We start from the raw sequence: 71,335 nt of genomic DNA on the forward strand, positions 1-71,335 counted from the left end.
AGAGGCACACGTGGGACCTCCGACCCACGCGGCAGTGGAAGGCTGCGCTCTGTTCTGGGGCTAACACCAGGCGGGAGCTAACCACACACAGCGAGAACAGCAGGGACTCAAGAAATGGGGCCAAGAAACCATGGCATCTGAAGCTGAATTTCAATGTGCTGAAACCATATTTCGAGATAAGTCTGGTGATAAGAGAAATTTGAAACTGGAATGTTTATTTTTTTTTTTTACCCTCACCCGAGGACATTTTTCCATTTTTTTTGTTCAGATAGAGTGGGAGGGAGAGAGAGGAAGAGAGAGAGAGAGAAACATCGACGTGAAAGGGACACGTCGAGTGGTTGCCACCCGCACGACCAACCAGGGCCGGGGACAAACTGCAACCAAGGTACGTGCCCTTAGCGGGAACCGAACCCGTGTCTCTCTGGACCGCAGGCCGACGCTCTAACCACTGCGCCAAGCCGGCCAGGGCTGGAACTGGAATGTTTAGAGCAAAGGAGAAAAGCAGAGAATCACTCGAAGAGAGATGAGCTGTATGCCCAGTGGGGAGAAGGGCTGGTCCAGGGCCTCCCACCTCTCCTTCCTCTCCCCAGGACCCTCCCCCACAACAATCACCACACAAACAAAAACGAAAGAATCACTGACACCTTTAGTAGAAATACACAGAGCTGGAAAACTAAGAAGTGGAATGAAATGAATACATTGGTTTCTTATTCCACCTCTGAACCAATGAAAACAATACAACTTGGGAAAATAAAATGTAGGGTGTATAATTATCTCTAGTTCTGTAATCAAGGGCAATCATCCTAATTCAGACACGTTTTTAAAAAATAGGAATAATTTCCCTGGCTTTCATCACCAGACTAGAAACATTTATTTACACCTTTAACAGACTATAATAGATGAACTCAGGTACTTAAGTGAAAGGGGGGGCAGGGAGGATCCTTGCTAAATTCAGCTTAATCTTTAAGTTAAAAAAATTATTTTAAATACCCAGAATAGGTTAATTTCTCTTCTTTTCTTTTTTTTTTGGTACATGCCCCTAGTGGGAACCGAACCCGGGACTTCTAGTCCGCAGGCTGACACTCCAACCACTGAGCCAAACCAGCCAGGGCTAGGTTAATTTCTTAATAGTCATCTGTGCGCACAACTGAAATACTGATGGACAGGAAAGACTGCTGCAGCTCCTCACATGCCCCTACTTAGCAGGATCTGGGGCAGACTCCACAACGCAGCCTGGAGCTGCCAGGTCTGGAAGCCCCAGCCACGTGGTGAGCGGCGGGAAGATGACACCAGGCGTTAGCGACGAGTTGGGGCGGACCTCAGCTCAGTAAGCTCAGGACCTTAGTTTGGCTTGAAAGAATTCGGAGTCAAGGAACTCAAATCATAAGGGAAAGTTTATCTAGAAAGTTACAGAGTTAGAAGAAGGGCGCTTGCAGCTTAGGAGAAAGGGGGAGGGGTGCGCTTTGGGGGATAAAAAGGGAAGAGAGGTCAGGCGTGCCCCTGAAAAAAGAGAGAGTTCCTGTGCCACAGGCTTTTACCTGGAGGCTGTAGGGGAGAATCCCAATAGAACATTCAGCAGTTTTCCAGGTGTGCTTCCTCGTGCTCTCCACTGATTGGTTGGCGCTGGGGGTCAGTAGTCAATGCAGCTGGTCCTGATGTTGGTCATGGCATCACTACATTTGATTTTGCAGGTTCTCTGGGCTTGGAGCTGAAACACAGCTGCAGCCTAGATGCCAGCTTCCAGGGGTTAATGTAAGAGAGTGGTCCTGCAAGGGCTCATTGCTTTACCCGTTGCTAGGCGCCCGCGGCTCTCCGCCCTGGTAACGCTCTGCACCTGGCCCATTATTCCCACTACATCACCTGAGCATTAAGCCACACCACGTCCACTTCTCATTTCACACCTTATAGGCCCCTTGGTTTCACCTCAGCAGTAATGGGAGGGAACTACTGAGGTGTTCATGGATGCCAGGCCACGCCCGGCACACTCAGGGGCACGTATTCCCTTGAAAGGACTTAGCCAGGGAGTTCTCCTCTGTTGAAATACACACCAGTTTTCAAGTTGCCCAGAGTTGGTCTGAAAGCCAGTCTTTTTCTTTTCTTCCATGTTGTGATGAGGACCCCTTGGGCTGCCACCTCCCAAGCCACTTGGTGTGGCTTTGGAGACAGGCGTGGGAACCACGGTGGCTGAGATAGCTCCCGCTCCTCAGCTTGCGTGGGAGGGCGCTGCTTCTGTGCGCGGTTGGCAGGGGCACATCAAAGAGAGATTTACCTACTGACCTGTGCAATAACTTTTATATAATTGCCCGGTGAACTTGGTCTTTAAGTACTCCCACTGTGCGCTGGCAGCTGGGGAGGGGAACTACATAACGAGGCCCGATGACACAGCGCTTCCCTTCCCTCTGCCTTGTACGTGGTGGTTTCTCGGAGGCCAGGGGTCTAGTGGTCATGTGTCCCCTTCGGCTGAAGGGTCTGAGCTGGCTCGAGAGACTTCCTATGTTGGAATCGCTGTTATTCTTTCTCACAGGAACCCGTCACTGTGTGCTCTGAACCAGCCAAACCTGACTTCTCTCTAGGACAATATTTGATTGGGAACGTTTCCACTTCATGATGGGCTATGCTTTAGGGATTGAAGCATGACCAGATTGATTCGGGTTCTAAAAACGTAACCAAGCATCTTCTTAAATGGGACTACTCGTATTCCTGAGACACGTGAAGCAAGACTGAAATCGGCTCCCACACTGGCGCTCGAAGCAGGTGGCAGTTTTGTAACCAGCCCTTCGGGGAAGATGCCAGATGTCCAGATGGTCAGAGAAGTAAGCTTCCCGGGAAGGCTGGCGGCTGAAGGGCATGAATGGAGTCACAGATTGCACTTTGGAGCCAGGGTGGGAAGGTGGCTAGCTCTGGGGGAGTCATTCAGAGGTTGTTGATCACTTGGCCATGAAAAGCCTTGGCCCAGGTAATTTCTGCATGACAGTGTGTAGAGCTCATCAATGCTACGCTAGCTTCAAACCTTCTGCTGAAATAGTGACTGTCATTGTTTGATTATCAGCTCCTGAGTGTGTGAGGGCAGAGCCTTGGTTGCTAAACCAGGGAGCATAAAATGGCCTTTTGCACCGAGAGCCGTTGCCCCATTGCTGGCATTTTCTGGGTACTTACTTGGACAGCCTTCAGAATGATTGCAGGAGGTGTTAATCTAGGTGCTGCAAAAACTTTCTTCCAGAAACCAGAACTTGTAGGTTTACTGAAATGCCTTTTCAGAAAAGGAATGTGTTGTTTCATTTTCTTCTCCCCACTTCAGGGAAGCTTGTCAGTGGCTCTGCGAGGCAGGGACCTCCCAGCTGGAAAGGGGCATTGCAAGGAGCCTGCAGGGTGGGCTGCAAATGCAGGAAGGGAGGATGGGAATGACCTTAAATGTTCCTTCCTCGGTGAGCCTTTCATGGCCACCCCGTATAATTTATCCCCCACCCCCTTGCAATGTCTACCATGTCATTCTGATACATCATTCTGATACATTTCATCACATATTATAGCACCTGAAATTATCTTGTTTGTTTAAATATTTCATTGCTTAAGGTCTCTTCCCCACCTAGCATGTAAATTCCAGTGGAACAAGGATCCCATATGTCTTGTTCACCCTTCTGTCCTCACCAACTAGACAGTGCCTGGTCTATGGTAGGTGCTCAATATATATTTATTGAGCCCTGGCCGGTTTTCTCAGTGGTTAGAGCATCGCCTGTGGTCCAGAGAGACCCGGGTTTGGTTCCCGCTAAGGGCACGTACCTCGGTTGCAGTTTGTCCCCGGCCCTGGTTGGGTCGTGCGGGTGGCAGCCACTGGATGTGTACCTTTCATGTCGATGTTTCTCTTTTCTTCTCTCTTCCTCCCACTCTATCTGAACAAAAAATGGAAAAATGTCCTCGGGTGAAGATAAAAAAAAAATTTTTTTTTAAATATATTTATTGAATAAATTTATGAATGCATGGGGTGTGAGCATTCTACAGAGCCTCATTTTTTTTTTAAAATATCGTGTTAGAAATTGTATTAAATGGAGTTATTTGGTTTCATGCTTTCTGTAGATAGAAGATACCGGAAAATGAAGCCTACCCTGAATAAAGCAGGGTATCCTCATGAATGTGGTTGTATGCTGGACTCTCATCCCAGCCTACTGAGTATATGATTTGTTACATTTACATTTACACTAACCACTGTGAGTGTTGAAGCTTTGGCTCTGCATTTGATGGCTTTCCTCACTTCATATTGGCCTAGTTATCAGCTCTTTTGTTTCTATCATTGAAGCACCTACAACATTTCTCCTAATATTTGTTTGTAACCACGATGAAACTGTATAGTTGAACTTAGGAGAGATGAATATAAAATACAATGCCCTGGTTGGGTAGCTCAGCTGGTCAAAGTGTCATCCCCATACACCAGGGTTGTGCGTTCAGTCCCGTCAGGTCACATATAAGAATCAACCAATGAGAATACATAAATAACTGGAACAACAAATGGACATCTCTCTCTCTCTCTCTCTCTCTCATCATTTAAAAAACAACAAGTAAATAGGTTCTGCCTATAAAGTAAGATAATCATCTCTTGGTTATATATGCGACTGTTAAAATGGCACTGGTGGATTTATTTAACTTAATCAAAAAATTTTTTTCCATTGCTACTTAATAGATAAGTTACGGGTATTTTGATTGCAAGCAACAAAAAAATGATGTTGGTTATCTCAAGAAAAAAGGGGACTCTCTTCTTCCCTCAAGGCATGTATCTTTGCTCTCTCTCTCTCTCTCTCTCTCTCTCTCTCTCTCTCAAGCTCCAAGGGTTTTTCTTTTGCTTCTGTAACTCATTTCTTCAGCCCATGCAACCCAGCTGGCTCACTTTTTCTACCTCTGTCACTTTCAAAATAAACTGTTACTTTCATTTGAAATAAAAATAAGGTGACTTTTTTGGAATTTTGTGGGAGAACTCATTGAGTTGAAAGGATTTTATGTCATCAAAGAGATTACTGTGTACATGAAGAAGTTAGATAAAACTAGTTTGAGGCAATCATTAGTCAAGGTTCTCCAGAGAAACAGAAGCAATATATGATAGATAGATAGATAGATAGATAGATAGATAGATAGATAGATAGATAGATGATAGATAGATAGATAGATAGATAGATAGATAGATAGATAGATAGATGATAGAAGATAGATGAGAAAGAAGGTTTATTGTAGGAGTTGGCTTGTGATCTTGGAGATGGAGAAGACACAGGATTTGCCCTCTGAAAGCTGGAGAACCAGGGAAGTTGTTGGTATAATTTAGTCCAGGTCCATCCGGAGAAGTCCACGCGAGAAGGCCAGGACTGCTGATCTCCAAGGGCAGAAGATGGATGTCTCAGCTCAAGCAGTGAGAGCAAATTCGCCCTTTCCCTACTTTTTTGTTCTACGCGAGCCTTCAGCAGACTGGATGATGCCCACCCATATCAGTGAAGGTGACCTTTTCTACACAGTCTACCAATTCAAATGTTCATTTTTCTGGGAGGTACCTTCACAAACACACTCAGAAATAATGTTTACCAGCTATCCTGGGCATCTCTGAGCCCAGCCAAGTTGACACATAACATTACTCATCACAGGCAATTATAAGTGGCATCATAATGTTTTTTCTTTTGAGTCTCCAGATTAAACAGACTCCAAATCAGGAATTCCAAAGAAGGGGGGCATCCCTGCACACTGAGGATGTCACATTAGGCTTTAAGAAAAGTGTGCTGTGATTTGGGGTCCAATGCAGGGGTAGGTGCTTATCATTTATCTAAGTAAAGAGCTGTGTGTGTGCGTGTGCTGGGGGAGAGGGGGTGATCAAGCCTTAGGAAACAGCACGAGCAAAGAATGGGAGCAGGACCCTGTGTGCCATTTTTAGGGGCAAATAGGGAAACCAGTCTGTCTGGAGTGGAAGTTTCCAGAAAGGAAGTGGTGGGAGGCAAAGTTGGATGCTGTGAGCAGGTCAGGCCAAATTAGATGGGGCCTTGCATTCGCATAACTGACCTGATAGGACAGAGCAGAAACCAATCAGCAATATTTAATCGATACCTACTGTCTCTTCTATAGGTAGTGCAGTCATACCTGGCCTCGAAGGTGTGACTTACCTTCTTTATCTCCCAAATAGAAAGTGACCACAGGAAGTCTACTGTTATTTCTTTCCCAGAATTCTATAATCTTGTTTTGAAACCTACTATCCAATTTGTAATATGCCTAAATCCTAAAATCCCAGATGAAATGAGCTTGGCCTTGAAGAGCAGTTTTTGTCTTTTAAAATATGGCCGGTCATTTCAGGTGATAATAATGACCGAAATTTGTTGAACACTGACCCTTTGCCAGGTATGCTTCTAATATGTCTTTATTTCATCCTCTTTCATGTTATATTTTCCTGTTTACAGGTGAGGAAATAGGCACAGGGAGGCCACAGCTGGTCACTGGCAGAGTCAGAAATCTAACCCCTGACCCTGTCACACATTCCAAACTCTTAAGTACCAGGGCTGAGGCCTCACGGTGCTTGCGGAGTGTAGGGAACTGGAACTGTCCTCTGGAGGTGGAAAAGGGGCACTGGTAGTCAGTTTCACTTCTTCCCAGCTGGCAATAGGCAGAATTCCATCAATGCTTTGCAGAAGCCTGCCAAGTTTTCTCAAGAGAAAAATATAGGGTTCCTGTTTTTCTCAAAGGTGTTTTATTGGATGGATGGATGGTGGACAGATGGGTGGATGGATGACTGACAGATGGGAAGACAGACCAGACCCATTGCAAGTTATAGGGCAGCTCACCTAATATCTCAAGAAAGCAACCATACTCTCGTTGATTAGCAAACTATACATAGAGTTTTAAATATATATTGAAAGAGAATATAACCAGGGAAGTAGAGAAAATGAATGACTGACCCTTTCTTTCAATTAATTCTTAGTGATTTGCACTTTGGGTGTGAATATTCCTCCTTTGAGGTATTAGATCTTGACTCAAAAATGTGCGTGTATCATTCAGTTTCCAGTGCCTTTGCACTGTGCTGAGTGCTGGGGATACAGCGGTGCTCGGGCCAGATGTGGCTCCTGTCTTCTTGTATATTTCTGCAATCCATTAACATATTTTATGAAAAAATGAGCAGCACAATGCCTGGAAGCTAGTACATGCTCAATCAATGTTGGTGGAATAAAAAAGTAGGTGAATTAATGAAAATAATAAAACTAACCATTTTTATGAAATCACTACATTTAGTGGTTTCCCATCTTTCATCATTTACAAACCAGAATCATGATTTTTGCCTTATACACAAACTACATTGTTATTATTTATTGACTATTTATTCGTAAAGCCTAATCACTTGTTTTTTGCCTGAAATTTTTTTTTGAAATGAAAACATCCTATGACTGCTACTAATGGAAACTCATTATCACTTGCTATTAAATAAAAATCACCCTGAAAATACATATAATGGGAAAAATAGAAGAGCAAGGCCTAGTCAGATATTTCTGCTGGGGGAAGGTGCTGAGCCTGAGGCCTCTTTTCTACTGTTTATACAAGGGAGCTTAGCAGTAGGCATTAGAAAATTGTTAAAGACAGGCTGGTTTAAGCTAGGTAAACTGAGAGTTTATCAAGTATAAACCTATAGCGCTTAGAACTAAGAAACCCTTTCACTGAACAAGGGTTTTATTAAATTCAGCAGAGGCCATGAAGCTGTGGGAAACAGCAGTAGACAGGTCTGTAAAGAGCACTCACGGAGCCCTCAGAAAATACGTGAGTTAGGAAACAGGGACATGGTCTTGTTGACAGCTGTCTAGTGGACTCTTTGGGCTGCCAAATAAAGGACCACAGGCTGGGTGGCTTAAATAGCAGAAAAAGATTTTCTCACAGTTCTGGAGGCTGGAAGTCTGAAATCAAGGTGCCGGCAGGTCGGTTTCTTCTGAGGCCTCCCTCCTTGACTTGTGAATGGCCACCTTATCTTCCTGTCTTCACATGGTCTTCTCTCTGCGTCTGTCTGTGTCCTAACCCCCTCTTCATGTACGGACACCAATTATATTGGGTTAGGGTCAACCCTAATGACCTCATTGTAGTTTAATTTTATCTTTAAAAACCCTGTCTCCAAATACAATCACATTCTGAGATACTGGCAGTTAGAATTTCAACATATGAATGTTTGGGTAAATGCAATTTAGCCCCAAACAAGCTGTGTCCTTCCTAGTATCTAGAATAGTGTTTGGCACATAATACGTGCTCAATTAATGTTTATTGACTGAGAGAATGAGTGGATGACCCTGCAGCCCTGGGGGGAGGGAGGGTCTATGCCATCAAAGATTCTACTGGTTTAATATTGTTTAATCTTTTCAGGAATTTTTTTTCATTGGTTGCCTTTGACTAAGAACTAGCTTAATTATCTATAAGAAAGTTATTCCCAGTGAACTTACAGTATAAAGGACCTGCTCTTGCTCATTACAAGCTCATTCATTCATTCATTCAGTGTACAACTAGGAGGGATAGTTCATTGATCCTGGCTTCTTTGTCTTTATTCCCTTGGTTTCTCCTCTGATTGTGACAAGTCTTCGTCTATATCCAATACCCAGGAGTCCCTAAAAGATTATCTACACATCTGAGGACCTAGATCTGGCCAAGGCCTTAAAAATTCTGGGAGGCTCCACACCGTCCCAGTCCTGGCTGCATGTTGGAATCACCCGGGAAGCTCTAAAAACTTGCATTGCCCAAGCCTCAATCCAGCCTGATTGGATTGAAGTCCCTGGGGGAGAGGCCTGGGTGTCAGTATTCAGTCAGCACCCCCACGTGACTCCACGGAACAGCAAGCACCGACACCCACGGAACTCATGTCCCTCTGGAGAACAGTCAGATCATGTCACTGTAAATCCCAGGGGTTCCCCAAAGCCTCAGTCTCCTAAAGACACTACCTGCCTACTTTGACCATCCTTACTCCCATTTTCCTACAGGGAGACACACTTGTCCATTCATTCAGCCAAGACTTATCAAGTACAAATGTGGGAGCTATTGAGAGGAAAATATGAACATGACATGATCTTTCTTGTTTAAAAAAGAAACCCAGAAGTATGAGTATTTGCTGAGTATAATGCTATTTATTCAAGTATTCTTTCATCAATGTTTTATTTATTTTAATTTTTTTCTTTATTGATTTTATTTTTATTTTTTTATTTTTAATTTTATTTTATTTTTGGGACGTGCCCCTAGCAGGAACTGAACCCAGGACTCTCTGGTCCGAAGGCCGATGCTCCAACCGCTGAGCCAAACTGGCCAGGGCTTATTATTTTATTTTATTTTTTAAATTTTTTTTATCCTCACCCCGAGGACATTTTTCGATATTTTGTTCAGATAGAGTGGGAGGGAGAGAGAGAGAGAGAGAAACATCGACGTGAAAGCGACACATCGAGTGGTTGCCACCCACACGACCGACCAGGGCCGGGGACAAACTGCAACCGAGGTACATGCCCTTAGCGGGAACCGAACCCGGGTCTCTCCGGACCGCAGGCCGACGCTCTAACCGCTGAGCCAAACCGGCCAGGGTTCTTTATTGATTTTAGAGAGAGAGGAAGGGAGAGGGAGAGAGAGATAGAAACATCAATGAGAGAGAACATTGATTGGCCATCTCCTGCATGTCCCCCACTGGGGATCAGGCCCACAACCTGGGTATGTGCCCTGACTGGGAATTGAACCGGCGACCTCTTGGTGCATGGGTCTATGCTCAACCACTGAGCCACACCGGTGGGGCTCATCAATGATTTATTGAGTGTTTATTATGTACCTGGCTTGGGGATACAGAGATGAGCAAGATAGCCAGTGCCCATACCCACGGGTTGACAGTCTGGCAGGAGAGAGGTTAACAATAGTAAGGTGTGGTCCACGTTTTGACAGAGTAAAACAGGACAAACGAAGGACACGCACCAAGGGACTTAACCTGATTTAGGTGGCAGGGAACATTTCCTTCAGGAACTGATATTTAAGCTAAGATCTCAAAGATGAAACAGTCTACCAGCCCAGAATAGTCCTCGTAAGAGCAAAAGTCATGTTTGTCTTCTTGTACTCCCAGTGCCTGGCCCACAGCAGGAGTCCAGTACATACTTATTGACTGAATAAAGAAGTGAATGAAGAGTGAAAACCCAGGCGAATGCTTAGCGTTCTCTGTGTGAAGCAGGAAGCGTCAGAGAGAGAATCTCAAGGTTTACAATTAGAGGGTAGGCAGGGCCTAGGTCAGGGAGCCTCATAAACCATAAAAAGGAATTTGGGATTTATCTTGGGGTCAAGAGGAGGCCACTGAAAATTAGGCAGAGCCTCAAATGGCCAGATTTGTGTTTTAGAAGCATCACTTTGGCTGCGATGCGGGTTTGGAGTGGAGGGTGTGCGAGGTTGGAGATCAGCAGTTGTGTGATGGGGCAAGAGTGAGGGTCTGGCCCTGGCCGCTTTGGCTCAGCGGTTGGAGCATCGGCCTGTGGACCAGAGAGTCTCAGGTTCGGTTCCCGCTAAGGGCACATACCAAAAAAAAAAAAAAAAAAGAATGAGGGTCTGCTCTAGGGAATGGAGAGATGAGGATGGTCCAGGCAGAGTAAGTTGGGGTTAGTGGTGGATTGATTGGATTTGGGGTGAGGAGGGAGTGAGGGACCCCTGGGCAGCTGGTGTAGGAAGCTTAGAGGATGATGACTATTCACTGCAGCAGGAAGCTTGAGGCAGAGCAGGCTTGGGTGAGACGCAGTGTTTACCTCAAGCGTGCTGAGTTTGGGGTGCCGTGGCCAACAGGCAGTGAGTGGTTGTGCTGGTTCTCGGGAGCCAGAGGCAGAGTTGCGGGGTGACTGTGCAGAGAGGGGACAGCGGAAGCCATGGGTGTGGACAGGACTCCGGCAGGGCTGTGTAAAGGGAGAGGGAGAGCGACAGAGTGGTTTTACAGTTTGCAACTACCTTCCTCAGTCAATGGGCTCTTGTTCTCACGAAGCCCGAGCAGCCCCTCCTTCGCAAGTGGGGCGTCCCTCAAGTCATAAATGGACTTTCTGGGCTCGTTAAATCTTTTAACAAGAACGCGTGACCGCTACCATTAGCTGAAGAACAAAGCGTGTGCGAGGCACCCTGGCACTTGTTAGCTGTGTGGCTTTGGGAAAACTGCTGAGCCTCTTTGTTCCTGGTTCCTAACCTTTAAAATGAGACTGAAAGTTCCCACTTCACTGGGTTGCTGTGAGGGTCGAGTGTGTTACTACGTGTAAGGTCTTGGAGCAGCTCATGGAACATGTTAAGCATTACCTGACACTTGCTTTTATTACCTTTGATACTGCATTTTATCCTTCCACTCTCCCTGCACAGTAGGCATCAGTAGCATAATTTTCAGGATGAGGAGACAGACTCAGGGAGGCAAAGTAATTTGTCCAGGGCCCACCCGTAACCTATTAGGACTCCTGGTCATAAGAAATGGACATTCGCTCGAGCTCATTTAAAGGGGCACCTATGAGCTGTGAAACCAAGCAGGTGATGTCACCGTATCAGCCAGGACCTTTTAGTTGCAAGTAGGAGAAGCCAACTCCGGTTTTGCTAAAACAAAGGGACTTGCAGGCAGTCTGATGCCGCAGGTCTCACTGCAGATGGTGCAGGCCCCAGGCAGCCTGGAGGGAAAACCAGGAAGTCCAGCAGGACGCCTGGGCAGGCAGCCACCATCTCGTCATGGGATGAAAGGACCCAGCAGTCACTTGCCAGATTCATGTCCTGGGCAAGGCCACTGTGTTCATCCAGCTCAGGACATGCTCTTAGATGCGGAGGATCCTGGGGTGGGCAGAGGACCTGGCTCCCCCCTAACAGAGTGAGGCGGGTCCCTGGAATGACTGGTCCTTGAACGGTGACACACAGTGAAGAAAGGTCACTCTCCAAAAGGAGAAAAGGAACATGTCTTAGAGGCGACGAGTTCTGGACATCCCAAACACAAGCCTGCACCTCACCAGCTTTGACCAGGAACTGGCCAGGGGCAGGAATGCCCACGAGACTGCCTCCAAGTGTCATTTTGAGCCCTCTCCATATTTCTGCTTCATCCGTCCCTCTCTTTCCCCGGAGACTGGCCTTCTCTGCATCCTGGGCAGGACACGGCTGTCCAAGGCCTCAGGGTTTCTTGGTTGGTTCAACCAGAAGAACTGAATCTCAGCGCAATGTCAACTTTCCAGGCTAAAGCAGACAAACAAACAAACAAAAAACCCACAGACTTTCTTAAAACATTTTTTTTCTTTATTGATTTTAAAAAGAGAGGAAGGGAGAGGGAGAGAGAGAAATATCGATGAGAGAGAACATCAATTGGCTGCCTCCTGCCTACCCCACACTGGGGATTTGGCCCACAACCTGGGCATGTGCCCTGACTGGGAATCGAAACAGCAACCTCTTGGTGCATGAGTTGACACTCAGCCACTGAGCCATACCAGCTGGGCAAAACCCACAAACTTTTGAGGCAAGGAACTGATTGGTCCAGCTCAGATCATGTGTTTGCTTCTGGTCTAATCAGTTGAGCACTCCACGAATGTGGATTGAGAGAGCGGAGCACTTTATAGGATAGCCGACTGTACTAACCTGCCTTTCTGTAGCAGCTCAACTGTCTGGGTCTCCAGACCAGTCTCTAGCCTGGGGCTGTCTCCTGTATCAACAGTCTTGGAGGACTCTCACAGCCCAGCAGAAAGAGATGACCACAGGACCCTTGTCACTGTGAGGCCAGAGGCAGCAGTGAACATCCCAGAGGTGGAGGAGGAGGTAGAATGGGGGTGGGAGGGGCTACCTTTGCAGAATTGGAGACTGTGTGTTTCGGAAGATGTACAAAAGGAATGAAGGCGTCCTGTTCCCTGCCTCGGGGAACGGTGTCCCCACATACTGCCAATTAACCGGGACTCCAGTTTTTGGGGTCTGAGACTATGGAGCCAGGGGGGAGGAGAAAGTTGTGGGACAAGCCTAGAACAGAGATGTCAGAGCTCAGGAGGGGACTGAGGGGACATCAGTTCAACTCTGTGTCCCAGAGTCAGGAGTTCGAAGACATGGAGCCTTACCAGTGGTCCTGGCTGGTGACAAAGCTGAGACTGGCCCAGAGGTCTCCGAGTTCTGTGCCTGGGCCATTACCCACACCAGAGCACCATCTCTACGTTTTATTTCAAAACAATGCTTCTGACCCTGGCCAGGTAGCTCAGTTAGTTAGAGCATCATCCTGAACTGCCAAGGTTGTGGGTTCGATCCCCATTTAGGGCACATATAAGAATCAACCAATGAGTGTATAAATAAGTGGAAAAAAAACTAATGTCTCTCTCTCTCTCAAATCAATAAATAACATTTTTTTAAATTTAAAAATAAAATAAATTTTAAAAAACTGAACAAAGCAATGCTGTGTTTTGTCACCCAACCAGAAGGAAAGCAATGAGCTTCCTTCAGAAGGGCTGTGTGTCTGTGTCACCTTGAATTCCACAGTTAATCCCAAGTGTGAGCTATTGGCTGTGGTATTCCTTTTCCCCTCCAGTGAACCGAGAGAGTGGTCAGGCTGGTTCCAACTCCTCCTCCGCCTTGTCCCTGAGCTGTCCTGTGAAGCTTGCTCTTGAACCTGGGGCCCCGAGGGAAGCTCCTAGGCCTGGGGTCCGTCCAGGCCTGTCTGAGCTGATCAGGAAGCCACCTGTTAGGGGAATCTGGAATTTGGCCCCCGGCATGAATTAACCCTGGAGAGGCTGGCTCGCTTTGCCAGCCACGGAAGACCTTCCTGGGGCAGCCACCCAGATTTGGCTGGCACTGAATGAATGTAGGACTAATGGACTCCAGGTTCCCCCGAGGATCGTTCGTACGTCTTTCTTTACTTCTTGAACCTTAATGTCAGCAAGTTTGAATAGGTAATAATCGAAAGTGCCAGAGTGTGCGGTAAAGAACCCCTCTGTCACAGCATGGTCCCCAGGCAGCCAGCTCCCTCGTGAAAACAGCCAGTGATAACGGGTTATTTTCCTGGGGAGGACCTGCGTGATGGACAGAAGAGATTGCTGATGCAAGGAAGTTTCTGTGAGATAAACTTAGCGGGGGCTATTCCTCCTGACCGCTGGCCGCGCCAGGCCCCTTGCAGAGCTGCCACGAGCCCACGGCTGAGAGATCAGCGCCGAGGGCCAGTGTGGGACCCCAGGCGAGTCCTGGCCTCTTGCAGAGTGTCCCCATCTGCAAACTGGGGGCTCGGTGAAAGAACCTCCTTCCCAAGCTGGTTGAGAGGGCCACAGGAGACCACACGCATTCCTGTGCAGTCTCAGGCTCCGGAGTTGCACAATAATTCTTGGTATTCCTTGTTCACGGTCTGACTTCCCCACTGGCACACAGACTCCTCAAGGGCAAGGCTGTGTCCGCGGCGGGCATGTGGCAGATACTCAGTCAATCACTGTCATGGCCGCTGTTCCGAAGCACCTGCTACGCACCAGCACTGTGCAGCTCACGGCAGACGGACTCACGGCGGCTGCCCCTCTCAGGCCTGCTGTGCACAAGAGGAGGCAGAGGCCCAGAGAGGTGGTCCCAGCCCGAGCAGCGAGGCCAGGCTTAGTGCTCAGGGCACTGCAGGGGGAGCAGCTCTACCCAACTTTCCCAGGTCTGTGCTGGTTTCAAAACTGGAAGACCCACCTCCCAGCGAGGGCAACTGGTCGAGGCGAGGCGACCGAAGGCCTGGCCTCAGGCGTGCAATGTGGGGGGCTGCCCCGAGCTCAGGAATCCAGAAGAATGATCTTTCCCTGCGCGCTTTGAAAAATAATCAGAATCCATGCAAAACAATTCATGATGAACAAAATGTAAATAAAGGATCAGGCCCTGGCCGGTCGCTCAGTGGTTAGCACGCCAGCCCTCGGACCAAAGAGTCGCAGGTTCATCCTGGACAAGGGCACGTACCTCGGTTGCAGTTTGGTCCCCGGCCCTGGTCAGGGTGGTGCGGGGAGCAGCCCGTTGATGTGTCTCTCTCACATCGATGTTTTTTTCTCTCTCCTTCCCTCCCAGTCTATCTTAAGATAAATGGAAAAATATTCTCAGGTGAGGATTTTAAAAAAAGAAGAAGAAGAAAGAATCAGGACCAGTGAGAGTTACGGGATAAATACTCCTCTGCTCTTGCCCTGAAAACCTGTTTTGGTGGGAGAAGCGAGGCCTCCCTCCCCCCTCCTTCCAGTTGGGATCCCGGGACCTTGCCTCCTGCTCTTCCTGGGCTGGCTTTGTTGGAGGGAACCGTGGCTGAGGAAGACCACCACAGGTGACAGGACAGTCCTTCCACTTACCGGCAGAAGGCGGGCGGCCAGTGCGTCGGAAACGCTCCGGGAAGCCCATTTGCTGCAGAGGCCGGAGACCCGGGCTCACTGGCTGCCAGCGTCAGGGGAGGGGAAGCTAGTGTAGAAAAGGGGAAAGGGAACGGAATTGGAGCTGGGGTGGAGGAAGGTTCTAGAAGGGAAAAGTGGAGACAGAGAAGGATGCTACTTGCTGTGACACGGCCCCATGACTTCCTATCTCTAACTTCACCTCGAATTAAATTTGCCGCCAGCACGAACTACTGCAGGTGAGGTCTACGAAAACACTGCCGAGGCCGGGTCGGCCCCCGTCTGCTCTGGATTTCGCTCACTTCTCATCTGCAGCAGATGGATGCATTCTCCCTGGGAAGGATGCTCATTTGTGACCATTAGCCAGCGATCATGAGATGCCAGAGTGAGTTTGCTGCTGTTTAAATAACTGTTTTGCGCTCACTGTAGATCTCTGTAGCCCTGGGGTAGCAGTAGGTCTCTCCCAAGGGTTACTGTCGTGGCTTAGCCCCTTGGAAAGGTTTATGGAGCACATTTTGCAGCTTTCAGAAAGCCAAGCTTTTCACTTTTTCCCCCTTAAATTTGTTTCTCCCTCATTCTCCTCATCCCAATAAGTGGTACCATCATCCACCCAGTTGTCCAAGCTAAATTTCCTGGTGGTCACCAGAGATTTCTTTCTTTTCCTTCCATCTGCTCCATCAGGGAGTCTCATGGACTCAGCCTCCGCTCACGGCGGCCCCGGTCGGCCAGGGCTCTCCCCACCTCAGCACTGAAGGTTCCACATCTCAGGAAGCCCCTCTGTCCCAGGCAAACGGGGTGATGTTCTTCCCAATGTGCTGGCCGAGCTAGCCCACTGTGCACTGCAGTACCGCTGCCCCGCCCCTGGTTTCACTTTCCCTGGTCTCAGTTACCTGTGGTCCCCCACGCCTGAAACATTAAATGGAAACTTCCAGAAATAAACAATGTGTGCATTCTGAGTCTCGTGACACTGTGCTAGCTGCTCCATCCCGCCCAGGATTCGACTCATCCCTTGTCCAGGGTCTGCGCACTGTCGACGCTCCCCCCCTTAGTCACTTATTAGCCAAGCTGCTTATCGGATCTATTGTCACGGTATCGCGATGATTGTGTTCAAGTCACCTTTATTTTATTTAGTAATACCACATTCACATAACTGCCGTTACAGTATGTTATTAAAACTTTTATTTTATTATCAGTTATTGTTGTAACTCTCTTACTGTGCCTAACTTAGAAATTTTTTTTTACTTTTTTATTAATTTATCTCCTCCCCATCCCCTCTAACCCCTTCCCCAGCTTTATTGTCTACGTCCATTGGTTATGCGTACATGCACATAAGTTCTGTGGTTTATCCCCCCGCAAGGATTGTCAGTCTGTAGCCTACTTCTATGACTCTGGGTCTATTTTGTTCATCAGTTTGTTTAGTTCATTATATTCCATAAATAAGAGATCATATGATACTTGTCTTTCTCTGCTTAGTTTGTTTTGCTTAGGATAATACTTTCCAGGTCCCTCCATGTTGTCTCAAAGGATATGAGATCTTTCTTTCTAACAGCTGCATAGTATTCCATTGTGTTTATGTAATGCAGTTTTTGTTTTTTTTTATTTTTTTTATCCTCACCCGAGGACATTTTTCCATTTTTTGTTCAGATAGAGCGGGAGGGAGGGAGAGGAAGAGAGAGAGAGAGAAACATCGATGTGAAAGGGACACATCGAGTGGCTGCCACCCGCACGACCAACCAGGGCCGGGGACAAACTGCAACCGAGGTACATGCCCTTAGCGGGAACCGAACCCGGGTCTCTCTGTACCGCAGGCCGATGCTCCAACTGCTGAGCCAAACTGGCCAGGGCTGTAATGCAGTTTTTTTATCCACTCATCTACTGATGGACACTTGGGCTCTTTCCAGATCTTAGCTATTGTAAATAGTGCTGCTATGAACATGGGGTACATATATTCTTTCTGATTGGTTTCAGGCTTCTTAAGATATATTCCTAGAAGTGGGATCACTGGGTCAAATGGCAATTCAATTCTTAATTTTTTGAGGTAACACCATATTGTTTTCCATAGTGGCTGCACCAGTCTGCATTCCCACCAGCAGTGTACTCTGGTCCCCTTTTCTCCACACCCTCACCAACACTTGTTTGATGATTTCTTGATGGCGGCCATTCTGACAGGTGTGAAGTGATACCTCATTGTTGTTTTCATTTGCATCTCTCTGATGATTAGTGATGTTGAGCATTTTTTCATATGTCTCTTTGCCATTTGTATGTCCTGTTTGGAGAGGTGTCTCTTTAGGTCCTCTGCCCTCTCCAAACAGGACATACAAATGGCCAAGAGACATATGAAAAAATGCTCAACGTCACTAATTAAACTTTATTATGGGTGTGGACGTATGGGAAAAAACAGTGTAAATAGTGTTCGATACTATCCGTGGCTCCAGGCAGCCACTGGGGGCCTTGGAGCTGGAGCGTATTCCCCGTGGATAGGGGGCTGCTGTCCTGAACACCCTCCTCGCTGGGCTCCCTGCTCCCCTCTGGACCCATGGCCACTCTCCCTGCAGTAGCCGAGTGGGCTTTTAGACAATGAATCAGGGGCACTTGACCTCTGCTGGAGACCCGCGGGTACACTGGATCCCACCGTCAGCCCTCAGCACATCCTCCAAGGCCTGTGTGAGGGTGTCTGGCCTCTCTCCAGCCTGACACAGTCACCACCCTGGGGCCACCTCAATGCGCCACCTTCCCTCACCCCATGCCTGCCTGCTGTCCCCTCCTCCTGGAAGACTGTCCTGGATGTTCATGTGGGGGCCGCTTCTCCTCACCCAGGTCATAACGTAAGTCTCACCATCTCAGAAAGGGCTTCCTGCCACCCAGGCCCAATAACCCTCCCCAAACTGTCACTCTATCCCATAACTCGGTTTTGTTCTCCTTACATGAGTGCCACTACCAAAACAATTGTGTGTGTTTGCATTTTTTGCCTTTCATCTCTTCTCTGCTCCTTGCAGAATGTGAACTCCTTGGCAGGAGGAACCTTCTTTCGTGCTCCCCTAAATCTCCAACACCCAGCACAGTGGCTGGCACATAGTTGGTGTTTAATGAATGAGTGGAAGTGCCCTGGCCAATTTGGCTCAGCAGTTAGAGGGTCAGCTCTCGGACCAAGAGTCGTGGATTCGATTCCAGTCAAGGGTACGTACCTCAACTGCGATTCTATCCCCGGCCCTGGTCAGGGTTGTGTGGGAGGCAGCCAATCAATGTGTCTCTCACACTGATGTTTCTCTCTCTCTCTCTCCCTCCTACTCTGTCTGGGGAATGGATGGAAAAATATCCTCAGGTGAGGATTTAAACATAAATAAATAAATACATAAATAACTAAATGAGTGGAAGCAAGGCCTCCCTTTGTAGGATTCAGAACTGCAGAAGTGGATTTCACCCTCCAGGAGCTCTGGATAGTTAAGGGCTAGTGGACACAGTAGCAGAAAGGGAACATATGATTGCTACTATTTGAGTCATTCAAAGGAAAAGAGGGTCCCTGAGTAGGCTGTGAGTCTGAAGGAAAATGGGGTTTGCAGAGGTAAAGCCAAGGGCACTTCAAGGGCATCCCCCATTCTTGGAGGATGGAGGCAGGAATGAACAATGCCTATGTCTGCGCTCGGGGTGGCTCGTGGAATCTGCATAAAGTCATCAAGTCCTGGGTATGAAATCTACTAAGGGGGTAGCAGGGAGCCAGAGAAAGCTGTGGATCCACACCCCTGAGTGCCATCAGTCCCCTGCAGGTCCAGTGCTAGTGCTAGAGGTCAAGGGAAGACGGTCACACTGGGGGAAAGGAAGCAAATGCAGGGAACCTTCAGAGGAAAGACTTTCTAGGGTTTTTGGAGGTTTGGAGTTTTGTGACATGGGAAGAGACTATCCAACCCATTATTTAATTCTATTGATTCTCAATAGAATAAATTTGAATTGAGCGATGAAGCTGGCAATTATAGAAATCAATAGAATTGGGAAATTCAATAGAAGAGCAATTGAATTAGGTAACTGGTCAGATGTTTTTGGCAAAGGAGAAGGCATATGAAAGCTGACAGTCTGGGTTGCTGGTGGAGGGGTCTGTGAGAAGGACTGTTTGGGAGGGTCACTCCAATAAAATGGTTTTACAGACTGTTGTGAGTGGTTGTGAGTGGGTTGCTTGTGGGACATCCAGGTGATGCTTTATGTCATCTGCTAGGGCCTGTGGGGCTGGAGAGAGATATACAGGTCGCTCTCGGCTTAGCAGGAGGTTCTTCAACTTCTCTGAGTCATGTACTCAGAAAAACTTGCATTCAAGATCAACCCAGTTGTCAAAGGGGTGTTTTTTGTATTTTGTGTTTCTTTGTGTGTGTGTTTGTGTCCTTGAGATTAGCTCTTCTGCATGGAAGGGATTATTTTGAACATATTTCAGATTCTAAAATCATTTTAAATTTGTTCAAGTTCCAATTTTTAAAAACTCTCCTTTTCTCATCATCTTCTTAAATTCAGTTTACAAGTATCTTTGTGCTATTTATAAATCTACCAAAGTTTAAACAACCAATTTTAAATGCACTTTGTTTACATTGTAAATATCATTTGTGCTTTTAATATATTTGGTTTCTTTAAAGTATTGCAATTGTTGAATTTAACAAATCTTCTAAGATAAATAGTTTTTATAAATACAATAAATTAATCCTTAAATGGTGGATTTTAAGTTCTCTCAAGTGTTTCAATATGGTTTACAAACAATACAATTTCAGTTTAAATTCTCAAGTCTAAATCAATTATACAATGACCTATTTTAAATTAAAATGACTAAGTTAACCTATTATAAATACAAGCATGCTAAATTTTCCTTAACATTTCAAAAAATTAGAATAACAGATATGTACAGATTATTTCTAAATTTATCACAAAAATGTTGATATTCTAGGTTTGATTATTTTGTAGCTCTTCTTACTAATCTCCCCTAGAGTTAATTTTGCTTACTCATCAAAGGGAGGAAAATCCCTCTAATACTAAGCCTTTTTTCATATTTATTAAGTCAAAGACTCCAAAACTCTTTAAGGAAAAATTCCCTGATCCAGTCACAGAAGTCTGCATCCCCACCCAGTGCTACATTATCACATTACCTTAAATTTTTTTTTTTTCTTATTGATTTCAGAGAAGGAGAGAGAGAGATAGAAACATCGATGAGCGAGACATTGATTGGCCGCCTCCGGCATGTCCCCCACTGGGGATTGGACCCACAACCTGGGCATGTGCCCTGACTGGGAATCGAACTGATGACCTCTTGGTGCATGGGTCAACGCTCAACCATTGAGCCACACCGGCCAGGCTCATATTACCTTTTTAAATTAGATTTTATTTTGTAGGCGTTTGTTTTCCTTTGCGCTTAGGATATTTACATGTCTTTTCTGTCTAATTCTGAAAACCTTGAACTTGATGGCCTTCTTTCTTCCTTTATGTTGCCCACGTCTGGTGGCACCCACAGCTCATAGCCAGCACTGTCATGTCTGACAGGGTCTCTCAAGGCTTTGCCCGAGTCAGGGGTCAACACACATGCCCGTGACAGCAACGAAGCTGTAAGAGGCCCACAGACCCGTTATGAGCCCTGAGTGGTGCTAACGGTTGAATTTGCAGAAGGCAGAGAAGGCAGCTTGTTCAAAGCAGGTGCGGGAGGTCAGGGGAGGGGTCAAACCACAGTGGGAACACAGAGCCCGGAGGCATGGACCCACGAACCAGAACAATGCAGGGTCACAGAAGCCAAGAACACAAACAGTCTGAAGAAAGGACATTTATCAAGAACGTCAAAATGACAGAAAGGCTGAGATGGATGAGTCAGCGAGACCAGAAATCTCCTGGATTACAAGAGCGTGGTGTCTGAACCTGACCTCCAGCTGAGGCTGCTCTGATGCCAGGCACGAGGCCGGCATCCTTGGCCACCGCGTCCCCTCGCCCTAGAAGGGTCAGAACTCCCTGGTCCCCTGTGCCATCTCAGAGACAGAGAGGCAGCTGCGAGTTTTCACACAGGCTCCGTACTGTCGTACGGGGCAGCTCAAATTCTAGTCCAGCTCCCTCAATCGATCCTGAGCCTCTCCTTCGGGTCGCGTCCCCGCATCTCGTGCAGAGCGGGAATAATTCATCTTTTCGCGGTCAGCTTCCGGAGCAGCAGGGAGGGCAGTGCCGCGAAGTGGACAGATCGCAGATGGGGCCCGAGTGGCAGAGCGGCGGTTTGAAGGGAACAGAACACGCCGTTGGAGGCTCCCTCGGCACCGCTCTGATGTGGCCTCGGCAGCACCCTGGCCCCTGCCCGCCGACGCCAGCAGCTATTTGAAGCAGAGAGGAATCTAATCAGGGAACGAGGAACCTGCAGACGCACACGGAGGCCTTGGCTTTCCCAGGGTAGACGGTTACAGATCCTCGGTCCTGCCCCTTACCGGCCGGGTGCTCTCAGGCAGGTTATTTAATTTCTTTGAACCCTGGTTTCCCCAGCTCCGAAGTGGTGAATAACAGCTACGTGGGGCAGTTACTGAGCTCTCCATCTCCCGAAAACGGGCAAACAAAACAGTACCGCTGTCAGAGGGCCGTTGCGAGGATTGAATAGGAAACATTCTTCAAGGGCTGGCAGCGGGGCCCAGCCCTGCAGGGGCTCACCCCGTATGAACTGCTTTTGTTACTGTCGAGATCGCAAAGACGGTACCGCGAGGCACGCTGTGGAGGAACAACAATGACGACATTGGTGGCAGTGGCGTCTCATCTCGTCTGCAATAGCCAGGGCTGTCTTCTTAGGACGAGAATTTTTAAGACCTGTGCAGCCATGAGCCACCCCTGGCCCTCCTGTTCGCTCGCCAGATTGCCGGCCGCGTATGGAACAAGCCTGCTTGTAGTTCAGAAACCACGATACGAAACGTCGGCAGTGCTGATTCCTGAAGACGTCGTTTTTCTCCTTTCTCTCTGCAAAATGAAATGTCATGCCTCTTACTCCTCAGGCCAGGAACTTAACGTTGTTTCCCTGGAAAATGAAGGAAAGAGGAGTCATAGAGAACCCCAAGAGGAATGAATATTTATTATGTCTAAAATTTGTTAGTAACTACTCACTCCTAGTTTTTTTTTGTTTGTTTGTTTGTTAATCCTCACCTGAGGATATTTTTCCATTGATGTTTAGATAGAGAGGAAGGGAAGGGAGAGATAGAGACACATTGAGTGAGACCCATCAGTTGGTTGCCTCCCACACAACCCTGACTAGGGCCAGGGATCGAACCTGCAACCCAGGTATGTGTCCCTGACGGGGAATTGAATCCATGACCCCAATCCGTGACCCTTCTGTTCGAGGGCCAATGCGCTAACTGCTGAGCAAAACTGGCCAGGGCCCTACTCCCAGTTTTTTAATCTGGAGGGCAATGTTCTCGGAAAAGGCGTATTTATAGATAATTGACTCTTTGCTCCTCCGCTTCACTTTCTCTTAACCTCCGTCCTTGGAACACACTCATTTCTCCCTGTCTCAGTGGCTCCATCACGGTCTGCCTGACCTGTCTGCACGTCCCCTGCTTTGCAGGTTGTCTCGCAGCCCAGGAGGCGGGGCCTCTCCGTTTGCATCCTCCTCTCTGCCTGTTTCTGTCTCTGAGCAGCTCAATCTCTCTTTCTTTTGCCCGTCATCTTTTGTTTTCCTTGCCACCTTTTTTGTCTTTATCCACTGAAATACGTTTATCAAATAAAAGATGTTATGGTATATTCTTTAAAAAACATTAAATCACAAAACAAAATTCTATCAAAGAAAATTTGGAAAAATAAGGGACGCTTTAAAAGTTCCATTTGTGGAACAAACTCAGAAAGAGTCTGAAGGCGCCCAGCCAGAGTGGCTCAGTTGGTCGAGTGTTGTCCTGTGTACAAAAAGGTTGTGGGTTCGATCCCTGGTTTAGGTGCGTACAGAAGGCAACTGACTGACATTTTTCTCTGATATCAATGTTTCTCTCTCTCTCCCTTCCTCTCTCTGAGCATGTCCTCGGGTGAATATTAAAAAAAAAAGTCTGGAGGCTTTGCTAGAAGTGAATGATGAAGATTTATCAGGAGTCTTAGGTCTTGCAAACTGGAAACACAATAAGCAATACCTAGAGTATTTCCTAGAAGAAAGAAAAGCTGAGAGCAGAGTAGAGACTGTTCCATGACGTGACCTCTCTGAGACCCACAGGGTGGATGAAACCAGAATGGGGACTGCTTACCCCCAAACCCTCGTAGAGACTATCTGATTTTATTTTATTTTATTTATAATCCTCCCCCGAGGACTTTTTTTTTTTTTTTTCATTTATCTTCAGATAGAATGGGAGGGAGAGGGGGAGGAAGAGAGAGAGAGAAACATCTACATGAGAGAGACACATCGAGTGGTTGCCACTCACACGACCCCAACCGGGGCCAGGGACAAACTGCAACCGAGGTACATGCCCTTAGCAGGAACCGAACTCGAGACTCTGGTTTGTGGGCCGATGCTCTAACCGCTGAGCCAAACCGGTCAGGGTGAGACTATCTGATTTTAATTGATGTTCATTCCGACATAAATCAGCATCCCTTTCCTACCGCCTGCTGTGTGCCGGTTTCTGGAACAGGTTGTCCTGACTTAGTCAAGCATGCCATTTCCGTTCCTGCTAGCATTCTCTTACCAGTACCCATGACTACCCCCCTTTACCCTGCCTCATTCTCCGGCCCCAGTCAAGCAGTGCAGAGGGTATTCCCCGTGTCTCACAGCCGTCGGGAGAGGCACCTCCTCCGTGCGTTTCCCTTAATAAGCCCGTCGGTGACTAGACTGGAGCGGCCTGTTCCGTTCTCCGCTTTCCCTGCCCTCCCCGTATGGAGGCAGATTTCCAGTCTCGGCTTTGCCCTGGGTCTGTGTGTAACAACAGAGTCTCAGATTCTCCTAGTAAAAAGTACATTCTTTTTTTCCATATAACTTTTAAAAATTTATTTTAGAGAGAGAGAGAGGGAGAAACATCAATGAGAGAGACCATCGATTGGCTGCCTCCTGCATGCCCCCCACTGGGGATTTGGCCCACAACCTGGGAAAGTGCCCTGAATGGGAATTGAACCGGAGATCTCTCTCTCTTTTTTTTTTTTATCCTCACCCGAGGACATTTTTCCATTTTTTTTGTTCAGGTAGAGTGGGAGGAAGAGAGAGGAACAGAGAGAGAGGAGAGAAACATCGATGTGAAGGGACACATCGAGTGGCTGCCACCCGCACGACCAACCAGGGCCGGGGACAAACTGCAACCGAGGTACGTGCCCTTAGCGGGAACCAAACCCGGGTCTCTCCAGACCGCAGGCCGACGCTCTAACCGCTGAGCCAAACCGGCCAGGGCGAACCGGAGATCTCTTGGTGCATGGGTCGATGCTCAGCCACTGAGCCACACCGGCCCGGCGAAAAGTACATTCTTGAAAAGAACCGGTCCCACATTCTTAGTCTGTGGGATGGTGCTCCCCTAGATGACTGGTGGTCTGCATACTGAATGGCAGGTGGTCTAGACACCGGGTGCCTGGTGATCTGGATGGCGAACATGCTTTCTTTGGTTCTTCAGGGAGGTAATCAGATGGCTATCTGGACATTTGGTGTATATCCAGGCACTGACGCAGGACTTAAAAGTTCAAAACTTTAAGTTGCCAGTTTAGTTCAAGTAGGAATAGAATCATTTCCTCATACCTCACTTGATTTTAGTAATTTAGCAGCTTGACCATTTTATTTCTTCACTCTCTCTCACCTGTAATCCTACCGCGCACAACCATTCTATAAATCTGGATGCGGCTCACCTCTTTTGCTTAGCTGGTTTTCCCCTGTTTTTTCTTCCTTTTCTGTTTTAAATTCAGCACTTTGTTGTATCATAAACACTTTTATCTTGCTACATTGTTTTTCTGCAAGCTAGTTTTTAGAATGGTTGCAGATTGTCTCATTTATCCAGTGAAAATGTCGTAAGTTACTTGGCATGCTCCCATTTTGGACACGTGGTCTGATCCCCTCTTCATTCTTTACACTCTGATGATTTTTTTTTCAGTATTAGCATCTTTATTTTACAAGGAAGAAAGATTCAATGATTCACAGAGGATCAAAGACCATGTCAAACCCTACAGCTCTTTAGCTTCTTGCCCTCAGATTCACCCACCACATTTCCCACCAGAAACCAGGACTCACGTGTGGATCAGCGTAAAATAACCTCATAACATCAACAAGATTGGATCTAGAAAAGCCTGGAGGTAAAAATTCCAAATAGCTATCCCCAAAATACGAGATGGGTGTATTTTTTTCTTCCTTGAGAGTAGTATTCTTCAATGCTAACTAACTACAGCACAAGAGAGAAAAAGATGCTTGGATCCCCATTGGAAGGTGTTTGCTTGTTAAAGAAACAATAAGCATTTGGGTTATTATCATGTTATTAAAGATCTAAAAATATGATGAGTATTTTATACATATGTTTGGGATCTTTTCCTGACGTGGGCTCTGAAGTGTAATTACTAGGCCAAAGAGTAAATATAATGTTATGTTTCTTAATACATTTTCAACCTCCTGCCCAAAGCTCTATCAACTTCAGTGACACAGGAAAATATCTATTATTCTGTTGCTTACCACCATAGGACATTCATGTTTCAAACAAATACTGCTAGGAGGGAGAAGTGTCCTTTAATAGTCTTTTTTTTTTTCTTCTATTTTTTCTTTTCTTTTCTTTTTTTTTTTTTTTATCCTCACCCGAGGATATTTTTCCATTTTTTGTACAGATAGAGTGGGAGGGAGAGAGAGGAAGGAGAGACAGACAGAAACATCGACGTGAAGGGACACATCGAGTGGCTGCCACCCGCATGACCAACCAGGGCCGGAGACAAACTGCAACCGAAGTACGTGCCCTTAGCGGGAACGAACCCGGGTCTCTCCAGACCGCAGGCCGACGCTCTAACCGCTGAGCCAAACTGGCCAGGGCTCCTTTAATAGTCTTAATGTGGCCCTGGCCAGTTTGGCTCAGCGGTTAGAGCTTCGGCCCGCAGACCAGAGAGTCCTGGGTTTGGTTCCCGCTAAGGACATCTACCTTGGTGGCAGTTTGTCCCCATCTGCGGTGGGGGTTGATGTGTCTCTCTCACGTCGATGTTTCTCTCTCTCTCTCTCTTCCTTCGTTTCTGACCTGCTGTACTATCTGAAGATAAATGCAAAAATGTCCTCCAATGAGGATTAAAAAAAAATTTTTTTTAAATAGTCTTAATGTGTATTTCAAAGGATTACTGACAGTTTTCAGTGAGTAGATGAGAAGCCGAGTTCCCAGCCAGGGGTCTGGAGCTGGGATGCCTGCCAGCCCCGTCAGATCTCAGCTCCGCTGGATGGGGTGGGAGGCAGCGCTGCTTGCCTAAGGCCAACGATCTGCTTCTCTGTGAGTGAACAATAAACTCTCGTGGGAAAACATGAAGATTAGTAGCTCTCTATCTTTCCTGGTGGATTTTCTTCTCTCTGCTGTTATTTATGGAAGTCTTAGTGTTTGTCCTTTTCACGTCAATGTTTCTCTCTCTCTCTCCCTCTCTCGCCCCCACTCTATCTGAACAAAAAATGGGAAAATGTCCTCGGGTGAGGATTAAAAACAAAATAAAGTTGATTTGAGATCCTTTTTCATCAAATTTTAGCAGGGACTATTTCTGGGCTATTTTATTCAATTAATCCATATTCCTTTTAGGCTATAACCACAATGAGTTTGTTTACTTTTTTGTTTTTGTTCTCCTTTGCTGCACTGTTTTTTGTTTTGTTTTGTTTTTTATCCTCACCCAAGGACATTTTTCCATTTTTGTTCAGATAGAGTTGGGGGGGCGGGGGAGAGGGAGAGAGAGAGAGAGAGAAACATCGACGTGAAAGGGACACATCGAGTGGCTGCCACCCGCACGACCAACCAGGGCTGGGGACAAACTGCAACCAAGGTACATGCCCTTAATGAGAACCGAACCCGGGTCTCTCTGGACTGCAGGCCGACGCTCTAACCACTGAGCAACCGGCCAGGGCTGCTGCACTGTTTTGATAACTGTGGTCTTTTAGTGTGTTTTGATGTCTTATAGGGCCTGTTCCATCTCAATTCTTTACTTTCTTCTGGAATTTCTCCCATATTCTTGCTTTTCCTGTTCTTCCAGATGAGTGTTAGAATTGTCTTGCCAGTGTCCATACCTTCTCCCCTGGGGGGATGGCAGGGTGGGCTGGTGCAAGTGGCCTAGGTCTCCAATGCCCTAGTAGCACACGTGTGTGAGCCAGACTAGCCTGCTCAGACAGGATCATTAGATCAAGGGGTGAGTATGAGCAGAACAGGCCCCCAAACAAGCCCCAAGGGCAGGTTTCTAAGCCTCATGAGAGAGGATGAAATCAGCCCTAGAGAGGGGCTGCAATGATCTCGTTTAGGGAGGGAGCTGGCATGGGTGGGGCCATCCCACCCTAAGGTAGGAGCTCGGTGGAGCCTATATAAAGAGGCTGCAAGCTGCATCTTACTCACCCTGTGCAAGGCCTGGTGTCTTCTTTCTCAGAGGAGAGCAGCTCTTCCTGATGACATCCTTCCCAGGTAAGAGGACTGCAGCAGGGTCCGAGGGTCTAGAGCCTTCACCACAGTGCACTTGGATTCTTCCAGTTCCAGGCCAATGAGGCTCGTCTCTGGGAGGGTGGTTGGGTGGGGGGTCGGTCTCCTGCTTGGCAGGGAGTCATAAAGCAAGGGAGAGTGACTCTGTGTTCCAGCCCCAGCAGGTTCTGTGTGTTAGGAGCAGAGCAAGAGGGTGGTCCGGGTGCCCAGTGCCCAGTGTTGTGGGGTGTTGTTGTGTATCACCGAGCTCCCTGCTGGGGGACGCCTGTTGGAGTCCCGTCGGTTCATGCTTAGGTCTGTGGGAGGTTGTGTGGAATCGTGGTTACGGTTAATCAGTTTAAATACTGATCGGGCCAGAAACTACGTTTGTAACTTTGAGCAAAATATCAGAAGCTTCTCTGAGCCCAACTTCTAATCTGCAAAATGGAGATTACATGACCAGATTATTTAGGATTGTTGTGAGAATTAAACAATGAATCTTGGGGCTTGCTGCAAAGTTTAGAGATGCAAAGTCGTAGGTCTGGGCATCCTGGGTTCTTTGTGCTTTGCCACTTGCTAGCTGTGTGGGTTGGGTCTAAATCTGAAAATATGTGGATAATGATGAGATCCAGTTTGTAAGGCGATTGTGAAGATTAAATGAGGTTAACCTAGACCCACCCTGGCAGCTTAGTTGGTTGGAGCATTGTCCCATACACCAAAAGGTTACAGGTTTGATTCTGATCAGGGCACATACCTAGGTTTTGGGTTGGATCCTTGGTGGGGGTGTTTACCCATTGATGTTTTCTCTCACACAGATGTTCCATGCACCTCCCCACAGGCGAGGAGTTTCGGGGGGTTGGGTCCTTGAGGGGCTCCTAGCATTGCTCCCAGGCTAAATTATGTGGCCTTGTTTTTTACTCCTTCTGGGGATTTAGGATGAGAGTGGGTGGGACCACCTCACCCCTTTCAAAGTACTCATAAGACCCTATTAATGCAAGAGGGAACCACCAGATTCAGGGGTCCCCATAAACAACTCTTTTTGAAGACGGGGTGAGGGGTCCTTCCCAGTGCTCAGGGCAGAACCTCTCGGCAGGGGATCAGGAAGAGACACTGGCAATTTTGGAGTCAATAACTTCAAAGAAATTTAATGACAAAGAGAAATGCTCACAACATTAATAATGGGAAGAATCGGGGAATCAAAGCAGATGTATAAAATGATAGCAATTCTATTAACATCTCCGTAGGCCATCTCAGAAGGGGTTACTTTAGGAGCTTCTGGAAAGAAGTGAAATTGGGCCAGATTTACCATAAAGGGGAAGGACTACGTGACGTGACTCCAGATTGGGAGGGGCCCACCTTCCGAAACGAGATGCCTGCCCCATGCCGCCTGCCCACTGCCGTTTTCCTACGAGTCACATTCAAGAAGCCCCACCCCCAGGGTCCATTCCCAGAGACCAGAAAGAATAAATAACAGTTAAGGTAGCAGTTAAAAATGGCAAACCTACCTTGCCCTTTGTCAGGGGTTATGAGATCTGTTTTACTGAGTTCCTTTAAGGACAAAAGCTTGCATTGTTCCCAGTAACTAGCAGCTGCTCCCAGCCTACAATCCCCTGGACACCTGCCCGATGTAAACATGACCACGCAGGGGCAGGGACCCTCCTCACCCTCTCCATTCTCAGCCTAAGCCTCACTATTGTGAGGAGAGTGGGGGTGGGAGTGATGCCCGCAGTCAGGTGGGCTCGCGGGGGCCCTCCTTCCTGAGGCGAGCCCGGTTCTGATAAAGAAGGAATTGGCACAAAGACACAGGTCGTGATGATGAGGGCGTAGGACTGTCCTCTGTGTCCTTCATTCCACAAATGTCAGCTGAGCGCTCCTCTGAGTCGGGCACCCCTCTAGGTTTGGGGAACACAGCATCAAGAGACAGTCATGCCCGACTTCACGCGGCACATGTCCTATTGCTCTCAAGAACCTAAGCCCCGGGAGATGCCAGCCGGGACGCCAGCAGCGTGGGGCAAGCGGCTGGTGCATTGCACTTGGCCTGACGAGTATTTCATTTGGCTTGTTCGAGTTTTAAAATAAGTTTTGAGCCAACATCAAACATTCTGAAATATTACCTAGAGGTCTTCATTTCGGGCTTCCGAAATGTGAGAGAAATAGCAACCCTGGTCCTCGTTTCCAACAGCAGCATCAGCTGAGACCGAGCGCTGGCTGCCCCGGAGGAAGGCAGGGTCGGCCCACCACGCGGGCCGTCGGTCACACCTGGCCTTCTGCTCAAGCCCTGCCTGGCGCCGCAGTGGACCCTGCCTGCCTTCCTACGTTTCTCTTATTTTTCTTCTCAACTTTATTTTTATTGTTGACACTATTACAGATGTCCCCATTCCCCGCTTGCCCACCTCCACCCCGCCCCCTGCCCTTCCCCCTCCCCACTTCCCTCTGGCCACCACCACACTGTTGTCTGAGTCTGTGGGTTATGTATATATGTTCTTTGGCTAATCCCTTTAGCTTCTTTCACCCTGTCCCCCTTCCCTGTACTTATTATTTTTTTGTTAATTCTTACCTGAGGATATTTTTTTCATTGATTTTTAGAGTGGAAGGGAGGGAGGGAGAGAGAGAAACATCAATGTAAGAGAGACACATCCGTTGGTTACCTCCTGCACAAGCCCGAACCAGACTGGGCATCAAACCTGCAACCCAGGTATGTGCCCTTGACTGAAATTGAACCCAAGACCCTTCAGTCTGCAGGCCGACACTCTAACCACTGAGCCAAACTGACCAGGACCCCCTGCACTTATTTTTGAATCAATTTTTTTTTCCTTTATTGATTTTAGAGACAGAGAAAGTGAGAGGGAGAGAGAGACAGAGACATCAATGAGACAGAACATCAATTGGCCACCTCCTGCATGCCCCCCAATGAGGATCGGGCCCACAACCTGGGCATGTGCCCTGACCAGGAATCGAACCGGCGACCTCTTGGTGCATGGGGTCGATGCTCAACTACTGAGACACACTGGCTGGACTGAATTAATTTTTTTTTTTTGTCAATTTGTAAGCTGCCTTGAATCCTTTTTGGAGTTGCACACAGATAGAGAGAAAATAGTCACCTGCTCCCACTACCGGAGACAAGCACTGTGACGTTTTTGTGTACTGCTTTTCAGTATTTTCCTCTGTATGTTGGTATACATATTTGAGCCAGTTGAAAACAGCCTGTGTTGTTTCCTTAGCGGTTCTCCATCTAAACCTGTGCTTTCTCACAACCAGGTAACACGATTTGACATTTGCAGAATTCTGGCTGCATCCAAGGGGATAGACAGCCTGTCAGTGGGCCCGACCCAACAATTCTAGAATTATCAACACTGTCACAGGGCCCTGAAGAAGCTCCTCATGAATAAATGCAAAAGTCTGAAGTGGTTGCCCTAGCCGGTTTGGCTCAGCGGTTAGAACGTCGGCCCGCGGACCAATGAGTCGTGGGTTCAATTCCGATCAAGGGCACGTACCTCGGTTGCAGTTTGTTCCTGGCCCTGGTTGGAGTTGTGTGGAAGGCAGCCAGGCAATGTGTCTCTCTCCCTCTCTCTCCTCCTTTCCACTCTATCTAAAGATAATAGAAAAATATCCTCAAGTGAGGATTAAAAAAAACAGTTTGAAGTGGTTTTGTTCTGCTGTTATTTTTGGAGCCACTTTTCAGGCTTTTAATGGTACTCTCCACTTTATACCCTTTCCTGTAGGGGCTGTGGCGAGGAGAGCGCCAAGCTGCTTGCCCACTGGCACTCAGGGTGGGTGCTGAGCAGGCCGGCCCAGGCCTGGTGACTCAGGGTAGGGCACTGGGCAAGAGCCTGGGCTCCTGGGCTCCCTTCGCGGGTGCACAGCAGTCTCCAAGGGAAGAGCGCCGTCCTCTCCTCCAGACTCTGCTACTGGTACTTTGCAGAGAGTGAGTGGATTCGAGTGGCAGGAAGACGCCCCAGGGGGCCCAGAGAACAGGCCAGGAGTGCTGAGACCACACGTGGCTTTCAGGGTGAAAGCTGTGTCCACAGACCTGCTGCTTAGCCAGCCCAGTACTACTATTATTTTTTAATTGATTTGAGAGAGAATGAGAGATAGAGAGAAACATCAAATTTTTTTATTCCACTTATTTCTGCATTCACCGGTTGATTCTTGTATGTGCCCTGACTGGGGATTGAACCTGCCACCTTGGTGTATATGACACTCTAACCAACTGAGCTACCCAGCCAGGCACTGCATTTTTTTTACTGTTAAATTTTAGATAAACACTGAATGTTTGGCTTCTCCAGTAAATGCCAAAGACCTGGCAGCATTTGTCCACGTCTTTTCTTGCAGTATCTGGACAAGGCGTTTCCTCTCCAGACTAATAGAACACGAACACACACACACACACACACACACACACACACACGTATCTTCCACGTGCCTGGCTTCCCCAAGTGTGTCCCCTGCCTGGAGCCTGTCCTGGAGGGAGTGACTCCTGCCCCCACTCTCTGCTCAGCACTGATAGTGAGATCTCAGAGCAGCAGCACTGGTCAAAGACAGGATGTTTCTCCCGCCCCTGGTGCAGCCTCCCCTCCAAAGGCAGGAACTGTAACAGGGCAGGTTAACATGGGAAGCACTGCAGGAAGGACAGTGTAGCCCTGGCCAGGCTTCCTTGGGTTGTTACACACGTGAAAGTAGGTACCTAAAGGGGTAGAGTGTTATTTTAAATTTACTGTGCATTTCAGCAGTTCGCCAGGTAGACCAGTGGACATATACTTAGGGTGGTGAGCACACAATACAATATGCAGATGATGAATTATAGAATTGTATACCTGAAACCTAAATAATTTTATTAATCGTTGTCACCCCAGTAAATAAATAAACAAATGGACATATAAGTGACAAAAATGTTTTAAATGCAATTCTAATCCTTGTCAATGGAGAAATGCACCTTTGGTAGAAGTCACTGGGAGTGTGAATGGACGACTCTGTTTTCTGCACATTTAATGTAACAATGTGTATATATGTATATAGAGTGTGATACATTTGTAATGTAACAGTTCCAAAGCCCTTTCCTTTGGTAAGGCATGTCTATGCCCCGATTTAACAGGGGAGCAAACTGAGACATAGAGTAGGTGGCTTGTCATGCTAATGAGGACAGATCTAAATGCATGGATGGATAAGAATTAAACTTTTTTTCTAATTTCAAAATTAGTATGTATGGATATGCATTTCTGTCCATAGCCATTTTCTGCTTTTTAAGTGGTACCCCATGGCTCCTGGTTGGCTTGATACAAAGATTTTGTTATGTATGTATGAAGCAGTAAATACATTGTTTAGCTCACATTATAATATCTCTCAATGTGGAAAAGGTGCAAATGTTGAAGATGTTATACATTCATTTAAGTGGCTCCCAGTTATTTGCCACCATAAGCATCACCCTACACCCACATACAATCCCCTTGTGGGGAAGGACCATTGGGCAGCTGGGAGCTCACGCGGAGGGGAAGACGGCTCCACACTAGTCACACCGCCAACCCTGTCTCCTGAGGGCGTACACGCCCCCGTTTCATCAAGCTCCATGCATATTGGGTTTTATAACTTTTATCTTTTTTTTTTTGGAGGTTGGGTGTAATGGGAACACGAGCTTCCCTGAAGGGGTTAGGAGGGTGCTTGGGACTCGCTCAACATGTCTTCCTTTAGCATCTCCAACAGGCCCACTGGACCCAGGCTCCACGGAGAACAGAGGGGAGATTCCCGCCTCCGACATGGTGTTCAGAGCTGTGAGTTCCTGATTAATTTTAAGTTATTTTACCTTTTGACTTTAATTATGTGACTAGGAATTACTTTTTTGTCCCCCCTTCATTGATTTTTAAGGAGACATGAAGTGAGAGGGAGAGAGACATAGAAACATCGATGAGAGAGAACATGGACTGGCCGGGAATCGAACCGCTGACCTCTTGGTGTATGGGTCAACGCTCAACCACTGACCCACACTGGCCAGACAAGAATTACTTTCAAATGTGATAAAAAGTTACACATTCTAATGACTTTAAATGCCTTTGGTTAAAAATGTTTTAAGTTGAAAGTGAAATATTGAGGGAACAGTTTGGACCCCCAAATCCCAATCCTTCAACCCAGGAAGAAACAGTTTATTTGGAAGCTTATTGCTGGAAAGGTTATGCAATAAATCTATGATGGGAATACAATGGGGTGACAGAGAAAGGCTCAGCGAAGCTCTCTGAGGCCTGATGACAAGGAGCTTCCATGTGAAAGTCGGGGAGAAGGTTCCAGGGAGAGGCCATGGCAAGAGCAAAGGTGGGGTGAGGGACGGAAGCAGAGGGTGCAAACGGCATGGCAGTCACCTTTCTTCGCACTGGACTCCTGGCCACCAGCCAGGCCGCGACAGTCGGGTCCGTACTGGTTACCTCCCCAGGGCCTGTGCATGGCCCAACTAGGTGGTCTTAGTCCTAATGTGGTGCATCCTCATACAGTGGGCGCTGACTGCCAATGGCCCCAGTTATTTAGACCCTAGCCCAGTGCTATGTAGGAAGAAAGTTTTCTGCTTATAATAGTAAATATTAAGTCTGGACAGTCGAAGAGGCACAGAAATAGACCCCTCAGACCATATGTAAGTGCTGACATTGTGGTAAATATTCATGTGACAGCCAGTAAGTGGCTTCAAAATAATTCAAACTCAGTGGGATAACCCAGAGCCCACCCTCCTCCCCCCTGCACGGCTCCCCAGTACCACCCATTTTTTTTAAACCTTTTAATTGTAAAATATTCATAGAAAAAAAATACATAGGATTAGTGCTGGACATCGCAAAGATTTATTACAAAGCAAACAACCATAACCAAGAAAGGCACTGTCAACACCTCAAACCCCATCATGTTCCCTCAAATTTACTCCCTCCTTCCCAGCAAAGTGACCCCCACCTGACCTCCGTGTTAAGTCCTTGCTTCTTCATAGTTTTACCACTTCAGCATGTGTTCCTGAACACTCCATTTTGGCTGATTTGGAAATTTTATACCAGGGGAACCAAACAATATGAACCCTTCTGTTTGGCTTCTTTGTATTTTTGTTTATTATTTTATTTCTATATTTGTCTGGCTTTCTTAACGTTGTGAAATGGGACTTATCTGTTTCATTTCATGTACATCTTTTGGTGAACACGTGTACATTTCTCTTAGGCATATGCATGAAAGGAAATGTGCACACACTGGATTTATTGTGTTTATCTTTTATTGAATTTATTGGGGTGACATTGATTAATTATACTGGGCTGAACTCTCACTGTGGTTTAATTTGCATTTCTCTCAATAGTGATATTGAGCACCTGTTAATGGGTTCATTGACTATCATTGTGAAGTGACCAGTCTAGTCTCTTGACCATTTTTCAATTGGATTTCCTCCCCTTTGTTACTATGTAGCCATCCTTTCCATACTCTGGAACAAGGTTTTTATCAGTTATGTGTTCCAGATCCTTCTTCCATTTTAGATGGCCTTTTACTCTTCTGTGTTTTGGATCCTGTTTAAGTCTTTCCCTACCCCGAGTTTATGAATATTTAGAGTTGTGTGTGTGCACCCACTCTGGAGCAGAGGGTCAAGTCTTAGTTGTTCCCATCTGGTTAGCCACTCACTGAAGGTTATCTTTACCCTACTGCTCCACAGTGATACTGTTAGATGTCCATGTTTCTGGGTTCACTATTCTGTTTCATTCCACTCATACAAGTCCTTTGGGCAACCAAATACCCCTATAAGAAGAGAAAGGAACTAAGAAAGTAGTGAAAAACTTTACTGATTATGTCGGTGAAATTGGTGACTGGGTTAAGATCATAACTCTGCCACCTACTAGTTCTGTAATGTTGGAGTAAGTTGTAATTTCTCTTTTTTTTTTGTTCAGGTAGAGTGGGAGGGAGAGAGAGGAACAGAGAGAGAGAGAAACATCGATGTGAAAGGGACACATCGAGTGGCTGCCACCCGCACGACTGACCAGAGCCGGGGAAAAACTGCAACCGAGGTACATGCCCTTAGCGGGAACCGAACCCGGGTCTCTCAGGACCGCAGGCCGACGCTCTAACCGCTGAGCCAAACCGGCCAGGGCAAGTTGTAATTTCTCTGGGGGCCTGTTTCTTGCCCAATACATGTAGCTTATCATATTATAAGGATTAATGACAATATGCGTAAAGTGTTTAGAAAGGTACTGGCACATAGTAAACATTCAGGTAGCAGTCATGATCTCTAATCTGTAATTTATTTATTTATTTATTTTGTACGTGCCCCTAGCGGGGACCAAACCCGGGACTCGACGCTCCAACGGCTGAGCCAAACTGACCAGGGCATCTAATCGGCAATTTAAATACTCATGTATTGCCAAACCCTATCCTGAAATCAAATTTCTTCCCCTTAGTATCAATATTTATACATTTTTACAGCCAACATGTCAATGGATCTGATTACAGGGTGCTGTCCAGGTCCCACTTGGAGTGTCTACATCTTACTTTCTAGAAATGGAAGCTCACAGTTTTGTAGCCCAGGGGCAAGACACTGGGTGACCCCTAGGTGGGCCTCAACTTCAAATTAATGATACCATTTAATTTTGTCAATTCAACCTTATAGGACACAAAAACAGTGTGAATGGAAGTACTTTAGCAGTTGTGTGGACGCAAGCTGTATGTTGACAGTGATGATAGTGTTCTGTGTCTGAGATGGAACAAAGACAAAAATTGTCTGCAACAAACTGTGTTCCCCTAAAGGGAGAGAGCCTGGACAGACACACACCATCTACTTTTCCTCCACACTCTGTATAAAAAGTAATACAAAAACTGCAATCCGAAACGAGAATCAAACAGACATCAGCCCCGGTCCATTACCGAAATCCACACACATTTTTAAAAAAGGTCTCCTGATTGAACCAGCATTTTGCCTCTTTAATTAGAATATAAAAGAAAAACCTTTCTTTCCAAGTTTTTAAAAATGCTGATCTATTAGCTCCGTGTTGGGAGATGTGAAGGCAGTTAGGTCCTGACGGACACTGAAGCCCACAGCTACGGCCAGAGTGTCTGAGTGAATGTGCAGTGGAGGTGGGCTCTGGAACCCTTGAGCTGGTGTCTGCAGCCCACTCGCCCAGGGCTGGAGGTGACGCTTCGCTCAGTGAATGACAGTGGTGGATTACTGTCTCCAAGGGCTGGCTGTTAAGTCTAACACCCACAAGCAAAACTATTATCCCTACAATAAGAATAATTGATTTCTAATGCCCATCCTCCAAGCAGTATGTCCTGGCCTCTGGGCCAATGTGACCAGCAGCTGAGGCTGTGGAATAATGACCTCAAGGTTCTAGATGAGCCTAATCAAAGCTTCCATTCACCTCCCAACATCAGAGGTTCCCAGTGAAAACTGTAATGGTTAACACTGAGCACCCATCATGTGCCGGGTACTGTTCTATGTGCTATAAATATTTTAGCTCATTTGACTCTGGTAGGGACCATTATTTCCATTTTACACAGGAGTGACTGGAGGCAGGGGACGCCAGGGGCAAACGGGACTGATCTCAGGCAGCGTGACACCCGTGTTAGCAGGGTAACCACCGACTGCTCAGCCGCAGGGAGGTTCTGGCTCTGGCTCTGCAGGTTCCTGGAAGCAGCGCTCCTGACTTCTTCCCGGATGGTGGAGAGGGAGCTCTTGGCTTTGGAATGAAACCAGCCTAGTTCCACTACATATTAGCTGTGGGCAGCTGGTCAACTAGTCAGCTGCTAAGCTTCACTTTCCTCAGCTATACAACCAGGACCCTTCTGAAGAGGGAATAAGACCTACATTTTGGAATAAGATCCAGGTTTGAGCCTAGCCCGGCAAATCCCTAGTAGTCCTATGTCATGCTCCTGCGCCTCTCTAAGCCCTCAACCAGAAAGGTTGCTGCCCCGAGCCCAGGGAAGGCAGCGTTTGTGTCTGCCTGGGACAGAACCCGGTTGCTGTTCCGATGAGCGTGGTGATGGGCTCCCCCTGGGCAGTCTTCTCCCAATCAGGATGGAAAAAGCTGTGTGGCCCTACAGGGCAGCGCAGAAGGTGAAACAGACCCAGGGTTTGCTTCCCCAGCCTGCCCCACCCAGCCATGTCCTGCCGCAGACCCGGGGCTCCCAAGTGTCTACCGCTCAGTCCAGGCTCCTGAAGCTGAAAGTTTCCCACAGCCTGGTAAGGCTGAACAATCCTGGCTTTGTTTTGAAAGGTTTTGTCCCTGGGTTTTCCAGCTGGGGTTTGTCTTCCTCTCCGGGGCAGCTAAACTAGAAGATTCAGGTTCTTGGGGAGGGGAAGGTGGGAACTGGGGAGCCCCACTAGCGTCTGCGCTCCGGATCTTTTGCCGGCGGCGTGGAGGCGGAGGAGAGCGCGCCAGCCCGGGGCCAGGGCGCACGGGGCGCGGGCACGCTCGCTGCCTGGAGGCCGCCGGGGAAGGGCTGAGATTCTCCCCGACGCCCGGCCGCCTGTCCTCGGCGCAGCGGGCGAGGTCACGATGGGCTCATTAGCCGGCAGGTAGGCAGTGCCCTGGCGCCGGCAGGCGGTCCTGGAATGTGCGGGGGGCGTGGTGCTAGCCCCCGCCGCCGGCCTCTTTGCGCAACACCTTGGCTATATATTCCCCGGGCCGCTGGCTGCACCTGGGTGCCTCCTCCGGTCCATTACCTGCGCGGGGAGCGTGGTGAGTACCGCTGCCGCCGGGCAGGAGCTGCCGCTCCCACCTCACTCTAGAAAGAGCCTTAATTGACTTCACTCTTGTAGATAGCCCTCCATGATGACCTCAGGGAAATTGGCTGGCTAGGGGCTGCGGAAGAAAACAAAATGATAATAAACCTCCAAATTTTTAGTTTTGTTTTAATATTACTGCTATAGCTATTATTACAACTCCCATGAGTACACTATTGCTACTGGCAGTGGTATTAATGAGCCACTCTTGCGGATTATAAAATAATAGATGTTTTAGGATTCTTAGTTTTGGGAGGAAAAAATGAGAGGAATGGAAGTACCATGTAGGAATCGGGAGGGTAATCCAGGTGCCCTTTTTAGTCAATAATTTGCTGTGTGACCCAAGGCAGGTCTTTGAGCCCCTGGGCCTCAGCTTTCCGCTCTTTACAAGAACAATCACCTGTGATTTGTCTGAGCTGAAAATTCTAGGTTCGTGAGGCTGTCCAGTGCTGCATACTCCCACCCCCACCCAGCATGACTTCCACTGCTAAGTTGTTCTTTATCTAAAGTGACTGCAAGATACAGTCCTAACTTGTTCATCAGGGCAGGTGGCCTGATTCAGCAAAGGGCTGGCCTGTCCGCCAGCTTGTCCTGGGAGAACAGCCCACAATTTTTCAGTGTTTGGAGGATACCAGGCCAGGTGGTTGGGGAGTGGCTTACCAGGTGATGTGCACAGGTGCAGCTTTGGGGGGACCAAGGACTCTCCAGGCCAGAAAGAGGGCAGCTCATGGAATGGAGTTAAATCAGTCTTTAGATCCCCTGGGGCAGATGCCTGCCATGGGCGGCTGGCACTGAGGTGAACAGAGTTCGATTCTCTCCTCAGCAAGGAGGCAGCTTTCTCAAACATCTGATGGGGGCAGCTTACGGATTTCATCACTTGGAATCCTGTGTCCCTCCCTGTTTATTACGTTCACCAAGAGATTTCTGAGTTCATTAACCTTGTTCTTTGCTGTGTGTTCTTGCAAAGCTGTGTCTCTTAAGAGACCATTGTTTCAGATGGTTAGAGTGTTTGAGCCTCTCCCGTGCCAGCCAACCAGCTGGTAACGATCTGGTAGCAAGAAGGGCATGCCTCCAAAATCCTCCCTGAATTGCTCAACCATCTCATTAAAAGAAGTCCCCAGTGGTGGGAGGATGTCTAGATTATTGCTGTTAGACACAAAGTTGACAAAAATAGCCTGAGTTCAATTTAGGGAAGAAAGCAGCACCTTCCCCACCGACCTCCTCCCACCTCCACCCTGGGGTCTGAATGGCGTATCAGCAGGGAGTAATCAGGCATCCCAGCGGAGTTAATTCATCCCAATGAATTTTAAAAATGCCAGATCACAAAAAGAGGGCTGCAAAAGGGTGGATATGTGTTTATTTTTTATAAATTAGCCCTCTAACTCCCCAATGCAATACAAAATAATTGATAGAGTTATAAGTTAATTACAGGATGCATTTAAAATATCATAAACACAAATTAAAGGTGCCCTGGGAAGGTAGTATGGTAATGGAGCCCTAGTTCAAAGAGAGGGTAAATGTCTATTAAAATCCTGTTAGTGCATCTCAAAAGTCTAAGCTAAAGCCATTCAGCAATGCAAAACCCTGACCAATTGTTTTCCTGTCTCCTGTCCCCCACTGCCCCCTCCCCCCCACTACCATGACCTCGGGGACTAGTTTGCTTTGTGATGGCTAAAGGAAGCTAAAAAAAAAAGTAGCCATCACCCTCTTGGGAATTTCTGAAGTCTTGGTCATTTTTTCAAAGTATGAGAAAATATTTCCTTGAGCATATTGGACAGTGGAAGTCCAAGTGGTCTCTGAAGGCAAGTGTGCAGTTAGGTCCTCTGTGCCCTGGTTCCCCCCTGACACTGGTACCTCAAAAACATTTGCAGTAAACTTACAGAAATGCACGGAGTGCGTGTGAGAGGCACGGGTGAATTTGTGCACAAGGCTTACAGTAGTGCCAGCACAGTGCACTCAACAGCCATGTGTGCTGCTAAGGGTCCTGCAGGCCGGGGCCACAGAGGTCATCTTCCCTGTGCTGGCGGAGCCCACCGCCACGAGGGAGAACGTGTGGGGGTGTCTTGGTCTGTCTACAGGACACTGCGTCGTGCCTCCTCCCTGCCTCTTCTGATGTCCGTGGGCTGAGCACAGGCGGCCTCGGGAACAGGTTCAGGTTGGAGTGGCCCAAACAATGTCGAGTGTAGGGGTTGGGTGACTGCCAGCTGGCCTACATTTCCCTGTTACCCAGGTCTGAGAAGAGTCAAGAAGTTTCCTCTCCTTAGCCTGCAACATTTCCTCTCAGCACTGGGTACACAGGTCGATGCAGGAAGTTGAGCTAAAAGGACTATCCACATAGCCAGCTCGATTGGAGGGGTGAGTGGTGGAAAGCAAGGGAGCAGATGTGTGATCATAACCCTAATCTCGTGCCTGGGCATTAGAAACACCTTTCTGGGCATTAGAACCGCCAAAATGGATGCCAGGTAGTGAGAGTAGGCTGGGGTGTGGCCTTGGGGAGGCAGGGAAAGGAATGGCTGGATCAGGGGTGTGGTGTTGGGAGAAAGCCTTTGGAGGGGCCCAAAGGCTCCAAGGACTCCTGCTGGTCCTCAGCGTTCCTCCCCAGGGAAGGGGGTTCCAGGCACCAGGGTCCGCCTCCCCCTGGGAACAGTGGTCTCAGATGCAGCCTCTATCCTTTGGCCATCGGTGTCTCCTCCTGCGGGATGTTCCCCGTGATCACTCGCCCTGCTTGGCAGTTGTGCAGGAAACCCCTCATGAGGGGGATTCCCAGAATCAGCTTCTCGTTACCGGCTTTATCAATATGAGTAAGAGTAACAGGACAGGTATCCCTGCACCTCTTACCTTTCTGCATCTCTTAAATTTTAGAATTTTCAGATGGAAGAAAATAAAATCCCCCAATTCCATCACCTACTCTGAACTCCATGAAACATTTCCACATCCTTATCGAAATGCTGTGAACGGGGAAAAGTACCTTTTATTCACAGTTTTCCTATTTTTTTGTTTTGTTTTTATGCTGATTCTTCATAACCTCTTTGTTGGCGAGCTGCTGCACTGTGGATGCACCATAGCTGCTCCCCATTCTCAGTCGGCTCTCTGTCGACAGTGCGGCAGAGGTCTTCCTGGGCTGCATCACGTTCGTTCAGTCAGCAAACACGGGGCACTGCCCGTGTGCCAGCCAGGGGGCAGCCACCGAGGACACTGACAAACTAGACAAAGCCCCTCTTTTTTGGTAGTGCTGGAATTCAGGTAGACAGGAAATAGATCCATTGAAGAAATAGGAACGATCCAGGTTCTGGGAAACCCTCTTCAAAGAGCTGATCAGCGCAAGGTTCGATCCCTAATTCAGCGGTTTGGGGGAAACAGAAGGGTTTTGCCAGCAGCTTTCCAGAGTCTCCGCGGTGCCCATCTCACTGCGTCGTCTCCAGTGTGGCATGTTATGCAAAAAGTTGCTACTGCTAATTTGATTTAAAAGAACTTGATTTGCACATCTTGGGTTACTCATGAGGCTGAATTCCTAATTTGTAGCCACTTGTGTTTCCTCTTCTGTGACTTGTTTGCTTCTGTCCTCTGGACTGCATTGTGTGTCGAAGGACACCGACCGCGAGGGGTGGGCTTCCAGGGGTGTCCAGAGCCATACTCCAGTCCGTGCGGCTGAGAACGGCTTCTGCAGGAAAATGGGTTATGAGGAAGTCGCTACCGATCCTGGAAGAACAGGGTTCTGATAAAGGGCCGTTACCCAGGCAGCGTGGCATAGCAATAATTACTACTGTTTACTAGATGCCTGCTCCGTGCCAGGCACTGTCCTCGGCATCACCGTTAATCTCATAGCCCTGTAAATATAAAGACTGATCCCCATTGACTACATGGGGGAGCCAACACTTTATGTTCAGAAGGACTTGAGTAACCCACAGCCACTGACAGGGGGCACCTCTGAGATTTGAACCAGGTCCAATGTGTCATGTGTATCACAGAAGCCCCGATGGTTGGTAAAGCAGGTAGAATGTATGTGAGCATATATGGTAAGTCCCCTGGGGGCCCCTGGGAGAACTGTGAGGACTTGGCATATGGTGAGTCGATGAAGGGGACAGCCAAGACAGAGGACAAGACAGAAGTCAGGGAAATCAAAGGGGGATCGACCAGAATAGAGATTTGAGGCTAGCGTGAAAGAACATGAAGAAGTGGTTGGTTTCATGACAGCCTGGGTGAGTGGTTGAAGGAGGCCTACAGAGGAGGGTAATGTGGTACTTAGGAGCCCACACTTAGAAGGACTAAGCACCACACTCCCCCACTCCCCCAAATCTCACAGCTACTGGCTCTCCCTGTCATGATGACCAAGTGCACCTCCTTCCTGTGGCCGCTGCTTTAAGCTCTGTTTTCCCATCCACAGACCATGGCTCCTTGGCCTGAGGTGGAAAATGCCCATCCCAACCCAGGTAAATACATCGAAGGGATCTCCACGGTGGAGAAAGACAAGGAGCCTGACAAAGGTAAGGCCGCTCATCCAGCCCCGACAGGCCTCCTGTGGGCCCCAGGAGACATGGAGCCGACTCCTCATTTCTCTTGGCCTTTGTTGTTTGTTTGGCCAGATGGCACCAGGACTCCTGTAACCAAGATTGAACTGCTGCCATCCCAGTCCATTGCCACACTGATAGAGGAGCCCACAGGCGTGGAAGACCCCTGGGACCTGCCTGAGTTTAAGCACAAGGGGATCAAATGGTCAGGTAAGAATGAGATGGCAATGGAGTGAGCTCACCACCATTTCGGTATCACCTCCCTCCCCATTGTCCTGGTGCCCTTTGAGCAAAGGTCCTGGCCAGGGTTGTCACCCAACAGTCTAGGAGGCCTGGAGGCAAAGCACGGCGTGATGACTGGGGAATCGTTTGTACTTTTTTTTTCTTTTTTTGGTACGTGCCCCTCGCGGGAACCAAACCCAGGACTCTCTGGTCTGCAGGCCAATGCTCCAACCACTGAGCCAAACTGGCCACAGCTGTACTTTCATTCATTCAGTAAATGTATCACTGCTGGGGGTATAGGCAGGCCAGACACGTGCTGTTCCATAATAAAGAACCCATTGCTTGCTGACCAGGTCCCGGGTACTGTCGTGGTGCTGGGGCTGCAGCCGTGAACAGTTAAGTCCCCTGCTCTGAGAGCTGGGTGGGGGTGGGGGCCTCCTCACCTGTATGCAGGCATCGGAGAAGGCTTTTGGAAAACAGACACTACAGCCAGAATAGCAGGGCAAGCAAAGACTACACGCTTTTCCCGGTGCAGGGGGGAGGAGGTGAGAGCCACTTTAATAGTGGAGAAAATAGCCGTCAAGGATGTAGCCCTGCCCAGGCCCTCCCCAAATGGAGGCTGTGATTGCTACCTTGCAGCCACATTCTAGAAAATAGTCTGTGCTGTTCAGAAGGTGCTTAGAAGAGCCATTATCTCTGACCCCACACTTAGCAGATGGTAAGTGCTCTTCACTGCCTCGCTCAGTGACACCAGGGCAGCAGGGCATGGAGCCTGGTTTGCTTGTCCCCAGGCTGCACTGAACCCCTCCTCCCCAGTGCAAATCCTGTAGAGACACTTCACCACGGGCTCCAGCTAAGTGGGCTATGGTGGTAATTGCTTTGAGACTGCAGCCACAGGTGCCTACCCTCTCTGGGCCTTTGTCGGTAAGAGCTCACTGGCTGGGGGTGAGGGGGGCGGTTCTGAGCTCATTGCCACACTCCTCGGGGTTCCAGACACTGAAAGCCTTTGTGCCCTTTCTGCTCCCCCAGAGAGAGACACCAAAGGGAAGATTCTGTGTATCTTCCAAGGACTCGGGAAGTTCGCTCTGCTCCTGGGGTTCCTCTACTTGTTCGTGTGCTCCTTGGATGTGCTCAGCAGCGCCTTCCAGCTGGTTGGAGGTACAGATGAATGGGTCGAAGGGCTGGGGACAGGGGTGTTCTCATTTGGTTCAGACCCTCGCCACTCAGCAAGCCCTCTCCAGCTGCATTTTAGGACTGGAAACCACCTCAGACCGCCCATTTTACAGAGGAGAAAATCGAGGCCCATAAAAGTCTGACTGGCTTAGGGGGCTTAGGCCGGGAGCCAGGGCTAGAGCCAGTTCCAAGCATCCAGCCCCTTGTGTTTGTCCCCAGACCCTGGACAGGAAGCCCTTTGGCGTCGGTTTATCTGATGGATCCCTCCTTTCTTTGGGCCTCTCATCTGAGTGGAGTTGGATAAGAATCTTCTTAGTCCAGAGCAATTACGGACATCAAAGCGGAGCCTTTGCTGGGGAAGTCAGGAGTCCCCGGCCTGGGGGAGTCTCCATCCAGGGCTGAGCATGGCCGTGCAGTGTGACATCACCATGTGCTTGGTTACCTCTACCCAAAATGGGTAACGACACTGACAGCTAGCACTTTGAGTGCCTCCTGGATACGGGCATTTTCGGGGGCACTGTCTTAAACGTTCCTTCCCAAAGCCCTTCCACTTACAGAGGAGAGGACCAAGGCCCAAAGAGACAGACCCTCAGGCTCACAGCCTGTAACTGGCATAATGAGATTCAAACTCAGGTCTGGGTGACGCAGAAGCCATGGCTTTCTGCACCCCTTGGTGCCTCTCTTGACAACTCGTCTTTGCGGCCTGGGAGAATGAGGGAGGAGAGTGTGAGAGGCATACTAACTTTCTGGGGGTCACTTCTGGTCCCCCTGGTCCGAAGCAATACTAGTAAGGGGCTTTGCTCTCTCAATATCTTAGACAAGTCACCTCCACCCCCTGGACTTCAGTCTATTTTATAAAATGGATTGGGGAATGGATTGATGGTCCCAGAGTCACACTCAGAAATTACACTCCCAGCGTTCAGTTACAGGCTGGGGCTGGGGCTAGGGGCTTGGGGGAGGGTGCAAAGATGAGGAGATCCACTCCTGGAGGATAAATCAGATGAACTGGGGACACGTCCGGAGATAGGAATTGGGACCGGAGATAGCTGGTACCCATGGGGTTAAGTGTTGAGATGCGACCAGGTTCATGATCAGAAGGTCAGCTGGGGGGGCTTGCTGGCAGGGATTGAAGGATGGGAGGGTGTCAGATGAAGCCACAAGAGGAACAGGGCCTGGGGGGGGGGGGGACATGTCTCGGCATCAGGGCAGCACAGGGAATATCACGAGGGAGCAAGACGCCATAGGGCTCCCCAGCCAGCAGCCGATGCTGTCCCTGGCTGGAGAATCCAGTACATGGTGCCCACCAACCACCTATCAAGTAGCCATGTTGTTTCCCCCCAGGAAAAATGGCCGGGAAGTTCTTCAGCAACAACTCGATTATGTCCAACCCCCTGGCGGGGCTGATGATCGGGGTGCTGGTGACGGCCATGGTGCAGAGCTCGAGCACCTCCACGTCCATCATCGTCAGCATGGTGGCCTCCTCACGTGAGTCCAGGCTTCCGTGAGCCCAGACGTATTCCGGGTGTATCCCTTTGCGGCCAGGAGCCTGGCATTTATTGTGTCCAGGCCTGTCACCATTATCTCCCCACCCCGTCCAACTAGGGCGTGCTCCACTCTGATCCACAGACAGCTTCCCATTTCTACCTCCACAGCCGAGTCTGGCCGAAGACCGTGACGCTGAACTATCCGGAGCTGCGCTGTCCAGTCCAGCAGCCACTCACCACGTGTGGCTATTTAATTTTATTTAACCTGAATTGATTTTCATTTAAAATACAAAGCCCAGTCCCTCAGTTGCACTAGCTATATTTTAGAGGGTCAGTAGTCGTCGGTGGCTAGCAGCTGCTATACTGAACAGCAGACAGAATGTCTGTCCCTGCTCAGCTCTAAGAAAGACACCCAGTAACATCACACGTTCGTAGGAGGCAGCCAAGCTCGGGGAGCCGGCTCCAAACTTCAACCTGACTGATAGTTGAGATTCCCTGAGTGGGAACAGTTTGAACATGCGAATTTTCAGCCCAAACCAGCTTTGTAGCTAAAGTTACCTAGAGTCTTTTTGGGGCGAGGTGGGGGGCAAATTAGAAAAGGGCTTTACTTCTTTAAAACACTTATGTGCAACGTACTGATTTTGTTAGAACAAAAAGTTGTGCTGCCAGAAATTTGCCATATTTGTTATGTTTTCTGGTCTCGTTCGAGGTGGCCTTGCATCTGAGCAATTCAGAAAGACACTTCAGAAGGGCTTCTTGGGGTCTGTGGAGTTTCTGAAATTAATGTGCTAAAAAGTCTTTCTGGTCCCCGTTTTTACTCCTCTGGTGAACTGCCCTAGCTTTGCTCGGATTCACTGCAGGATGCAGAACCCAAAGAGGGGAGGAGCTGCTGCTCTGGGGAGTTTCTACCCTGATGAGCTAGCGCAGCCCGCCTGGCTCACATCAGGAACCTGGCTAGGCTGCCTTCCTGAACTCCCTGCTTGCTAACTCACTGCTTTCTGCACTCCAGTGCTGACGGTGCGGACTGCCATCCCCATTGTCATGGGAGCCAACATTGGGACCTCGATCACCAACACCTTCGTGGCGCTCATGCAAGTAGGAGACCGGAGTGTGTTCAGAAGGTAGGAGGTTCAGAACCAGTCCGTTGCCCATTGGTTTTAGCCAGGTTGTCATAGCTACCTTGACATAACCAATGAGAGGATGCTTGTCATTCCTGGATCACTTATTACTGGTGTGCAGCTGAGGGTAGGGGTCACATACATAACAACCCCCTGACATGCACAATGGGGATAATACAGGCATCACCGCCATGCTAGTTATCTAAAGGAGTAAACACAACCTTACAGGTAAAAGACTTAGCAAGATGCCCGACGCAGTCTGGGCTCCTTAAATGCAAACCCTAGCTGGAAGCTTACCTGCAGCGTGGTGCAGTCAAAACCAGGCCAGCGGGGCTAGGGTTTCCTGTCCTGTTAGTCAGAATCATTATAACCTGAAGCTTTCATTCTTGGCCAGCTCAACACACGCTACTTTTTCTTTGTTCTCCACTTGCCTGCTGGTGAAAGGCAAAGTGCAGCTTTTGCGGACGCCTAAGATACGCTGTGGGTTGGATCAAGGCAAAGGGAAGTCTTTTCTTCCAAAAGGTTAATGGGAACGTAAAGCACAATCCCTAGCTTCTCTTCTGACATTTTTTTTTTAACTTACTGAGATAGAGAAGCAGCTTTTAGCTGTGTCTATGATGCCCATGCTTTGTGGGTCAGGCAGATGACCTCCGGCAGGCTGGTTGGGGGCAGCAAACATCCCCACGCCGCCTCTGCCTGATGAGACCGCTGCGCGTTATCCGGGCGCCGGCTAATCCGAGCTTCTTGAGCAGCCACGTGGGCTTCCTGCGCCCGTTTCATTACTGTGGAAATGCAAAGAGGCCGGCTCCGTGGAGGGGCATGGCTGGAGCTAGGGTTTTCTCATCCAGACTTTGGGTTCTTTTCACTGTTACATGAATTTCTGCCTCTGGATAACCCTGAAATACAAACAAAAGCGTGATCTATGGAGGTGCCTGCACAGAGGAAAGTGATTGACCTCGCTCACCCATTTGGGATATGTAAACAGACTGACCTTCCCTGGCTGGTGCCGGCCGCTCGTTGACTAATCTGGCTGCCGGGTGGGGTTCCCTCCTGTAGGGCTTTTGCCGGGGCCACCGTCCACGACTTCTTCAACTGGCTCTCTGTGCTGGTCCTCCTGCCGGTGGAGGTCAGCACCCATTACCTGGAGGTCCTGACCAACCTGGTGGTGGAGTCCTTCCATTTCAAAAGTGGAGAAGACGCCCCGCCGCTACTGAAAGTCATCACGGATCCCTTAACCAAGCAAATTATCCAGGTAACCTGGCTGCTTCTGAAAAAGGCTGAGGAAGTGGTACCGGGGAACGCCAAATGAGTGATGAGCCTCTTTTGTTTCCTTGACTCCAACGTGTTGGGGAACGGAGGGAGATGGTGACTACTTCCCAAGACTCAGGCACTGCCCACGGGACACCTGGGCCCTTTGCTCCCACTACTGACAGCACCGGCGGGCTCACTGGGAGAGTATTATCTTCCTTCCTGCCAAAAAGAAAGGCTACTGCCCCCTCTTCCCGCTCACCCTCTGGTCAGGAGCCTCCATAGGACCAAAATGAAAGCAGGTTTTGTGAACGTTGCCTTGGGGAGAAGGGGCCAGCGTAGACCTTCCCTCGCACTCTCGCCCCTGCTTTGTCCTCTGCCATCCAGGGAATATCTACACATTTGTTAGTTTTATTTTTTTCATCCTCACCCGAGGACATTTTTCCATTTATTTTTAGACAGATTAGGAGGGAAGGAGGGAGAGAGAGAGAAGAGAGAGAAACATCGATACAAGAAGACACATCACCTGGTTGTCTCCCATGTGACTCTGACCAGGGCAGGGGACGCACTGCGACTGGGGTATGTGCCCTTGGCCAGAATCGAACCCGGGTCTCGTTGGTCCATGGGCTGAAGCTCTAACCACTGAGCAAAACTGGCCAGGGCTCTACATGCTTTTTAGAATGCTCGCACGACCATTCATTTATCAAGCACCTGCTCTCTAGGTGCTGGGCTCCCCCTGCAAGTGCAGATAGGTGACTCCCAGCTCACCCCGGCAGGACCTCACAGTCTGTGTCTTCCCTGCCCGTTTGCAGCAGCCCCGACATGCCTCTCCCGCGTCAGCTCTGAGCATGTGCTAACTCTCTTCTGTCTGTTGCCTTCCTCAGCTGGATAAAAAGGTTATCAGCCAAATTGCAATGAATGATGCAACAGCTCAAAACAAGAGTCTGATCAAGATTTGGTGCAAAACTCTTACCAACGTGGTAAGTTTCTTTCTTTTTTTTTTAATCCTCATCCGAGGACATTTTCCATTTTTTGTTCAGATAGAGTGGGAGGGGGAGAGAGAGAGAGATATCAATGTGAAAGGGACACATCAAGTGGCTGCCTCCCGCACGACCCAACTAGGGCCAGGGACAAACTGCAACCAAGGTACGTGCCCTTAGTGGGAACTGAACCCGGCTCTCTCTGGACCACAGGCCGACGCTCTAACCACTGAGCAAACTGGTCAGGGCAACATGGTAAGTTTCTAAGAAGACAGCTGGTGGGTGGACTCTTGCATTTGTACTCTAAGCAAATTCTTTCATTCAACATGGGCAAATAAAAGGGAAGGGAAAAGAAAAATTAGGGTCTCCTGAAAAATCAAAACTAGCCAATGAGAGTCCATAAAGAAATAAGTCCTTGAATGCTGGACAAACAGACAGAATGAAGTAGAACGGGGAGTGCTTTTTACTCCATCCTACACCACAGACACATTATTCCCACTTGGCATTATTTTCATGTCTCTTGGCTTCTCTCTGGCTGCCTCTGTTCCCATTTATGGAGGGACCTGTGGAGAAAACAATGCATTGTGCTTACAGGTGCACATGGTCTCTCTCCCTACTCCCCACTAAAGTTGAATGTTATGCATACCATTTCTCATGTTTGCCATCCAGACTCAGATGAATGTCACCGTCCCCTCGGTTGAGAACTGCACCTCCCTCTCCCTCTGTTGGACAGATGGTCTCCACACCTGGACCATCAAGAACGTGACCCACCGGGAGAATATTGCCAAGTGTGAGTCGAACTTGCAGCATCAGCCACTGGGGCTTGGGGGCTAACCACTAAGATTCTGTTTCTAGGAGAAAGAAGGGATGCGGTGGGGAGTAAACAACAATCTGTGGCCTTGGGGGACGCCATGCCCTTCTAATAAGTACTTCCCACGGTTTCTGTAGGCCAGCACATCTTTGTGAATTCCAACCTCCAGGATCTTTTCGTTGGCACCATCCTGCTGGTGATCTCCCTGCTGGTGCTCTGTGGCTGTCTGATCATGATCGTCAAGGTCTTGGGCTCTGTGCTCGAGGGACCAGTAGCTGCTGTCATCAAGAAGACCATCAACACCGGTAGGTCTCTCTAGGGAATGGCAGCGCTGTTGCCACCTCAGGGGAGCTCCTGTAGATTCTTATCCAGCAGCAGCCTCTGCATGGAGTTTATCTCTTGGATTTGAAAAGCTGCAGAAGCTAAGACACCCTTCACCCTTGACTTCTTTCTTGGTGTCTTCAGTGGGATCTGGGAGCAAGAACAAGCTTCCATTGCATGTTTGCAAGGTCCTGGGCAAGAGCCAGCTCAAGTCCAGAGCTGGGAGAGGCCCTCCTTCCCGGCAGGTTGCGTGTCCTGGCTCGTGTCCCTTACCCACCCAGGTCCTGTGGAGGTTCCAGCCAGGCCTCCAACCTGTGTCTTCTGAGATGGGTCATGACGGGTCTTTTCCTTCTCTCTTCAGATTTCCCTTTTCCCTTCTCCTGGCTGACTGGCTACCTGGCGATCCTCGTGGGGGCGGGCATGACCTTCATCGTGCAGAGCAGCTCGGTGTTCACGTCTACTCTGACCCCACTGATCGGTGAGTTTCTCCCTCGGGCCACCATTACCATCTCCTGTCACCCCCTGGGGCCGATGTCATGGACTTTGTATTTCCCTCCAGGTGTCGGTGTGATAACGATTGAGAGGGCATATCCACTCACGCTGGGGGCCAACATCGGCACCACCACCACCGCCATTATGGCCGCCTTAGCCAGCCCGGGCAGCACGCTGAGGAGCTCGCTCCAGGTCAGGAAATGTTGCGAGGGGCAGGGATTCTGTGGGTGGGATACAACTCTACCCGTGGTCTTGCAAGCAGATGGTTTCTAACAAGAGCCCAGCTCTTCTCTGTTAGGTCTAAAACGAATGTGAAGGAGAAGCAACAGGGAGACAGACTTAACAGTCAAAGCTGTCTACTCCTTAGAGAGGTAGTGAGACTCCCATCACGGGCAGTTGTTTAAGCAAAGGTGGGGTGGCCACCTGAGAGAGGTAGAAAGAGTACTCAGGAAGCACAGACCCCACTTCTGTCTCCATGCCCCTCTTGGAGAAGTTGGCCTGGTATTAAGAAGAATCGGGGCACCTGCCTTGCCTGGATCACCTAGGTGACCTTGGGCAAGAAGACCTTTGGCATATGAACCCTAAGTGACCATTTACACACTAAGTGGCCTTAGACCGGTGATCTAACCGTCAAACATCTGAGAAGTTGGAACCACAATCCCTATCTCACTAGGGTTATTATAAAGACCTGAGGTTCTGTTAAAACCATGCTGTCCAATATAAATAGGATGTAAGTATAGAATATAAAGTTTAGTCACCCACATAATCTGAAATCTTTTAGTAGCCACACTTTTAAAAGTGAAAATGAAAAACGAAAAAGTGAAAAGAAACAGGAAGATCTGTTCTAACGATGTATTTATTTAACCCATTACCATCTCAACATGTAATCAATATAAAAATGGAAATCTTTACAAGTTCTTTTGGACGAAGTCTTTGAGTAGCCACATTTCAAGTGCCCAGTCACCACACGTGGCTAATGTACCCGACAGGGCAGGTCCAAAGCCCCCCGACACCTAGTGGGAGGACACCGGATGGTGTGTGGCCTCTGGAGCTAGGCCACCTGGGTTTCAAAGCCACCTCCACCTTCTCTCATCTGTTTGACTTTGGGAAAATAGCTTAACATCATGGTACCTCAATTTTCTCCAATATCAATTGGGGACAATATTGATAGCCACCTCGTAGGGTATCGGCCGAGGATTGAAATAATCCACACAGAGCAGTGGTTTTGCCCACAGTAAAGAGCAGCAGCCGATGCCGCTGTCTCCCCTCTCCCCCACCTAGTGGGGTGTTGAGCCGAGGAAGCCAGCTGCCCTGCAAGCTTTCCTTCTGCCCTCCAGCTCGTGACTGCTCAGCTGCAAACAGCAAGGCCAGCCAGACACAGGCTGGCAGTGGGCACATTCATGATGCTCATGGTTAGTTTGCCTAAAGGACCTTAGGCTCTGAAAACTGCTGTGATTCAACTGGTCAGCCCCTCACCCCCATTAACCCCAGACGCATGGTAGGCCCTTGGACAATACTGATCCCACCTAGTCTGAGCTGTGGAGACAAGGAGGGCTGGTGACTACTGCCCAAGCCTGCTAGGTGACACCCCCCCAAGCCCCGCCACGTGCCAGACCACTCACCCATCCAATCTCTTATGTTGCAGATTGCCCTGTGCCACTTTTTCTTCAACATCACAGGCATCTTTCTGTGGTACCCAATCCCATTCGCCCGCCTGCCCATCCGCATGGCCAAGGGCCTGGGCACCATCTCAGCTAAGTACCGCTGGTTTGCCATATTCTACCTGGTCGTCTTCTTCTTCATGATCCCACTGTCAGTGTTCGGCCTCTCGCTGGCTGGGTGGCCAGTGCTGGTGGGCGTGGGGGTGCCTGTCGTCCTCGTGATCCTGCTGGTGGTGGTGCTCAAGCTCCTGCAGTCCCGCTGCCCACGCGTGCTGCCCAAGGTGCTGCAGACCTGGAACTTTCTGCCCGTGTGCATGCGCTCGCTGAAGCCCTGGGACCTCGGGGTGTCCCTGGCCACCGGCTACTGTGTGACACACTGCTGCTGCTGCTGCCGTGTCTGCTGCCGCCTCTGCTGTACGCTCTGCTGCCCCAGGTGCTGTCGCTGCAGCAAGTGCTGCAAGAATCTGGAGGAGGAGCAGGACATCCGCATCAAGGCCCCAGAGGCCTTCAGTAACATCGTCATGGTCGAAGAGGCACCAGATGAGGTCCCCAAGTCCCAAATGGACACCCTGAACACAAACACCGTCTCCAGCTGCACAGCCTTGTAGGAGCGGCCCCGAGGTGGGAGGAGGGGCCCCCGGGCTCCTGGGCTCCCTCCTGGTTCTGCGTGCCCTTCTCCACTGTGCTGAGAAATGGCAGCCACGTCAGCTCTGACTCTCATTCCTCTTCGCGAGTATCAGCCTACACAGTTCTTTTGTCTCCGCCCCTGCTCCCTGGGTCTTTTGCTCCCAGGAAGGTGCAGAAAGAGAATTAGACAATGAAGCCTGGCTAGAAAAAGGATCCCACGCATCCATCCCTGCACACGAATGGGTTGGTCAATAGGACTTATTTTCAGACTCAAAACCATCCTCTTCTGAAAGTCCCAAGGGAAGAATTTATTGAAGGTTCTCAAAGATGCACACATACACACGTGCTTTTCTTATTGTGATCAAATTTTTCTGTACTGCCCTGGCCAGTTTGGCTCAGTGGTTAGAGCGTCAGCCTGTGGACCAGAGAGTCCCGGGTTCGGTTCCTGCTAAGGGCACGTACCTTGGTTGCAGTTTTTCCCCGGCTCCGGTTGGGGTCGTGTGAGTGGCGACTAGTCAATGTGTCTCTCACATTGATGTTTCTCTCTCTCTCACTCCTGCTCTATCTGAAGATGAATGCAAAAATGTCCTCAGGTGAGGATAAAAAAAAATTTTTTTTTTCTGTACCAAAGACAGGCTTCAAACAAGAGCAGCTGCCTATCAGGTGTGCTCTTCCAAGTGCTCCCCAAATTCCCTGTCAAGGTCTCCTCACCTGGGCAGGTATGGCTAGTCCAAGTGTTTTACCTGCTGTGTCCTTAAGTTTCCAGAATGGGAATCACACGAGCTACAGAGAGATCCAGGATGCACTTTGGTCCTGTTCCAGAACCGGGCAGTCGGAGGATGGGAACCAGGCAATGGGGAGCTCTGAGGAAGAGGTGGTTTATCTGCTACAAGGGTCTAGGGCTCTTTTTCATTCGGCTGTTATAGCTAAAGCCTAATGCTACTGTGTCAGATTAAAATCATCCCCACTGAGTCTTCTGGACTCGGTTTCTGAGTCCCCTCCACTGCCACCACCTGAGCCCCAGGAAGTACTCAAGCATGGGACAGTTCTAAGTACTTGTCTCCTTGCTCTCTGTGCAAGGTGACTGTGTGGGTCAGCTTTCATGGTTAGCTCCATCCACCCACCCGTCCATCGGATGCTCTCTCCAAATACTCCCATATTCCCACAGAGAGAACTTGGTTTCCTGCCCTCGGTGCCTGCAAAGCTCCAAACTTCTCTGCAAGGGTGGAAACGAGGGCCTGGCTGGCCTCCCACAGAGCCATGATCAAATGGCAATAGGGTCTGTGTGAGTCTGTGTCCAAGGGTGTGCGCCGTCCTGTCCCAGATGCCTTCTGTGCCTTCTGGAGCCCACTGTGGTAGTTACCCATTTGCCTCCACACTCCTCACTGCAGCTCCCCCTGGAGAGGGAGGGAGCTTCGACCAAACCTGGGGGCAGAGAGTGGTGGCTAGATGCCAAACCGAGCCCCCCTTTCCCTGACCTTCCCCTGTGTAGATACCTATCCCCTAATAGCCATTTTTACACTATATTTATAATCGTGCACCTGTACAGCGTTTTTATAAGTTATATAGTAAATAGCGCGCTTTGTTTTGGGCTCTCATTTGGAAATGTAAAGGAAAGAAAGACCATCTGTATTTTTTGTAATGCTGGCTTTTCGACATACCTGCTAGCCATGCCCATGACTTTGTAAATATGCTAAACCCGGGTGGGGCTGTGGTCCACTTCGCACTCTATAAATTGGATCCTTGTGCCTGCATTGATTGTATTTTTTTAACTGGTTGTGGAAAGGGAAAAATAAAGTTAATCAACTCCCCCCACAAAGAGTGTTGCTTTCAATTCCAGGAAAATAAGGATCTCCTAGATCCATTTACTAAAATGTGAGGTCATTTGTTGACCCTCCTGGCCAAAGAGCAGAAAGAAAGTGCATTGTAGGTATTAAAGATAAAAAACTTTCCTTTCTGCCCAGCTGATGTGGTTCACTGGTTGAGCCTCACTGGTTGAGCATGGACCCATGCACCAAGAGGTCGCCGGTTCGATTCCCAGTCACGGCACATGCCCAGGTAGTGGGCCAGATCCCCAGTAGGAGCATGCAAGAGGCAGCCAATCAGTGGTCTCTCTCATCGATGTTTCTATCTCTCCCTCTCCCTTCCTCTCTAAAATCAAAGAAAAAAAAATTAAAAAGCTTTCCTTTCTTGGCTGTCTCCCCAGTCTCTTTTTCTTCTTTTTTGTTTGCTTATCCGTCCACCCCCCCGCCCCCCAACATCTCCCCCACCAGAGCTGTCTGCCTCATAGCTGTCTCTGAGTCTGTCTCTATTTTGCTTATTAGTTCAGTTTGTTCATTAAATTCCACAGATGAATGAGATCATATGGTACTTCTTGTCTTTCTATGACTGGCTTATTTCACTTAGCATAATGTTCTCCAGATCCATCCATGGAGTCTTTATTATTTTTTATTCCTCACCTGAGGACATTTTTCCATTTTTTGTTCAGATAGAGTGGGAGGGAGAGAGACAGAAACATCGACGTGAAAGGGACACATTGAGTGGTTGCCACCCGCACGACCCAACCAGGGCCGGGGATAAACTGCAACCAAGGTACGTGCCCTTAGCGGGAACGGGACCCGGGTCTCTGGACCCTAGGCTGACGCTCCAACCGCTGAGCCAAACCAGCCAGGGCTCGAGGATATTTTTCTACTTATCAGATAGAGTGGGAGGGAGGGGGAGAGAGACAAAGAGAAACATCAATGTGAGAGACCCACATCGACTGGTTGCCTCCGGCATGACCCTGACCAGGGCTGGGGACAAACTGCAACCGAGGTATGTGCCCTTGACCGGAATCAAACCCGAGACTCACTGGCCTGTGGGCCGACTTCTTGGTGCAGGAGTCGACGCTCAACCACTGAGCCACACCAGCAGGGCTGTGTTGAGGGCTTTTAGAGGCTGGCAGTTTAGGGGAGGCTCTCCATCGACTACTCATCAGCTTTTCCAGGTGTGTCCTTTCAGGGCCGTAACCTCCCCTGATTGGTCAGTGCTAGGACAGGGGGTCATTAGTTATTGACGGACCCTGTCCTGGCATTGCACACTTGGCTCTGCTGTATCTCTGGGCCCGGACCTGAAATACAACTGAGGTCTAGATGTTGTTGCTAGGGAGGAAGGGTCAGGGGGTCTAAACCCCATGACCAGTGACGCGCCAGAAGAGGGAGGTTACCCTGGGGCCAAGCCAGCACCAGTTTTGCCTGTTGCCTGGGCCCGGGGGCTCTCCACCTGGTGACCTTCTGGATCTGGTTGTAAATTGCTCAGCTAGTTTGTTCAGCTATCTGTCTGTTTCCCCATTCCACTTGCCAAGGAATGTTCCTAGCTGCTTCTATCCTGCCTCAAAGGCTAGATTGGTCATCAGGGCCCATACCTGGGAAGCAGGAAGAGAATCGGGAGGATGAAATGCAAATGTGCTGAGCGAACTGTGCACTGGGAATCCCTCCTGCAGGTGCTCGTGCTTTCCCGAGCCTTGGAGAGTCCCACCGAGCACTGGAAGGGCCTGGGGTGTGCAGGCAATGAAGGTGCGGTCCTGCCTTCGAGGACCTTCCACATTCAGAGAGAGATGCAAACAGACAAAGCCAGTGTGTGAGTCCCATGGGGCAGGAGGAGTCAACCCAACCTGAGAGCATCCCTGTCCCCTCCCGAAGAGTCTGTGACTGAGGCGAGCTATTTAATCTCTGTGGCCTGCAGGCTTCGGATCTCAGAAATGAGAAGATATCTATTTCACGGTTCTTGTACGGATTAAATGAGATTTCCTCAAACCTCAGGTGTTAGCATCTTTCTTTTAAAATGTTGACTACAGCCCTGACCAGTTTGGCTCAGCGGTTAGAGCATCGGCCTGCGGTCCAGAGAGACCTGGGTTCGGTTCCCGCTAAGGGCACGTACCTCGGTTGCAGTTTGTCCCCGGCCCCAGTTGGGTTGTGCGGGAGGCAACCATTTGATGTGTCCCTTTCACGTCGGTGTTTCTTTCTCTCTCTCTCCCTCCCACTCTATCTGAACAAAAAATGGAAAAATGTCCTAGAGTGAGGATAAAAAAAAATAAAAAATGTTGACTACATCTCCCCGCACGCTCTACATTTACTGTTGACCCTTGAGCAAGGTGGGGGTGAGGGGCTCTGACCTCCAGGCAGTGGGAAATTCATCTGTAACTTAATTGGCGTGTCATTCCCAACACACACCCAAAATATAGTGGAGCCGTGAATAGCCCAGGTTTAAATTGCTCGGCTACACTTGTGAGCGGAGGTTAGCACCCCTAACTCTGGTGATGTTCAGGGTCAACTGTAGTTCACTAACATTGCCACCCACTTTTGCTTACTCTTAAACTACAGTAGTTGTGAAATTGTGGGTTTAATGTGTGAGTTCTGTGTTTTTTTCTTTTTCACCTCTAATGAACATGAAATCAAAAGCATAGCTGTAAAAATTTTATTTATTTATTTATTTATTTTTTATTCTCACCCGAGGACATTTTTTGATGTTTTGTTCAGCTAGAGTGGGAGGGGGTGATACCGGAACATAACACTGACCCGCGCTGTCGTCAGGCAGGTGAAAGTGCTGGCAGGAGGGAGGAGGGGAGGAGGGAGACAGGACCTTGGGACATTGGAAGAATTGCCTACGGGGCAGCCAGGCTGGGCTACAGGAGGATGAGCCTGGAGCTCACAGATAAACTGACTTAGAGAAAGATAAAGAGGGCTCCGCGCTCGGGGGAGTTTGAACTCCATTCTGATGGATATGGTCAGATACTGCGAAGTCACATGTTCCTAATTATAGCCTAAGAAGATCTCCGAATTATTTAGGAGTGGCTCAAGAAGGTCCATAGGCTGTACTAAGACTGTGATAAGTCTGTAAAAACACCTTTCCCCCTTCTCATCCATTCCTTCGATGACTGGAACATACGGAATTATTAGTTCATTTCAGCAGAAATGAGCACTTGGTTTCCAATACCAGCTTCTATTGTCCCAAAGAACTGTGCTGGTACAGCCATTCACCAGCCTACTGGTGGGAGCCAGAAACCTGGGCGATGTCTTCCATTCCTTCCTCTGCCCCACCCTCCTCAACCAGAGTCAGCAGCCTATCAATTTTTAATTCCATATGCATCAAATCCACTGAGCCACACGGGCTGGGCTATCATGACTTTTTAAGTGAATAAGTTGACCTTCTGGTGTTAGCCACTGGCCTCCTGGGCTGGGTTCATAAGAGCATGTCAGAGCCAAAAGCGCCTTCTGCATACAGATTGCTGAGCAGTGTGGCTGGGGATCAACAGGGGCGAGACCAGGATGAAGCACAACCTTTAAGGAGACTCTGGCTCTTGGGGTCAAGCAAGTGCTTCCTTAAACATTATGCCCTAGTTCCAAAGGTGGGATTGCAGTCTGCTTTATTTTCCTCTAGTTGAGCTGCCCTTTACCCTGAGAGCTGGATTCTTCAGCTTTTAGTAAAAAGCAAGCTCCAATGCAGCCTGCCAGGTTCCCTAAGACCCAAGTGAGTAGGAGGAAGAGGTCCGAGCCCAGGGGAGGTTCAGGGTTATGGTGACATCACATGAAGAGAGTATGGGGACGAGATGAGTATCAGTGTCCTAGGTACCCAGTCTGTCCAGGGACAGAGATCTGCCATCCACCCTGAGTAGATACAGGTTGACTAGTAGCCTGTACATTTCAGTATTAAAATACTGTACTTTAGTATTAAAGTGTCTATACTCTCTCCCATCCCCAGCTTAACCTTCCAGCAAGGGAAACTACCCCCAAACTCACAGCTGGTGCTGGCCCTGAACTACTAAAGCAGGTACTGGTTTGCTGAGGTCGTTTTCCCATGCTCTGACCACATTTTGATTGTTGATGGCACTGGCAATTCTGGGTGCGGAGGGCAGGGTATTGAGCTTTGGGGTGGTAGAGGGCAGGGCAAGGCGCCCTTTGATCAAGGGTGATGTGGGAAGACATCTTTGTCTTGAACCCCTCACGTCAACATGAGTAGGAGCAGAGAGAGGTCTCGGATTTCCCAGGCGTCTGTCCTGGCCCGGATTTTAGAACTTTCAAATCAGCAGGTTGATGTTACGAGCTGAGGCGACATCAGGCAGATCCCAGTCTGGTTCGTGGGATCAGTGTATCAGGGAAGGAATCAAGGAAGTAGCCGAGGCTCATTAGAAGTCAGCAGTGCTGGGCATCCAGCCAGCAAGGTGTGCACACCCTCCAGAGCTTCCCTTTCGCCTGTGGCTTTTCCACAGGCTGGATCCGGAGAGTAGCGTTGAGCAGGAGAAGCAACACAGTGAACTAGGAAGGGTATGAGATCTGGTAAATGCCAGGCTGGGTTTGAATTCTGGATTTACCAATAACCCTCTGTGAAATACTGGTCAATTGATTTAACCTCTTTGAGCCTCGGTTTTCCCAGCTGAAAAATGGGGATTTTATACCTAAGGAAGAATGAATGCGGTTGTATTTGCAAAGTACCAAAGAGCAGAGTCCACTGATGCTATGTACACTCAGGTTAGTTCTGTCCCACCTGTATTTTTCAAATGACAGGCTGTTGACTTTTTTTTATTAATTAATTTATTTATTTTTATTACAGATGTTTCTCCTTTTCCCCCCACAGATTCCCCCCTCCCTCACCCTCCCTGCCCTGTCCCCAGCTTTGTTGTCCATGTCCATTGTTCATGCATACATGCATATAAGTTCTGTGGTTTATCTCTCCCCCACCACCCCCTCTCCTGGGGATTGTCAGTCTGTACCCCACTTCCACGTCTCTGGGACTACCCCAATCCTCAGACTGTTAGGTTCATTATATTCCAAAAATAAGTGAGATCATATGATACTTGTCTTTCTCTGTTTGGCTTGTTTCACTTAGGATAATACTTTGCAGGTCCCTCCATGTCATCTCAGAGGATAAGAGATCTTTCTTTCTTACAGCTGCATAGTACTCCATTGTGTATATGTACCATGGCTTTTTTATCCATTTGTCTACTGATGGACACTTGGGCTGTTTCCAGATCTTAGCTATTGTAAATAGTGCTGCTACGAACATGGGGGTGCATATATTCTTTCTGATTGGTGTTTCAGGCTTCTTAGGGTATATTCCTAGAAGTGGGATTATTGGGTCAAATGGCAATTCAATTTTTAATTTTTTGAGGTAACACCATAGTGTTTTCCATAGTGGCTGCACCAGTCTGCATTCCCACCAGCAGTGTACTAGAGTCCCCTTTTCTCCACACCCTCGCCAACACTTGTTTGATGATTTGTTGATGGTGGCCATTCTGACAGGTGTGAGATGATACCGCATTGTTGTTTTAATTTGCATCTCTCTGATGATTATTGATGATGAGCATTTCTTCATATGTTTCTTAGCCATTTGTATGTCCTGTTTGGAGAGGTGTCTATTTAGTTCCTCTGCCAATTTTTTAATTGGGTTCTTTGTTTTCCTTTTGTTGAGTTTTATGAGCACTCTCCATATATTGGAAATTAATCTCTTATCTGATATATCATTGGCAATTATGCTCTCCCATACATTATGCCTTTCCATTTTGATAATTGTATCTTTTGCTGTGCTGAAGCTTTTGAGTTTGATGTAGTCCCATGTGTTCATTTTCTCCTTTGTTTCTGTTGCCTTAGGTGATGTATCAGTGAAAATTCTGCTGTGTATGATGTCTGAAATTTTGTTGCCTGCAGTTTCTTCTAGGATTTTTATGGATTCATGAGTCACATTTAAGTCAATTTTGAGTTTATTCTTGTGTATGGTGTAAGTTGATGGTCTAGTTTCATTTTTTTGCATGTAGCTGTCCAATTTTCCCAACACCATTTATTAAAAAGGCTGTCTTTATTCCACTGTATGCTCTTGCCACCTTAGTCAAATATTAATTGAGCATAATGTCTTGGGCCCATTTCTGGGTTCTCTGTTCTGTTCCACTGGTCTGTATGCCTTTTCTTATGCCAGTACCAGGCTGTTTTGATTACAGTGGCTTTGTAGTATAACCTGAAATCTGATAATGTGATACCTACTTTGTTCTTCTTTTTCAAGATTGCTGTGGCTATTCGAGGTCTTTTTTGGTTCCATATAAACTTTTGAAATATTTGTTCTAGTTCTGTGAAGTATGTTGTTGGTATTTTGATAGGGATTGCATTGAATCTATAGATTGCTTTGGGTAATATGGACATTTTAACCATGTTAATTCTTCCAATCCATGAACAAGGTATGTGCTTCCTCTTTTTTATATCTTCCTCTATTTCTTTTTTCAATGACCTGTAGTTTTCTGCGAATAGGTCCTTTATTTCTTTGGTTAAGTTTATTCCTAGGTATCTTAGTATTTTGCCGCTATGATAAATGGGATTGTTTTTCTAGTTTCTCTTTCAGTGAGTTCATCATTGGTGTATAAGAATGCCATCGATTTCTTGACGTTAATTTTGTATCCTGCTACTTTGCCAAATTCATTTATTAAGTCTAGTAAATTTTTTTATGGAGTCTTTGGGATTTTCTACGTATAGGATCATGTCATCGGCGAATAATGCCAGTTTCACTTCCTCCTTTCCAATTTGGATCCCCCTTTTTTTTTCCTTCCTGTCTGATTGCTGTGGCTAAGACTTCCAGCACTATGTTAAATTAGAATGGCAAAAGTGGGCATCCTTGTCTTGTTCCTGTTCTTAAAGGAAATGCTTTTAATTTTTACCCATTGAGTATGATGTTGGCTGTAGGTCTTTCATATTTGGCCTTTATTATGCCAAGATATGATCCCTCTATTCCCACATTGCTGAGCGTTTTTATCAGAAATGGGTGCTGGATTTTGTCGAATGCTTTTTCAGTGTCTATTGATATAATCATATGATTTTTATCTTTTATTTTGTTTATGTGGTGTATCACATTTATTGATTTGTGTATATTGTACCAGTCTTGCATCCCTAGGATGAATCCCACTTGCTCATGAGGAATAATTTTTTTTATGTATTGCTGGATTCGATTTGCTAGTATTTTGTTCAGGATTTTGGCATCTATGTTTATCAGGGATATTGGCCTGTAGTTTTCTTTCTTTCTAGTGTCTTTTTCCAGTTTTGGAATTAGAATTATGCTGGCCTCATAAAACGAGTTTGGAAGACTTCCTTCTTCTTGAATTTTTTGAAATAGTTTGAGGAAAATGGATATTAGTTCTTCTTTGAATGTTCAGTGATATCCCCCCGTGAAGCTGTCTGTGTCTGGGCTTTTGTTTTCCGGGAGAGTCTTGATTACATCTTCAATTTCTTCTGTTGTTATTGGTCTGTTCAAGTTTTCTATCTCTTCCTGGTTCAGGTTTGGGAGACTATGTGTTTCTAGAAATTTGTCCATTTCACTTAGATTGTCGAATTTGTTGCCATATAATTGTTCATAATATTTGTTAACGATCCTTTGTACTTCTGTGGTGTCAGTTATTATTTCTCCTCTTGCACTTCTGACTTTGTGTATTTGGGTTCTCTCTCTTTGTTTCTTGGTGAGTCTATCTAAGGGTCCATCAATCTTGTTTATCTTTTCAAAGAACCAGCTCTTTGTTTCATTGATTCTTTGAATTGTTTTTTTGGTCTCCATATCATTTATTTCTGCTCTGATCTTTACTATTTCCTTCCTTCTACTTGCTTTGGGGTTTTCTTTTTGTTTGCTTTCTAGTTCTTTGGGCTGTGAGGTTAGATAATCTATTAGAAATTTTTCTTGCTTCTTGAGGTAGGCTTGTAGTGCTATGAACTTCCTTCTCAGAACTGCTTTTGCTGCATCCCATAGATTTTGTGTTGTTGTGTGTTTGTTTTCATTGGTTTCCAGGAAGCTTTTAATTTCTTCCTTGATCTCCATGGTAACTCATTCATTGTTCAATAACATGCTATTTAGCCTCCATGTTTTTAAATGTCTTTGCATGTTCTTGTTGCAGTTGATTTCTAGTTTCATGCCATTGTGATCTGAGAAGATGCTTGATATGATTTCAATCTTCTTGAACTTATAGAGACTTAGTTTGTGCCCTAACATGTGGTTTATCTTTGAGAATGTCCCCGTGCACTTGAGAAGAATGGGAATTCTGCAGTTTTGGGGTATAATTCTCTGTAGATATCTATTAAATCCATTTGATCTAGCACTTCATTTAGAGTCTGTGCTTCCTAGTTAATTTTTTGTCTAGAAGATCTATCCAGTGATATCAGCGGGGTATTGAAGTCCCCTGCTATGATTGTATTGCTGTTGATTTCTTCTTTGAAGTCCTCCAAAAGGTTTTTAATATATGTTGGTGCTCCTATATTGGGTGCATATATGTTTACCAAGGTTATATCTTCCTGTTGGATAGATCCTTTCAATATTATGTAGTGGCCTTCTTAGTCTCTAGTTATGGCCTTCATTTTGAAATCTATTTTATCAGATATGAGAATTGCTACCCCAGCTTTTTTTTGCTTTCCATTTGCTTGGAAAATTTTTTTCCTTCCCTTCACTTTCAACCTATGTGAGTCTTGTGTTGTGAGGTGGATCTCTTGTAAACAACATATATGTGAGTCATGCTTTCTTATCCAATCAGCTACTTTGTGTCTTTTTATCAGAGCATTCAAACCATTCACATTTAAGGTGATAATTGATATGTACTTATTTATTGCGGTTCTATTTTTCATCCTATTTCTTCTACTAATTACAGCAGTCCTTTTAGCATATCTTGCAGTGCTGGTTTGTTGTTAATATATTTCCTTAGCTCTTTATTTGACTTTCTGTTTTGAATGAGAGCCTTGCTGGATAGGGTAGTCTTGGATTCAGATCCTTGTTTTTCATGACTTTGATTACTTTATGCCACTCCCTTCTGGCCTGTAGTGTTTCTGTTGAGAAGTTATGGGGTTTCCTTTGTAGGTAACCTGTTGCTTATCTCTTGCTACCTTTAGGATTCTCTCTTTGTCTTTAATTTTTGGCATTTTAATTACTATGTTTCTTGGTGTGGGCCTGTTTGGGTTCTTTTTACTTGGGGCTCTCTGTGCTTCTTGAACTTGAATGCCTTCTTCCTTCACCAAGTTAGGAAAGTTTTGTGTCACTATTTCTTCAAATATATTCTCTCACCCTTGCCCATTTTCTTCCTCTTCATGGACACCTATGATGCGAATGTTATTACATTTCCAGTTGTCCCACAGTTCTCTTAAGCTGTCTTCCTGTTTTTAAATTGTTGTTTCTTTTGGGTTTTCTGATTGGTTGATTTTTTTCTACCCTGTCTTCTAATTTACTGATCCGGTCCTCAGCTTCCTCTACTCTGCTATTTAGACTTTCCAATGTGTTCTTAATTTCTGCTACGTCATTCTTCATTTCCACTTGGTTGGGTTTCAATGTTTCTATATCTTTACTCAGGGTGCTGATGTCCTTACTCATGCTGTTGAGCTTCCTCAAGATCATGACTGTGAACTCTACCTCTGATAATTTGCTTAGCTGCATTTCATTGATCTTATCTTCGATAGAGTTCTCTTGTTCTTTCATTTGGGATTTGTTTCTCTGTTCCACCATTTTGGCTATCTCAGTGGGTTTTGGAGACTGCCAAATTTTCCCAGTGGGTGTTGGTGTTCTGCTGTTTGTGGCTCCCTCTACTGGGTTTGGATGAGCCTGTGTGGGTCCACATTAAACACTTTTACTCGGTAGATTTGCAAGCCCAGGAATGGTTCAGTTATCCTCTAACTTTTTCCTGGTGGCTAGTAGTCTCAGTTACTCGGTGCCTTGGAATGTAGCCCTGGTGTTCTGCATAAGAGGATTTCCAGAGGGTGGGATAGATGCTGGTTATTAATGAGTCTCAATTTGCATTTCTTTGCCTCACTTGGGAAAGGCTGAATCTCATAGGTGGGGGGCTGCTGCTTTTCCCCACAGCTCTGGGAAGGAGCACAACAGCCACCGTCCTTTGTGGCCACAACTCAGCAAAAACTCTGAGTGCCCTACAAATCCCGGTGTTCCCACAGAGTTCCAGCCCAGTCTGCCCTCCCTCTGCCCTAACCCCCAGGTGAGTGGCTGTGGGTATTTTAGCACTCTGTCATGGCTCTCTGTGCTGTGGAGTGGGCTTGGTCTTTATTCTCCAAGGGCGCTGCTCACAGCTAAGACTGCTGCTGTCCCTGGGCTCCCAGCCTACCACCCTCTCGTGCCTCCGCAGATCCTACCCGTGTCCTGGTTATATGGTCCTGTCCTGTTGCTTTTCTGTTGCTTTTTTTCTGAGGATTTGTCTTTATTTTAGTTGTAATTCCCATTTGGTCCTGGGAGATCATCTGTGTAGCTTCTATTCACTCCACCTCCATTTTCACATCCTCTAGGCCTATCTTGTGCACAGCTGGGTCGCACAGGCCTTCCTGATTTCCCCGCACCCTGCAGGTCCTGGGGGTACCTGGATCACACAGTCCCTTTGGGGACCCAGTTCTATGCCTATGTTATGGGCTGCTGGGTCGCACAGGCCTCTCTGATGCTTTAGCACCCCTCAGGTCCCGCGGGCAATTGGACGGCACAGTCCCTGCTGTGTCGCACAGGCCTCTCTGGTGCTTCAGCACCCCACAGGACCTGGGGGTAACTAGATCGCATAGTCCCTGCTGGGTCGCACAGGCCTCTCTGGTGCCCCTGCACCCTGCAGGTCCCATGGGCAGGCAGTTGGATCGCACCAGTCTCTCTTGGGCTCCAGCTTCCCACTGGTCTTTTGAGCTGCTGGACCACAGAGGCCTCTGTGGAGCCCCTGGTCCTGCTGCTGGTGGCTGGGGAGTGCTGCTGCCCCATGGGCCTCAAGTCCTGCTCAGCTTTTGCTGTAGTTTTTGGGGATGGGTCTCAGTTGCTGGTCTGTGCTTCTGTTGCCTGGGGATGGATGTCTGTTCCCCAGCCTGTGTTGCTGGAGGTATATCTGGACTCTGAATGGGCTGCTACTGTGGGGGATGGTGCTGGGCTGCCGGCTGTTGGCTGTCCTTGGCTTCAGAGACCGGCACCTTGGCAGCTCCACTACTGTGCACTGGTCTGTGTTGACACAGAGTGTCCACTGGTCCGATGGTGCCAGGTGCACTGGTGGGCTCAGGTTGCTGGGCCCTGGCCACTCCCACTGCCTCCTCCCAGGGAAGACCCAGGATCTTCCAAAGTGGTGGGAGTTCCCCGTAGGCAGGGAGAAGCACCCTGAAGGGCTGCTTACCCAGGTAGCTGGCTGCTCCGTCCACAGCACAGGGACCTTCTGCTCCGCGGCTCTGCACTGCTCGGGTTTGGTCGTCCACCTTCGCGTCCACTCACACTCTCTCACACACTCACCCTCCCTCTGGTCCTGCCCACCGCCATCTTTTCCCCCAGGCTGTTGACTTTTTAAAAAATAATATTAATCAAAATAAAAGAGCAAATGGTTTGCATTGGAATTTTTTGAGGAAGCTTTCCAGCAGGTTCCCTGGGCGAGAATTAATGATGATGATAGATAACACGGGGAGAGCATCACCACGCCCGCAGCCCTGTTCCAAGTGCGGTCCGTGGCTGGCGCTTCTGTTTCCACGCACTCTGAGGCCCCAAGTGCGGTCCTGCTCAGTTGTCAGGCGACGAGAAAACCCAGGTCTCCTGGGGAGCATGCTCACCTCTTCATTCCTGCTACATTGTTTGTTTGCTTATTAAAGAACAGCTTTGCCCCTCTCATGATTAAAAAGAAATTTATTGAGGCAAAATTCCTACAGTGTAACATTAATTATTTGAAAGTGAACAATTCAGTGTCATTTCATACATTCCTAATGTTGTGTGACCATCACCTCTATCTAGTTTCCAAACATTTCTTTTGCTCCAAGGTCAAACAAACCCCTATTTGTGTCCTCTCTTTACTGAATTAACTAGACCGAATATTTTATACAAATGCAATCATATGTGTTCTTTTGTTTCTGAATTTTTTCTACTTAGCATAATGTTTTCTTTTTTCTTTTTCTTTTTTTGGTATGTGCCCCTAGAGGGAACCAAACCCAGGACGCTCTGGTCCGCAGGCCAGCGCTCCAACCGCTGAGCCAAGCTGACCAGAGCATAGTATAATGTTTTCAAGGCTCATCCACATTGCAACATGTATCAGTACCTTTTTATGTCTGAATAACACTCCACTGTCTATATATATACCACAATTTGCTTATCCATTCACCTATTGGTGAACATTTGGGCTATTTTCGCCACTTGGTTATTATAAGTCCAGATGCTGTGAACATACAAGTGCATTTACTTGTCTGAGTCCTTGCGTTCAGTTATTTTGGGTATACACCAAGGGGTGGAATTGTGGGATCGTATGGTAATTCTATGTTTAACTTTTTGAGGAGCGACCAAACTGTTTTCCACAATGCCTGAACATTTCACATTCCATGAACAATGTATGAGAATTCCAAGTTCCCCACATCTTCATCAACATTTGTTATTTTTCCTTTAAAAAATAATATTTTTTTATAATGCTACTGGGTGTGAAGTGGCAACTCATTTCCCTAACGACTAAGGATGTTGACATCTTTTCTTGTGCTTGTTGGCTATTAGTATATCTTCTTAGGATACATGTCTAGTTCTTTGCCCACTTTTTTTTTTTTTTTTTTTTTTTAAATCCTCACCCGAGGACATTTTTCCATTTTTTGTTCAGATAGAGTGGGGAGGGAGAGAGAGAGAGAGGAAGAGAGAGAGAGAAACATCGACGTGAAAGGGACACATCGAGTGGCCGCCACCCGCACGACCAACCAGGGCCGGGGACAAACTGCAACCGAGGTACATGCCCTTAGCGGGAACCGAACCCGGGTCTCTCTGGACCGCAGGCCGACGCTCTACCACTGAGCCAAACTGGCCAGGGCTGCCCACTTTTTAGTTGGGTTGTGTGTCTTTTTATTGAGTTGTAAGAATTATTTATATATTCTAAGTGCTAGACTCTTATCAGATATGTGATTTACAAATATTTCCTCTTATTGATAGGTTGTCTTCTTAATTTCCTGATAATGTCCTTGGATGCATGAAAGCTTTGAATTTTGATAAAGTGCTGTTAATCTATTTTTTCTTTTGTTGCTTGTGCTTTGATTTCTCATCTAAGAATTCATTGCCACATCCAAAGTCACAAACACCATTTTTGGCTCAGAGTTTTATGGTTTTAGCTGTTATATTCAGGTTGTTGACCCATTTTGAGTTCACTTTTGTATATGATGTGAGGTAGGAGTCTAAGTTAATTCTTCTGCATGTGAAAATTCAGTTGTCCCAGCTCCAACTGTTGAAGAAACTATTCTTTCTCCACTGAATGGTCTCTCCATTGTGATTTGGATCCACGTGGAATAGGCATGAAGACAGTGAAAGAACAGCCAGGGACCCCACGCCCTGGTCTGGGAACAAGTGAGCAATCAGGACAGATTGTTCAGCATGTCAAACAAAGGACGGGGAAGAAAATGTCTAGAGCCATAGGCTGCGTGTACGTGGGGGAACTGCTCCCTCTCTATGATTTATCAAACATGAGCTGAGGGAGTTTTTCAAATTTATTTGATTTATAAAATGCAATGAGAAGAATGAATAATGCAAACCATTGTGGTAACGTGCAAATCCCAAGTCAGAGCTCAGTGCAGGCAACACACAGGCAAGACAAGCCTTTCCATGAGGGGGGCGATGTAATTTTCATCATTTGAGTAATTTACTTCCTCTATTTGCTTTTCTAATATTCCTGACTGTGAAGAACTTTGTCTAAGCTGGTGATTAGAGTATAATATTTTACAGTTTTCAAAACCTACTCACATTCTATTGCAGTAAATGCTTAACTGAAATAAGACCTCACTTTAATTCGAGCTAGTCAATGAACTTGAGATTGTAAATAAAACACTTGGGAAGGACTCAGTGTTTATAATATATATCTCTCTCACCAGAATTGCTACTGAACTAGAAGAGGAAAAGGAAATTAATGTTTTCTAAGTATTTACTGTATTCGGGGCACTCAGACAGGTGCACTACCTTTGTTTTGTCATAAATTCTTGCAGCAGCCTGTAAAGTAGGCACTCTGATTCCCATTTTATAGACGTGAAAACAGGCACAAAAGGTGAAATCTCTTGTTCAAGGCAGAGTAAAATTAAAAAGTGTAAAATCCAGAATTTTAGTTCACATTGCATGGTTTCAAAGTTCACACACACACTCTTTAAAAGAGTGGAAACAAAATTTAGTTCAACTGTAATAAAATATGAAAACAGCCCTGGCTGGTTTGGCTCAGTGGTTAGAACATCAGCCTGTGGACCAGAGAGACCCGGGTTCAGTTCCCGCTAAGGGCACGTACCTCAGTTGCAGTTTTTCCTCGGCTCTGGTTGGGACCGTGTGGGTGGCAACCACTCGATGTGTCTCTCTCACATTGATGTTTCTCTCTCTTCCCCCCTCTCTCCCTTCCTTTCTATCTGAAGATAAATGCAAAAATGTCCGCTGGTGAGGGTTAAAAAATAAATAAATAACAACAAGCTCTGAACAGTTTGCTCAGTGGTTAGAGGGGCAGCCTACGGACCAGAGTCTTGGGTTTGATTCCTAATCAAGGGCACATACCTCGGTTGCAGGTTCAATCACTGGTCCTGGTCAGGGTTGTGCGGGAGGCAGCCAACTGATGTGTCTTTCTCACATCAATGTTTCTCTCTCTCCCTCCCTCCCTTCCTTTTACTCTATCTAAAAAAAATAAATGGAAGAATATCCTAGGGTGAGGAAAAAAAAACAAAACCCAAAAATGATCCAGTTAATTCAAACTGGAGCTTCTCCTGACTATGTATATTCCAACTCACTGGAATATTATGTAGGACCTCAATAAACTAGACAGAACTCATACTTTATAAAATGCCAGTGCCTTTTTAGGAATCATTTGAGTCCCTTATTTAAAACTGATGATTTCAAGAGTCAATTTTATCTTTCTCCTTCCCCTAAACAGATTCTTAAGAGATTTTCAGAGGTGGTTCTAACTTGGAGCTGTTGATTTTCACTCCAGGTTCTAGAAGTTCTAGTTCTAGGTTCAGAACCTCCAGGGTTCAGAGGACTCCAGAAAGAGCTACGATTTCTCTCCTGACTACTTCTGCTTTTAATCCTTCGGTAAGAACAACAGGTGGAGGAGTGTCTGGTCCCCAGGGTCCCCAGGCCAGCAGTGGGGAGCCAGGCGCTGGGCTCTCCGATGCAGCTTCAGCCCTGCAGGCCAGAGTTGCCGGGACTCCTGTTGGAGATCCTAATGTCTGAAGCTAAGCGGTCACACCAGCCTCAGCCTGAGGGAATGAACAGAGCCAGCCAGGGTAGCAAGTCTTAAACTATACATTTTCATTGATCCAGTGATCCTATTTCTGTGAATTTATTCCAAGGGAATTAATATGGAAATTACAAATCTGGCTGGAATATTTTTTTCTCGGAATTTATTATAATAACCAAATATCAGAGATAACATAAATATAGCAGATGGGGGAATTTGATAAACCAAATACAATACATCCATATATTAAAATACAATTCAACCATTAAAAAAATATGGCAGCCCTGGCCGTTTTGGTTTAGCGGTTAGAGCATCAGCCTGCGGTCCAGAGAGACCCGGGTTCAGTTTCTGCTAAGGGCGCATACCTCTGTTGCAGTTTGTCCCCGGCCCTGGTTGGTCATGCAGGTGGCAGCCACTTGATGTGTCCCTTTCACATCGATGTTTCTCTTTCTCTCTCTCTCTCTCTCTCCCCCTCTATCTGTACAAAAAATGGAAAAATGTCCTTGGGTGAGGATAAAAAAAAAATATGGCAAAGAGCTCTGGCCAGTGTGGCTCAGTGGTTAGAGGGTCATTCGGTACACCTAAGGGTTGTGGGCACATACCTGAGTTGCAAGTTCGATCCCTGGCCCGGATTGGGCCATGTGGGGGAAGCAACCAATTACTTTGTCTCTCTCACATTCTCTCTCTCTTTCCCTCCTTCACTTCCTCCCTTTCACTCTCTCTCTAAAAAAAAATGGCAAAGAAAAACAAAATTGTTTTCCCCAATTCTCACCTGGGGAGATATATATACATATACATATACATATACATATACATATACATATACATATACACACAGAGAGAGAGAGTGAGAGAGAAACATTAATCGGTTTTCCTGATCAGGGATTGAACCCATAACCAAGGTATCTGCCTTGACTGGAAATTGAACCCACAACATTTTGTTGTATGGGACAACGCTCCAACCAGAT

At 47.6% G+C, this 71,335-nt stretch overlaps 1 protein-coding gene across 2 annotated transcripts; it reads left to right on the forward strand.

Moving 5' to 3' along the window:
* Nucleotides 1–33,552: 33,552 nt before the first annotated feature.
* Nucleotides 33,553–53,187, forward strand: SLC34A2 (solute carrier family 34 member 2). Of its 2 annotated transcripts, none has more exons than XM_036276393.1 (13): nucleotides 33,553–33,609; nucleotides 42,946–43,045; nucleotides 43,145–43,279; nucleotides 44,321–44,449; nucleotides 45,806–45,949; nucleotides 46,958–47,069; nucleotides 48,123–48,318; nucleotides 49,199–49,294; nucleotides 49,964–50,084; nucleotides 50,243–50,410; nucleotides 50,788–50,904; nucleotides 50,986–51,110; nucleotides 52,564–53,187. In XM_036276393.1, exons 1-13 carry the CDS (start codon nucleotides 33,595–33,597, stop codon nucleotides 53,185–53,187), a joined length of 2,082 nt encoding a protein of 693 aa, XP_036132286.1. In that variant the 5' UTR covers nucleotides 33,553–33,594. The 2 variants fall into 2 exon arrangements, with proteins under 2 accessions (XP_036132286.1, XP_036132277.1); XM_036276384.1 differs by lacking the exon at nucleotides 33,553–33,609 and adding an exon at nucleotides 38,413–38,521.
* Nucleotides 53,188–71,335: the final 18,148 nt, after the last annotated feature.

Source organism: Molossus molossus, unplaced genomic scaffold (assembly GCF_014108415.1).
Source record: "Molossus molossus isolate mMolMol1 unplaced genomic scaffold, mMolMol1.p scaffold_m16_p_1, whole genome shotgun sequence".
Lineage (NCBI taxonomy): Eukaryota > Metazoa > Chordata > Mammalia > Chiroptera > Molossidae > Molossus > Molossus molossus.

Bases quoted from the DNA above. Each gene is read 5' to 3' on its own strand.
- SLC34A2 (XM_036276393.1), top strand. The intron at 43,046-43,144 runs GTAAGGCCGCTC...TTGTTTGGCCAG, and splicing joins AGACAAGGAGCCTGACAAAG to ATGGCACCAGGACTCCTGTA. The intron at 44,450-45,805 runs GTACAGATGAAT...GTTTCCCCCCAG, and splicing joins CGCCTTCCAGCTGGTTGGAG to GAAAAATGGCCGGGAAGTTC.